Genomic DNA, 72,089 nt, shown 5'->3' on the forward strand with positions numbered 1-72,089 from the left:
GAGTTGGAAGTGTGGTGAATGTCGTGAATCTATCTATGTGTGCGTGTTAACGTCATTTACTACAGCGCAGCGGTGGCTTCCACATACAGGGTGCCCCAAAAGTTAACGTCGAAACGAAAACGGTAGATAGGGTAGGTGGTGACAGTTATCAGAAAAATAATAAAAAAATCGCAGCCATATATTTTGGGAGTTATGGGCATTTGAAAAAAAGTCGAAAAAATGGTCACCCTGTGACGGTTTTTCATGTGCCGTGACTACAAATCTTAATTTTTCTCATTTTTTTCTTTTGTTACGGAACCTTGAATAACCCTGCTACCAAATGCATTCAAAAATTTTAACTCAGCTGCATCAGTTTTAAAGCAAATATTAATTTTTTACCGAACTTAGTACTAAAAAAATTTACATGACTCTAATTCAATGAACCGTAGTGTAAAAAAAATGCGCTACGATGTTTCGGCAAGTTACCTTAAAAGTTGGTGGGTTCAATTCTCTTTTCAAAATGGTATAACATTGTTGAGAATATTCCATAAATAACCGAGATAAATTTTATTTTCTTAAGAAATCCGACTTTTTTATTAGGTAATTATATTATTTAAGTTTTTGTATTCTGAAAGGGTACAAAACTGGGATAATATGAAAAAAATTACCTAATAAAAAAGTCGGATTTCTTAAGAAAATAAATTTTATCTCGGGTACGAGCTCGGCTCCGTTTATTCTTTTATTATGCAATTGGCGTCGCGGTGATTATAATTTCCATACTAATTTGAGCCGCCGTTTTTTTGGGAAAATGACATAATTTTTAGTTAAATTTAAACTTAAAAAAGATTTAACTTCCAAAAGTTATCTAAGATGAAGGTATATAATTTGAAATCCAAGAGCCAGTACATACGACCCATTCGTACATTTTATTTACATTTTTTTAATTGCATTTAATGAAGATTTTGTTTATATTAAACTTTTTTTTTCAATTTTGTTTTTATTGAACTTGTTATTTACAATTGACTTAAAATTAACTTATGTCTAAGATTCATTGATAGATACAAAATTTTGTTGGCACAGAGGGGGCCTAACCTTATACAATGACTAAGGTATAAAATATAAATAAATATTATACATGGATAAACTTAATTTAAAGTCTGCTGACTAGGTTGTCCTCGGGGTGTTCAGACCCGGATGTCCAGTTATTTATATTAAACTGTTTTTAACTAAACGTTGGTAAAAGTTGGTTTGGGTATTCTAGAACTTTGTAGTTATAAGGATTTTAAATATTTTTGAAGATTCTCAAACTGTGATTAGGCAAGTTTGAGAATATTAAAATAAAACCACATCTCAGCCTTATTGTTATTCAACTCAGACAATGATATGCAGGATATTTTATGGCAACACTTGGGTTCGTCCATGAAATTCAACGACGAAGAGTGGCGCCCATTTCCAATTGGTCAACAAAATTGAACTTTTTTTGCCACAAGAACCAAAACATACTTTTCTATAGGTTTTTGATGTGCTGAACGCGAATCATACTATCGGAGGGCCTGCCGATCCTACGCGTTCTTATTAAAACCTTGTTGACCAGTGTTATTGGTGATTCTGGTTATCCATTGAGAAATGGGTTGTTTACTCCCAACGTTCCTAATGCAATTGGAGAAAGTCGAGCGAAGAATCGTTTTTTTAACTAAACTAAAGAAACCTCGAAAGGTTGAAGAACGCAGTCTTGGGCAGCTTAAAGAGATTTTTCCATGTTTGAATAGATTACGATTAAAAAAGCCGGTCAGTTGTGCAAAACGGTAACCGTTGCGTAACATTATATAATGTCGTTTTCTATTGACGAATCTCAGAATGAGATTTGTGAATTTGACAGCTGAAAGGGGGGGTGAAGAGGGGAAATAGTGGACAAATATCAGATTTCATGATCTATTTGCGTCTTGAGATTCAAAAAAAATGACAAAAAAATGAATCTGAGATTCAAGAATCTGATTCTGGATTTTTATCAAGATTCACGCATACAAACACACGCGCATTCACACACACTCCGCTGTTTGACATTTGTCTGAACATTTGTTGTTGTTTTATTTTTTTTTATACGCACAGATTTCCCACACAATTACAAAACTAGATTTCATATTCTATTTGCAGTGGAAAATCTGAGAATTTTACACACAAATCTCAAAAGTCAATAGAAAACGACATAATAAGTGCAAAAGAATGACGGAAGAAGGTGATTGGTTTCTTCCCATTAGTAATGAAAGTCAAGATAAAAACGAAGACAACAATCAAGGAGAAGAAAATACTAATGCGACTGTAATATTGAGAAGCTTTATTAGGGGCATTCCATGAAAAATGGTAACTTTTTATAGTTAGGAAAAAGAGTAATAGATGGGATTTATTGCAATGAAAAACTTCTTTAGAGGCAGAAAACTCTTTATCAAGAGTTAACAAGTGTTTGCGATCTTAACTCCTAAATCGATATTCACCTAGCCAAACTTTTCATCAAGTTTTAAGTAAAAATAAACTCTTAAACGTGGTGGACTTAATGTCGTATACGTTACGAAACATATGTATCTAATTTATGGTAACTATATTTGTTAAATTGCGACTTGTGGAGGCTTCATTACATAGAAGGCATAATATAAAATTATTTCTAAGTGTTCAAATCGATCTAAAAACTGTTACGGCGCTTAAAATCTATTTCAAACACCAAAAAACATGCAAAAATTTGATATACCGTACAATGGAAAGCTCCATTAATCGTTTCAGTTTCAAACAGACATTCAAAGCAGATAGACGTGCAGCGGATAGTTTTAAACACTTAACAAAAACAACCACCAAATCTACCAGCGAAGGGTTTTACCTGCGACGATTTTCAAAAGTTTTATTACCCTGTGGTAATAAAACCCGAAATTATTAGCAGAGTTAAGCTACCTAAGCCAACCCTTAATTAATGTGCGCATGAAAATATCGTACGAGTATTAAACTAAGTGGTGCCATATAATAATTAAAGTAAAAACAATTAGCAGCAATTAAAAATGGGTGAGCCTTTTAATCTTGAAAGTGCGTTTATTGCCCTGGAAGAACTAATTAAGAGGATCATCAACGACCTGGGTCCTGAACACGGATCGCGAATCAATAAAACCCTATTAAGTTTTATCACAAGGGATGATCAATTGCAGAAGAACAAAGAAGACAAAGCCGAAGATGAAATGGAAACCGAAAGTGAAGAAAGCTCATCGACACACGCCAACGATGAAGTGCAAACCAGCCAAGATGAACCAGCCAGCGAAGAAGAGGATACTTGTGATTCTGCTTCCAGTTCGGAAATTGATGGTGAATCTCCCCAGCCAGGACAGAATTACCGTGTAATTTTATTGTAATTAAACAGATGAAATTACAAAAGTAATTACATTGTAATTAAAATTGTAATTGTAAAGTAATTATATTTTAAAAACAAAATAAAACCAAAATCTAAACCTTCAACATTTCAAAGAAAAACTATGCCACATGTAAAGGGTGGGCCTACAGGGATGGGAGTTGTACCGAAATGTAGGTTAGAGTCCCCGGGGACTCTAACCTACATTCGGGCATCAAAAATTTTGTATTCATTTTTTTCAAAATTCCGAGATATAGCCGTTGGAAGTTGGGGGCGCGAAAAAGCTTCTGGGAGCTGAACGCTTTGACCTAGAGACATGGGGGTACTGCCATATGAAAGGTTATATTCTCCGCTACCCGGTATAGTGTTATAATTCGGTTTTTGATTTTTTTTCAAAATTCCGAGAAAATTGCGTTTGAAAGTTGGCGTAAAATTTTTTTTCGAAAAATCCCCGAATCTTTGAATGCTCCGCGAAGCTAAACCGCTTGAGAGCAATTTTTGGGAGCGATGCCAAATGATAGCTTGTGTCATGGGCCTACGCTTTGAACATTGTTAGATTTTTAAAATATCATCTTCCATGTTAAACCGCCAGATCATGCCTATTTTTTCAGAATCGGGCTTATTTTTTTTTTACTTTTAAGTTCTCCCGGTTTGAGAACGCGTGGACCTACAGGGATGGGAGTTGTACCCAAATGTAGGTTAGAGTCCCCGCTACCTTTGGGCATCAAAAAATTTTTTTTCATTTTTTTCAAAATTCCGAGATATAGCCGTATGTGACAAGTTGCATGTGGCAAGTTTCATGTGGCAAGTTGCATTTGGCAAATTTCATGTGTTGCATGTGGCAAGTTTTGTTGTTTTGCTTAAAGCAATAATAAATTACCCGTAATTTTATTGTAACTTTTCGTGTAATATGATAATAGCTGTGTTTTATTATTTTCGTGATCCAGATCAAATCATATTGTTTTCATTTCCCTTACAAAAAAAAGCATGATCTTTCTTTGTTATTGTAAAGCTAACAAATGAAATGATCTGATCTGGATCATTTGAATAATAAAACACAGCTAATATTAATTGATTTATTGAATGATTTTGTTTCGTTTGAATAAAATAAAATGTTTAATTTAATTTAGAAATTAATTTCAGAGTTTCAATTACAATATAATTACTTTCAAATTCCAAAATATTTAATTACAATGCAATTACTTTTGTAATTTCATAATGTAATTACAATAAAATTACACGGTAATTTAATTGTAATTGCATTTCGAATTACATTTCCATTGTAATGGGAAAGTAATTCGATTACAATGCAACTACCCTGTAATTACGTGTAATGTAATTAACGATTCGATTACCCAACTCTGCCAACAGCTAAACAACCAGCAACAGCAAGTACAACTGCCGCCCAGCCAACGCCTCCAATCACAACCACCAAGACAACAGGAATGCCACCAATCTTCTGTTTTTCCGCTAACATCGCGGAAATCAGCAGATTCTGCAAAAATAAAAACCTCAAGGTGACATTTAAAAACCGGAGCACAAAGACAACCATCATTTCAACTGGGAACCGCCAATCTTTTGAGGACATTAAAAACTTCCTAAAGGCGAGGAAGATCCAATTTAATACCTTTACACCCCGAGAAGATAGGAAGAAGCTACTGCTGCTGAAAAGACTTCACTTCACACTCGCAGCCATTGAAATAGAAGATGAACTTAGGATCGAGGGTCTCCCAGTCATCAAAGTCACTGAATTCAAGTCCAAAAAGGCACAGGGCAAAGAATTCAACAACTTCGTCGTAGAACTAAGTAAGAGCTGTGACATCGCCGAGGTCTACTCAAAGACATTGATAATGAACCACCGGGTTCATTGGGAGCGTCTTAGGACCAACGACATCGTGCAATGCCGAAACTGCCAACGTTTTGGTCACGTTGCCACAAACTGCGGCCGCCAATATGTTTGCGTTAAGTGCAAAGAAGACCGTGAACCAGGACAATGTAGAAGGAAGGAAAACACCGGATCGGATGTATGGTGCGCCAACTGTAATAAGGAAGGACATCCAGCTAGCTTCAAAGGATGCCCGACACTGAAAGCTAAGCTTACCGAAAGGAATAAGGTGCTGGCGGAGAAAAAGTCTCACCAGGAGTTTGCTGCTAAGTCAGCATGTACCATTACCCGGCCAGCAGTGAGCTATGCAGCAATGGCCCTAAAAGCACAACCACCAAAGGCAGCAACACCCAAGCCAATAGCACCAATGAAGAACCAAACACAACAACAACAAACCAGGACTCCAACAAAGAGCATCCCAGTTAAGACAGGGCCAACTAAGCCGACCAGACCAGCATCTACATCAGCACCACCACCGATGAATCTCAACAACGAAGTTGAGCGCCTCTTCGGAAGTGACCTCGTGTCAGTAATGCAGAAAGCCCGGAGTGCCGTTCCGTCTAACTATGGGCTTCTGAGTGATAAAGATAAGTCCGCGGCCTTAGCCACCTTCATTTACACACTATGTCATTAAAGAAGCTCCGCATACTGACGTACAATGTCAATTCATTGTACAGCCTGGAGAAGAGGACATCATTCAACTTGTTCTTGAAGAACAACAGCCCAGACATCGCCCTCATCAGCGAGACCAACGTGACACGGAAAAATAACATTGACATCGTTGGATTTAACACCTTCCGACGGGACAAAGCTGAGAACCGCAGAGGGACTGCAATTTTTGTAAAGAAAAATATAAGCACCAGTGAAACCATCATCAAAGGACTCTTGACCAGTGAAGCTACTGCCGTAATCTTAAACCTAGGAAGAGATGAGACACTCACCATAATAAGCGTGTACTTCAAATGCAATTCTACGGCTAAAAACATCCAGAGCGACTTACAGACCCTCAACGGCACACTCTCGAGAAGCACTTATGGACTCATCGGCGGTGATTTCAATGCTAGACATCACCTTTGGATGGATACAACTATCAACACTGAAGGGAAGGCAATATCCGACTGGTTGGATTTCAACAGTGCCCAACACTCGTTAGTTGTAATTTCTCAACCGAAACCAACCTACCCAAGAACACCTTCAACATTGGACTTCTTCTTAGTAACATCAAATTTTGTGCATATTCATCCTGATTTCTGCAACTTTATCTGTTCAACAGTACCCAGCGACTCAGACCATGAAGCAGTTCAGCTCAGTATTAAGCTTCATCAGCCCATCAACTTAGTGACACAACCAGCAAAACACTTCATCAACTATAGGAGATTGGATATAGACAGGCCGCAGAGAGAGGTTGAACAATCCATCACTTTCCCTCTGGAAACGGCAATCACAAGTGCACTGGACAATAAAAAACAGCCGAAGACATCAAAGGACCGCTACCAACATCTTCCAGTACACGTGCAAAATTTATACGCACATAGACAGCGGTTAAGAAAACGCCTCCAAAGGATCCACCAGCGGGACTTAAACACATCAAATGCCAACTACCGGACAGTGTGGAGTGAGCTGCAGTGCACCAACATCATGCTCCGTAACGCCATTCAACACTTCAACAACACACAGTTCCAGAAGAAACTGCAGTCAATAAAGCCCGGACCTGATGCCTTCAAGAATATCAACCGAATTGTTGGACAGAAGTCACCAATGCCGGAAGTTATTAACACCAACAATGGAGAAGCAACAACATCTCAGGAAAAAGCAGAAGCATTTGCAGCCCACTTCGAAGGTAACTTCACACCGAACCCTTCCGCAGACCCAGTCTTCTTACAGGAAATGGAAGCATCCATCCGAAGGACCTTAGTACCTAACATCGATGTAGCCACATTCAGCAACACCAATCCCGCAAGTGATCCAGTTGACAGCCCAAACCTGAGCACCCCAGAAGAGATTGCCGAAATAATTAGCCTATCCAAACCTAAGAAATCAGCCGGACCGGATGGCATTTCCAACTTCGTCATTAAGAGGCTCCCGCAGACAATATTAATCTTCTTAACCATTATCCTCAACAACTGCATCAACAACAGCTACTTCCCGCAGAAATGGAAAACTGCAAGAATAGTAGCAATTCCTAAGAAAGGTGCGATTAACATTATATCTAATTACAGGCCAATTTCTCTTCTCAACAACCTAAGTAAGCTCTTGGAAGAGCTGACACTGAGGAAGCTCAAAAAGTTTTGCAGCGATTTCAACATTATCCCAGACATGCAGTTCGGCTTTCGGGAGAAGCACTCCACACTGCATCCGCTCATGAAGTTCCACCAAGACATCACCTCAGCTTTGAACAACCATCAAGTTACCGTCGCATGCTTTCTGGATGTCGAGAAAGCATTTGACAGCGTATGGATAGAAGCCCTTATCCATAAACTTCATTTACTAGGCTTCCCTGTAGCACTAATTAAAATCATTTTTTCTTTTCTTTCTTCTAGGAACTTCTTCGTACAAGTGGAGGATAGAAAATCAGCAATGAAGTGCATTAGAGCTGGAGTTGCCCAAGGATCAAAACTTGGTCCCTTCCTCTATAGTATCCTGACGTCATCGTCAGACCAGCCGCTTGCAAGTGATTGCGAGAACCTGCTTTACGCTGACGATTCGCTCACATACTACAAGTCCGTCTCGCCAACGATAGCTGCCAGGAAAGTTGAAGCTCACATTCGAAAACTGTATGAGTTCTACAGTAAATGGGGTATCCGGATCAACTCATCCAAATCGGAATTACTGTGCTTTAGACGAACAGGAGGACGAAGCATTCGGTCAGCTGCAAACTGTAGGAGCATCACACTTACACTACCTGATGGTACTAAATTGGCAGCCAAACGCAACGCGAAGCATTTAGGGATCAACTTTAAAGAGCTCCTGAAGTTCAACCTTCACTCTAGGTCTGTCCTGAAAAAAGCCAACTACGCCTTCCATCGCCTTCACCCCCTGATGAAGAGAAGAAACGGATTAAGCCAACCAACGAAACTCCTGATCTACAAGCAGCTTCTTCGACCTATCATCTCCTATAGCTTTCCGGTATGGTATACCATTTCCAAGACAGCCATGAAGGGACTTCAAATTTTTGAGAGGAAAATCCTGAGGATCTGCACCGGACTTTACTTCGATCGACAGCGACAAAAATACTACAGCAACGAGCGGCTTTACGAGGAAGCAAACATCATGACGTTGGAAAAGTATCTGCTGCAATCTGCAAAGAAACTTGTCGGAAGCATCGCCACCCCAATCAGCTGATGAGAAGCATGAGAACCCAACAACGACATCCCGAACCCAGATACCTTAGTGCTTTGGATATTCTGGATGAGCACATAATCCCAACCGACAACGAGGAAGTAGTTTACTTTTACGCCGAAACGCAATCGGCCTACTACCGCGGCTAAATGCCATACCACCCAACCCACCATAATCAATACCACAACTGGACAACCGGGACGGAACACCCCGAGGATAACCTAGTCAGCAGACTTGTAAAATTAATCCTATTCATGTACTATATTTATATATATTTTATCTTTTATCCATTGTATAAGGTTAGGCCCAATATGTGCCAACAAATTTTATATCAATCAATGTATCTTATTAGAAATAAGTTAAGCTTAAGTCAATTGTATATAGTATGTTCAATAAAACAAAATTGAATTAAATTGAAAAATTAATCGTTTCAACAACTAAACTTCATAGTATTCAAACTTCGTAAACATGTAGGTATTGTTTAAATTTGTGTACAGACAAAAATTAGCTTTTCGTATTTTTAAGAAATCGTAATAAAGATTGAACTTAAATATTAATGTTCAAAGTCGTTATCATTTTTCATTAAATGGACTCTTTACAATAAAAAGTATGAAAAACAATTGTGAAGTTTGTGATAAAAGGATCAAGTTAATAGGATTGCTAGTACAATATGTAACCCCCATTTTAAGATACTTTTACTTTTGCACCTCACTCCTTCAAAATATTAATTTTTTTGAAAATTTAATAAAAAATAATAGAAAACAATTAAAGTTTTGCATGAAAATTCAATGTTCCATGGTAAATATAATTCATTTTTTGATTATTTTTGATTCTCATACTATGTATAAAATATATATGCAGTTAAAAAAATGCAAAAATTTACCATGTGGTGCAATGGTACCATTTCAAAAGTGTTCTTTCTCGCTTAAAAAAAACACCCTTTGACCTTGAAATTTTTTGATGGACATATTTTATTATTATTTTTATTATTATTTATGGTATAGTAAACGTGCATACAAAATTTCATCAGCCTACCACTTATTTTCAAGGAGTACTTGGTAATATTTTGGCTCTTGTTCTTTAAGTATATAACTATTTATAAAAAGTGCAACAAGTTTTTACATGATAGTCCAGATATTTTAGTATTGATTTTTTTCGATCGTGCGTTAAAAATTACCTCGAAATCATGTCGTGGGCACTCGTGCAAAAATTGATATTTTAGACTTCTAGGCAACAGATGGAGGATTGGGGTCGACGCAGTGAATAGACCGATAACAAGTAAAATGACACATTAAAGTGAAAATGTCCAAAAATGCAGATTCACGGTTTTGGCGTTGTGCCGACGATGTATTATAATAATAAAAATGTTTCATTAGCCATACCTACTATGATATTCAACAATGTGGGTGCAACACAGAAAAGCTCTTGTATCTACCCTCCTGGATGGAATACAAGGTGGCTCAATATCTCAAAATAACTCTTATATTGAGTACTACCAATGATATAAATTTCATGCTTTTATCACAAAGTGCACGATTTAGATGCTAAGCCGCCTCACTAAAGTAATTAATTCATTTATTTATCTACTTTTTGAATATACATACATTTACATTTGTTTTTGAATTTATAAGCTTTGGCTTTGCCGTCAGCTCGACTAGCAACTTTAATTTGAATTATAAATATATTTACTTTATTTTTATAATTTTCAATTGATATTTTTGATTTTAATTTTTGTTTTATTGTTAACGTAGATTAATCAATAATCATATTCCGTAATTTTTTTGTTTTACAAACACTTTTTTTATTCATTTTTTCATAGATCATTTTATAAATTAAAGCACTTAACCATTAAAACACAATAAATAAAAATAAAAACACAAAACATATCCACATCGCCGTTTTTTTTTTTTTTTTTTTTTTTCATTAAAAAATGTAGGTAAACACAAATTGTAAAAAATGAATTGAAAAATATTAAAAACACTTAGTATTGTTTTTGTAACTCTTTTTTGTTCATAAAATATTTAATTTGTTTTGAGTATTACACCACTAAAACGAAATAAATAAAAAAAAAAAACAAGAAAAAGCCACGCCGCCATGTTTGTAGTTTGTTTTGTTTATGTTGTACGACAAGAAAAAATAAAGAAAAACAGAGAAAGCACTACCTTTGACAGATTTCAGATTTTTGTCAGAAGAAATTTTTTGGGCAGAAATTCGCGAGTAGGGGAAATTTTTTCTCTCTCGCGGCCATCTTTTTTGTGAAAAAATGCACAATTTCAGAGAACCCAAACAGGAATTGGGTTAAAAATGTTGAAAAAAGTAGAAATATTTCTGTTTTAGGCAGTACCCAAACAGACCTAATTGGAGATTGAAAATAAATAAAAACAAATATGTACAGGTAAAATGCATTTTTTTTTTAAATTAGGTATTACAGAATTTTAGATTGATCATCCTCATCTGATGATGATTTATCTGAGAAAATAACAACACGGCCAAGAGTTGTTCTTCGAGTTCACAGGAATTCAAGGACTTGGATTTAAAAATTAAATTCAAAGTTTCGAGACAGTGGGTGATATGCATAAAAAAAAAGTAAATGCTTTTTACTAGAGAGTTTTCAAGTATATACTATTTTTGATATGCATAAAAATCAAGTAAATGCTGAAAATTAAGTATTTACTATCAGTTATAGTAACTACTTTTTTGGATGAACTTTTTCAGCAAATACTTTATTCCGTATGCATAAAAACTAGTAAGTACTTTTTTACTTCAGGAATTACTAGATTTTTTCAAGGTTACAAAATACCAACTTGTAAATCTCATAGCATATACTTTTTTTTATTTTAACACCGTATATGAAGCCGTGGAAGTAATGAATAGCAGTATTAAGTCACATTTGAGGCAATCGGTTCTTGATATTTATTAAAATAGGGTTGTTAATTTTTTTCCAAATGGCAAAATTCCCAAAAAGTCTATAAAAATCGAAGACCGGGTTTTGAATCAAATTATAAACAACTTTATCGTTTTGAAAGGGAAAATGTGAATTGGTTAAGTGAACACTTTATTGGTAAGTAATTTCAAGTAAAATAAAAATACTGATCAGCAAGGTTTTTGCCACAAGAGGTAATTCATTACAAACAAAGAAGAAGAGCTTCCTTCTTTAAAAACCTCGTTAAATATTTCCGATATCTGTTTGATCACCCGCGATATCTTAAGATTAAATAAGTCTTTATCTCAAAGACAGCACTGGTCAACCAAATTTATTTTTTTTGCCACAATAACTAAAATATACTTTTCTGAAGGTTTTTGGGGTGCTGAGGTCGAATCCGAAACCTGAAAAATTCTATTAGCAGCCGTTCTTGAAATATTACCGTTGTAAAATGTTTTTTTTTTTTATAACGGTAGTAGATATTTCAAAAACGGATGCTAATAGAATTTTCCTGATTCTACTAGCATCCTTTTCTTTTATAATAAATAAATTAACTCACATAAAAATATAGCACTAAAAACGGCCAAAATTACGTTTTTAGTAATTTTATAACGGTAATATTTCAAAAACAGAGGCAAATCAATTTATTCTGACTACAGATTCGAGTTCACTCAAAAAACCTTCAGAAAAATTACTTTGGTTCTTGTGGTTCTTCGTTTAGCGTCGCCCCAGTTTCAGATTTGTATTCATTAATAAATATTTGTATTGCCTCCGCCTTAGCTTTTTTAATAGAGGGTTGCTGTGACTTACTCATAAGTACATTATGCACTTTTAAAATTCGCACAAAAGCTAAGTGCATTTGGCTTATTGACAAACCTTTCTTATTGCTACTCATCTCTGCTGCTGATTTATTTGTAAACACCAAAAGAATACAAATAATCTAAAAAAAAAAGTATTTACTATCATTTTTGGGTGAATTCTAGTATTTACTTGGATGAATTCAGTATATACTAAAAGTATTTGCCTGCTAGCAGGTACTTTTTTGTATGCATACGAAATTAAGTATATACTATGAATATTACCTTTTATACTAGAATTTTTAGTATTTACTTTCATCTTTTACTTTAAGTAAGTACTACGTTTTTATGCATATCACCCAGTATGTGGAACAACTTTTAAGATTATTTTGTACTCATTTAGAGCCGAAAAACTTAAGAAACCACCCCGTCCGTCAGTGCGAAAACCCAACTTCTAATGGCATTGTGTTTTACTGCCACAGGCCAGACAGAGCATTTTTCTCCTCCTCGATATAACTTTTTTCTCTTGCTCCCTTTTTTTTTTGCATCTTTGGAAATAAAAGATATTTTATTTCTTATGAAATTATTCAATACGTCTTTATTGATTCGATTATAAACAAGAATTGATTATTGAAAAATATGAAAATTGAAAACTAATAATTTGATGAAACGATCGAAATATTAATTTAAAGTAAAACGTAAACAAAGTAGTAACAAGTAATAAAAAGTAAATGTAGTGGCTATCGCCACACTATTCCCCTACGGAATGAAAAAAAAAATTGTTTTATCTATAGCAGTTCGGTGATCGTACATGCCTTCCGGATCGAGTTGTTTTGAATTTTGAGTGATGTAAAGATGTTGGTGTTGATGTTTTAGTAAAATCTTCTTGTAAGACGAAGGCTGGTTTTACTCTATCGATTGAAACTTTTATAATTTGATTATTGATTTTTAAAGAAACATTCTTTTCATCTCTTGATGTAACTTCATATGGCCCTTTGTATGGTTGTTGAAGGGATCTTCGAATGGGGCCAATCCTTAGAAAAACATAACTACAGTTGTTCAACAGTTCTTTAAACACAAATGACCCAGGTTGAGAATGTCTTGAGGCTGGTATAGGTCTTAGGCGTGAAATGCATTTTCGAAGACGATCAAGAAAATGTGAAGGATCAATAACTTCATTTTGTGTCGGTTTTGAAAGAAATTCTCCTGGCAGTCGCAGTGGTTCACCATAAACCAATTCTGCTGACGTTGCCTTAATATCTTCTTTGAAAGCAGACCTTATTCCAAGCAAAACAAGTGGAAGTGCTTCAATCCAATTTTCATTAGAATGAGCCATGATTGCAGCTTTTAACTGCCGGTGAAAGCGTTCAATCATACCGTTCGCTTGAGGGTGCCAAGCCATGGTGTGGCGGAGTTCGATACCAAACTGTTTTGCGACATCTTTAAAGGTATGTGAGGTAAACTGAGATCCTCTATCTACAGTTAGTTTTTCGGGGCATCCAAAACGAGATATCCAACACGATAATAGTCCCATAGTGACAGACTCGGCTGTAATAGTTTGCAATGGACATACCTCTGACCACCGAGTGAATCGATCGGTGATTGTTAGGCAATATCGGTAGGAGTTAACTGGTGGTAACGGTCCAATTATGTCGGCATGCACATGTGAAAATCGAGTAGATGGTGTTGCGAAATTTCCTAAAGATGATTTAACATGGCGAGATACTTTGGAGCGTTGGCAAGAGATACAACATCGGGCCCAAACGCGGCAATCTTTGCGCATTGAAGGCCAAACAAAGCGGTCACCAATTAATTTTGTTGAAGTTTTGGCTCCTGGGTGGCTCATGTTGTGCAGAGTTTCAAAAACCTGACGACGATAAGACTTAGTTAAATATGGTCGTGGCTTACCTGTCGATGTGTCACAATAAAGATGCATCGATGTTCTAGGCATCAAAACTTTCTTTAAAATGAGGGATGTGGTGTTGTTCGCGAGAAGATTTTGAAGTTCTTCATCTTCTTCTTGTGAAACTGCGAGGGCTTGATAATCGACAACGGAAGATATGGCTTCAATGCGGGAGAGAGCATCGGCAACAATATTATCTTCTCCTCCAATATGTTGAATGTCGGTAGAGTACTGAGCAATAAATGTAAGATGATTTTGTTGAACAGGTGAAAGTTTTTCTCGTTTTTGTTTAAAAGCGTGAACCAAAGGTTTGTGGTCAGTATAAATTGTAAATACTTGACCTTCCAACATATGACGAAAATGTTGGACTGCTTCATATATTGCTAGAAGTTCTCGATGGTAAGTTGGCCAAGCGTTCTCTCTCTCACATAATTTCTTTGAAAAGAATGATAAGGGTTGCCAACTGCCTTTTATCTTCTGCATTATACAGGCTCCAATTGAGTGGTTTGATGCATCAGTAAATAGACCAAGTTCTGCTGCGTAGCTTGGATGGACAAGAAGAGTTGCGGAAGATAAAGCGGCTTTACAGCTCTTGAAGACTTCTTCTAACTCTAGTGTCCATGGAACTGGTTGAGATCCTTTGAGTTGAGGATTGCTGATGGCATTGTGAAGTGGAGCTTGAATCTCAGATGCTTTTGGAATGAATCTTCGGTAGAAATCTAGCATTCCAAGAAAACGACGAAGGCCTTTTGCTGTTTTCGGTAGTGGGTAGTCTTCAATAATCTTAACACGTTCTTTGGGAGGTTTGATTCCTTCAGAATTGACCGTGTATCCAAGGAACTTTACTTCTGAAGCAACAAAAACGCACTTTGATGGATTTATGACCATACCATAATTAGATAGTCGTTCAAAAATTATGCGCAAGTGGTTCATATGTTCTTCTGTGGTCTTGGAATAAACTAGAATATCGTCTACATACGTGAAGCAAAAGTCAAGTCCAAACAGAATTTCATCCATCAAACGTTGGAAGGTGTTTCCAGCATTCCTCAGTCCAAAAGTCATAAACATAAACTCGTAGGAACCAAATGGAGTTGTAATGGCTGTTTTGCATACGTCATCAGGGTTAATGGGAATTTGTTGATATGCCTTCAACAAATCAATAGTTGAAAACACATTGCTTCCATTGATGTTGTAAGTGAAATCATGGATATGACGAGAAGAGTACTTATCTGGGATCGTTCGGGCATTCAATGCACGATAATCTCCACAAGGACGCCAACCATTATCGCCTTTAGGTGCTAGATGAAGTGGTGAACACCATGAGCTATCTGAAGGTCGGATAGTTCCAGCAAGTAACATGTCAGCGAATTCCTTCTTGGCAATCTTGAGTTTTTCTGGGGCCAATCGACGAGGACGACACTGTATTGGAGGGCCTGGTGTTGTGCGGATATGATGCACAGTTTTGTGCTTAATAACTCTAGGCAAACCAGCAGGACGAGTAATTTCTTGAAATTCAGTCAATAAAGCAGTGCATGGCGATGAAATTTGAATGGTTTTGACACTGTTGTGCTGAATTGTAGTAGTTTTTCCAGTTGATTGAAGTCCAGTATATGTGTCGATTAAGCGTTTCGATTGACAGTCAGGTAGCAAATGATAGTGGGCTAGGAAGTCTGACCCTATTAGAGGAATGCTTACGTCAGCTACAACGAATCTCCAAATGAAACTTCGTCGTAATCCCAAATTCAAATCGAGGTGGAGAAATCCATACGTTTTTATAACGGTATCATTTGCAGCGCTTAGGTCGTAATTAGTGGAAGGACGTCGCTTTGGTAAAAGCCGGGTTGGAAAGCAGGAAAGGTCAGATCCGGTATCGATGAGGAATTGATGATTTCGAAAAGTTCTATTCGAAGATAGCTCGGCAACTTGTCTTGTGAGAGTGTCAATGGCTTCGAAAAGGGCTTGTGAATTTTGGTTCTGGTCATTATTTGATGTCGCATGAACAGCAAAAGGAATTGGTGGTGGAGAAACTTCAACGATTTTATCAGCAAGCTCACAAAGCTGATCAGGAGAAAGATCTGATCTCGATGTGAGGATTGCTTGAACGTTCGATGGTAAACGTCGCAACCAAAGTTGTCGCAATAAATTGTCTTGCAGAACTGATGGACCAGCAAGAGAACGAAGGTGACGAAGAAATTGTGAAGGCTTTCGATCACCAAGTTCTTCATCACTGATGAGTTGTCGGACACGTTGCTCTTCTGATGCTGATAAGCGTTCAATGAGCTTCTTTTTTAGAACAGTGAAAGGGTTTTGTTCTGGGATCGAGGTTATGATATCTTCTACTTCGGAAGCCACACGAGTATCCAGCTGTGAAACAACATAATGAAATTTAGTGGTTTCATTTGTTATGTCCGAGATAATAAATTGGGACTCAGCTTTAGAAAACCATAAGCTGGGCCGTTCGGCCCAAAACGGTGGAAGTTTCACTGCAACACGGTTGATTGTTGGTTGTGTTGGAGGTCTTGCGTTTTGTTGTTGATTCTGCAGAAGTCGAGAATTTTCTTCTCGGAGAGCAGCAAGTTCAGCTTCCTGTTCTGCATTCATTTTATATTTGAATTCTTGTTAAAGATTGGTAGGTACTTATTCTAAGTCGGGGTCACCAATTTGGAAATAAAAGATATTTTATTTCTTATGAAATTATTCAATACGTCTTTATTGATTCGATTATAAACAAGAATTGATTATTGAAAAATATGAAAATTGAAAACTAATAATTTGATGAAACGATCGAAATATTAATTTAAAGTAAAACGTAAACAAAGTAGTAACAAGTAATAAAAAGTAAATGTAGTGGCTATCGCCACACATCCATTTTTAAAGCACGAATAAAAAGTATACACAATACAAAAATAAAATAATGTTTCGAGTTTAACATCTCGCATATTGCTGTCTCACTTGCACTAGTCAAACTTTTTCGTTCAGTTAAAAAATCAGCTGTCAAAATCCAGGGATGGCTCACAATCAGCATTTAAGCTAAACAATAAGTGAAAGACATTGGCGCAAACCAATAAATCTATCAAGTCGATAAATTTTATAAGTATTTTTTTCCAAACTGGTTTTAGTGGATTTTGACGCAACTGACCATTACTTAGAATAAAATTCAACTGACTATATATTATATATAGAATTTCGAACTGAGTCTTCATTTAGTTGGATAATTCTATAAAGTTTTTCCTTAACATAAAAAATGTGATTTGGATCAAATTGAATATCTTCACCAACTGAAGCGGCAATCCGTTACCATTTACCATACCACTAAGATTTTAATTAGATAACCAGCTTGTAATTTAAAAGTGCTGGTAAAAATCTTCGGTAAGCCGGTTTCTAAGTATATTGCATAATTGGGTGTGTTGATTGGAAGATTAAAAATTTCTTTAATGAAGCTCCTTTGAAGTTTCTCATTACGATTTAACAAGTCAAACGCTGCTTTGAAATCGACAAACAACGTGAAGGGCAAAGGTTCGAACAGTGAGACACCTTTCTTTTAAATTGGTATATCTTAGAATGTTTCCAAGCTAGCTTAAACAAACTTTGAAGTCAGTTTGAGACATATTTTATCTTAATGTTGCAAAAAAAGTTATACCTAGTTAAAGAATGGATGAGAGCATCACATTAGACTAAAATGTAGAAAAAGTCAAAACGTCTCACTGTTTGCAAGGGGTGCGAAGTGCGATCAGTGAGACAGGTAATTCTATGTTTCCACTTAGCCTAAATCCGAGATTAGCTAAGTAGATCTAGAATAAATCTCGAGTTTTATTCTAAATCTAGGATTGGAAGTAGGTGAAAACCTTAGATTTAGGGTAGCTGAACCCAAATCTGAGATTTAGCGAAGTAGATTTAAAATAAATCTCGAGATTTACTCTAAATCTACTTAGCTAAATCTCGGATTTAGACTAGTTGGAAACATCGTATAAGATGAACAGTGAGACTGACGGATAAAACCGAAACAAATTAACGAAAATGTCAAATAATTAAGTAACAAGTATATAATTAACTAATTTATGTTACTTTAACCCATTTCTTCAAAAAAGTTGAAAAAAAACGAAAGAAAACATTGAATTCATGTTAAAATAATAGATTTTTTTAAAATCTATGTCTCACTGTTTGCTTTTTAAAATTGGCTCACTGTTTACTACTTTTTGTCATTTTTATAAAATAATTACAAAAAACGAGAAGGAATTCTTAGTACATGTTATTTTTTTATGAAAGAACATATAAATATAGTGAACAAACAAATGAGTGAAAAGATCGTCGGCTGATACACCTGTGGCCTATTATTTAATGAGAACCATTAATAGTCCTCACCAGTTTCCAAAATTCTTTCGTGTTCTTTGTTTCGCCGAGTGATTGGGCTTGAATATTTTCGAATTTGAGTTTTTTTTTGCAAAACAGAGACTTTTACACCGGAAATTTGATTCCATGTACCATTTTCGTAGTTCATGTAACGCAGCCTCCGCATCAATATAACATTTCAATAAAAATAAATCTATAAACTCCAACACCCGAGATACCAGAAGACATATATATCCCGAGTAGTAATTTTTTTATTGTTTTTGCAACCAACCTGTATCTATATTATTCATAGACATAAAAATACAAATCCATATTCGTCATGGGTCGAATTTGCCCGAACTCAACCGTCGAGTAGGTTCTGTGGCAGCGGCGTAGGTTGTCCTGCTGTGTGTTGTTGGTAATGGTGCTATGCGATATGCTGGGGAAAACTAAAACAAAACATATTGTACAAAAAAAAAAAGAAAGGGTATCCATATAAGTACGCGCCTCTTACCTCAAATATAAAATAAGCTAGCGATCCCACCGGTGGCCACGCAAAACAGAAAATTCTACTTCATGAGAGTACTATAGTCTGCTTCTACACGAAGACGTAAAAGTCAAGATTCAATGAAGAGTAAGGGAGAAAGAAAGTTCGAAAAAGAGGGGTGGAAGATTTTTTACCCTGTGAGTCTCGGGTCGAAAATTTTGAGACTCACTTTGACGTTTCTCTTTGATCTTGTTCTTTTTTTTTGCTGTTTTGCTTTAATTGATTTCGTCGGAAGCAGAGTTCGCTTCGTCGGATGTATATTGTTTGGGTGCATAGCAACTTCTATAAATCTTTTTAAATGTTTTCGTTGCACATAGAGTCCCCTGATGTTGTTTTTTGTATATTTTGGTGCTTTTTTTCAAATAAAAATATATACGAAAACGAGAACAAGATAAAATAAAAAAAAAAGATGTCAAATTTGCGTCTTATAAAAAATACTACGTGTAGAAGCGCGTGGCGCACCGAAGGGAAAATCAAAAGGAAATACGAAGATAATTTCTGCGCCTTGCGTCTTCATCTTAGAGGATAATGTATGGAGTGCATGTTCCTATACCTAATACATTGTAACGCCATATGCATGGATAGGGGTCACTGCCTTCGTTTTTCAGTGCGAGTCCGGTTCCGCAGCTTTAAATAAACACGCTTGTTGATGACAGCCATCAAATGAAAATAAAATGGAGTCATGCACTCATCGAAAAACTTAAAGAAACTAGAGCCCTCTATAAAAGCTCAACGAACTACTAGCACAAGCACTCCATATATTATATCCTCTAAGGTCTTCATGTAGAAACAGATATAGGAATAAATATACAATGATTTGTTTCTCGTTTCTTTTTTTATTCTATATTGCAATGTTTTGATTTGACAGATAGAGTTCGAATCGAAAAGCTCAGAATGACTCCGAATAGAATGGAAGCATTCAGAATCAGATTCGAACATGTCGAAGTAGTGGGGATATACTTTTGGGGGATACGCACACTAATGCTATATTTGTAGAGAATGCTATCCGCAACGGGGGGATACGAAAAGGGACGGCTCCTGCTAAATCGAGGTGCCTCTACACCAACGGAGTTCATATACAATACCTGAACAAAGGAATAGTGGTGGTTTTGATACGTTTAGGTAGCGGTAGGAATGGGAACCAGAAGTGTTAGGCATAGTCGAAACCAGATAGTCAGAGTGTTTAAATCGAGCCGTTGAATTCATAATGTGGGTAAATGTAAACAGGGGTAAATGAGAACATGGCTCATAACAAGCTTCAGTTAAATCTCTTTGACGCATACATAAGTACAAATCGCGGACGCATGTATCTTTTAACTTATACGTCAAACTCATTGCTGTCAAGAGAGAATTCATTCGACGAGCGTATTTTCCGTGAAAGATAATTTTTTAAAGTGTCAAACAAGTCTTTAGTCTTTCAGAAATATTAAAAAATTTTGCAGATTCAATTAAGTCAGTACAATTTGCAAATACTTTTTACTTTCGAATTTTGATGTAGATTCTATGTGAAACAAACAAATTTTAAAATACAGGACATTTATGTCGATTTACATTTACCCCAGAATATTTTTCATGATGGGAAAATGTAAACAACGTATTCTGGGGGTAAATGTGAACATATACTTTTGCTGAAATTATTGGCTTTAATAAAAATAAAGTAGTTTTAGTCAATTACTATTGCTAAAGTGCCACGGAGTCACACTTTAAAGTAGCCAACACATCGTTTTCAGTGAATGATGTTGCAAAATCGGTCATTGACGTAAAAAAAAATAAAAATTTGACGTTCAGAGCTGCTCAGGCTGCATATTGGGTGCCTATATAAAGAATCAAAGGAAGAAAACAAAAACTTTTATTGGAATTTGAAAAAGTTTTTTTTCAAATACCTTCTTGAACGTTTTTCAAGTCGTTATCCATATGATAAAGAGGAAATTCTAAATTTTAAACCACTGTTTACATTTACCCCGAATTTGTAAAAAAACACAAACATGGTGGGGTATTTGTAAACATGCCATATTTGACAGCAATTTAAACAATTTGGTTAATATTTGTTTATATTTATAAAAAAGAATTGCCATCATTTCATATTTACATTTGAAGATACCTGTCAAGTTGTTCCGTAAAATCATATTAAAATCTAAAGTCAAAAGAAAAAAAAGACATGGAATTTTTTACATTTACCCACATTGACCCTAAGACATTAGATTTTTTTTCAAGTAAAGTTTTAAGTTAAGTGTGTAATAAATTTATTTTATTTTAGTGTTCAATTTAAAGGGTATAAATTCGAAGGAAATTTTATAAAAACTAAGAGGATAGGAAGCAAAACTGTGTGGTGAGTCCTAAAAATTTATAATTTAAAAATTTTAGAAGTTAACGAATAAAAATATAGGGTTCGGGTCAACGAGGCAGGACGTCGACGACGACAGCGTCGCCCGGTTGAAACCCTATCTAAAAGGACTTTCAAAAACGCTGATTCGGGTGCACGAGCAGATTTAACTAATATCCAAGTTATGAAGTGATGAGTACCTAGAAATTGAAGTTGTAAAAGATTTTCTAAGATTCTTCAAAAATAAATCTCGAAGAAACACTAAATAATCACCCTATAAAAAAACACATAAATTCAAAATCCGAAAAAGCCGAGACCCAACTCCACAGAAAATTTTAAACTTTTCCGAAAATTCGAGAATTGAAAGTTCAATTTCGAACGAATTTATAAATTTACTTCGAGAGCTTTTGGCATAGAGGCACGAACCTAAATTTATCGAAATCGTCAACCGGATGCCCAAAAGAGCGGCCATCATTAAAAATACGCAACCAGACGTTGAATTTGAATCGATTATTTTTGGGCGTTGGCATAAATTTATTTTAATTGTTTTTAATTTAATATATAATTGATTTATATTTATTGAAGTTGCTAAGAAAGCAAAAGTGAGTTGTGGGTAGGACGTGACGTCGTCGTACAAGAGCGACAGGGCGAACCAGTTTCCTCCGACGGTAGAATAATCGTTTTTATCACCCCAATTGAGGTGCAAACCACCTACAAAGCGCTTTATAGGTAGGGTAACTAATAATTGGTGCAAAATTGCAAATTTGAAAGTTCGGGCGAGGCTGGGTTCGATAGTTGACCCTAAAATTGTTGAGTCGCCGAAGTGCGAGGGGGAGTGGGACACTTCTCTGGCAAAATAGAAACCCCAGAGACTGCCCCAATGTGAATGAAAAGGTTCACCGACTAAAGAAGCTACTAACACCACATCGTTTAAATTCTTGTAATCTTTTTAAATCGATAAATTAATTTCAATTTTAATCTTTCTACATTACATATTTTGTCAAATAATTATTTTTTTGCTATAATTTTACCATTTTGATAGTTTTTTTTTTGTTGCATTTAGTATAAACTCAAATGGAGTTATACGAGTGCAAGTCTTACCGTACCAAATTTAATATTTCTTGTTTCTTGTGTTGAATAAATAAAATGTTTATTATTGTGAGCCACGTACCGATTTTGAATGGAACTAAAAAGTTCTGATATGAGTTGCTAGTGGTAAAATTTTACAGGAGGAGTGGAGGGTAGGGCGGAGTGAAACTGCACTTTTTTTTTTTTTTTTTTTTTCTTCTTCTACATACCAGGGACGGGTGCCATTAGTCATCAAAAAAGAGCGTACCAAATCTCAACCCGATCAAAAAATATCTTGAGGGTTCACAACACCCTTGAAAATTTACATGCTTGTTGGAAGAAATGTACTGGGAGCAATTTCCAAAAGAGACGGAGCAATGTGCAAAGAAGTTAGAGCGTGTTGGTTCGGTCGAGACAAGAAATAAATTGTATGGGAGGGGGGTCTATTCCCCTTCGTTTAGCGGGGAGGGGCAATTTTAAAAAAAAATTATTTAATTTGAAACAAAAAAATATTAAAAATCAACGATTACACTTACAATAACGTGCTATGCCTTTTTGTAAAGCCAAAAACCTCGTCTTTTACAAAAAATATGGCCATTTTCTGGCACAGTTTTTGAAAAATTAATTTTCGAAATCGAACTTTTGAAAAATAAAAATTTCAAACTAACTTTTTTCAAAAGTTTATGTATATAAGTACTACTTAAGTTTTTAAAATGCTCTTATTTGTTTTTAAAGAAAAACAGAAAACCGCATCCAAAAACATCTTGTCATTCTCGAGAAATTAACAAAAAACCAAAACTATTTTTGTCTAAGAAATTTCTTTATTTTATGTTTTTACATGGCTGGATCATGGGGGTTGGGGGTGCTCGCCGACCTTGGATTCTTGCAGTAAGGGCCTAAAGTCAATAAAATCGCAATTTTCTAATGAAAATTGAACAACAAATAATAATGTACATGTTTTTCTAATCAAAAAAACTGAGTAAAACAATAAAAACTCAAAAAACTCCATAAATTAACCTTTATGGTGTTTTCATTTTTTTCAAGTGACTTGTGAACCCTCTAAAACTTCTTTGATCGATCTGAAATTTTTTTGCCGTTATTTAAATTCCAAATGGCACCCATCCTGGCTATGTAGAACAAAAAATAAGACAACTTTTTTTTTCACTCCACCCTAGTGGGGGGCCCGCTAAGAATGGACGGTAAAGTATGATGGGGTAGCAGTCGAGCGGTCCAAGGGGAATCGGATCATATTGGCCAAACCGATTCCAGGTGTGGTGATGGAACGGCCAGTCTGCCCCGACATCCGCAGACACCCTTAGATCCGCAACGAATGTTATTATGAGATAAAAAGTTAGAGTTGGCATGATTTTTGTACTGTAACGAGGTGAGGCGTACCGGAAAGACAAGATCCCCCCCTAATCCGGCGAGCTTAGTCGTGCTCCGCCAGCATGCCATGGTCTCGTCCGATACGCATTCCTATTCCTATCCTATTCCCTTTCCAAAAATCCCTATCCTTTTCCGATCCGGTCTTCCTTTTTCACAATCCCTATCCCGATGTTCTCATCCTGTTGCCCCGTTACAAATGGCGCCCAACGTAAAGTCCGAAGTTAGTCCTTGTGAATTGTCCTTTGTCCAGTCAAGTCTAGGGATAGTCACTGACACCATCGAAACAACTTGTAAGTCTTGATTTGGAAAGCTCCAAGCATACTGGATCGAATGCGACAAGGTGTTTCGAAGATGTCAATGAAAATCAATCGAATTTACGATGTTAAGTGTTTAAATGCACTTGTTACCGGATTGAAGGTTTCGTATGTCATTGCGACAAAAAATGAATCCGATAGCAAGGGTAGTTAATGTCCTGTGTATGTTTCATTTGCGGTTGCAATCTGAGTCGGAAGGACACGTAAGTCTTTATCGAGATAGCTTTTGAGAACGCTCAAGATTTTCGGTTCAGATGGCAACATCAAATGGAACGTGTGTGTATATATGTCATTTTTTATGTGTTTTTAAGTTGCAAAAACTAAGGGAAAGTTAAAAGAGAAAAGTTCACTGCTACTTCACATCATACAACATATCGTCAAAGTCAAAATGAATATCGTCCAGAGCCGCCCCAAAGCTGCTCCAAAATTCGATGAAAAACAAATTAATACTAAATTAAGAAATTTTTATAAAAATTCATAAAAAATCACTAGTTAAGTGATGTTTTCACAGATTTTTTTGATCATTTAAATTCGTCTGTAAGTATTTTTTGCTTAAAGTTAAAACAAAACAGATTTAATCAGTAAAATATGAATGACTCAAAACCAAAGAAACATGAAAATCATTAACTTGGCTGTCGGAAGTATGCGTGCTTATCATATTTAAGCCAAAATCCAACCCCAAGCCAAGTCCTATTACGATATAATCAGATATTAAGGGTAACAAAGTCTAATATTTCAAAGCTGATGAGCGCCCTCTTCCTTTTACTTTTGAGAGCTAAAACTTTCAGCATATGTTAGTATAGATACAGTAGCGAGCAAAAAAAATGCAAACAATAAAAACATTTGCATTTTTTTGCTCGTCTAAAAACGCATATAAAAGTAGACTTTTGACCAAATAATGTTTTTGGAGTAAAATATTGAACGAATTGACTCTGTTTAATGAAAATAAAACAGTTTCAATATGCCTTATTTGGTTACTTAGTTCTTGTTCAAAACTCTTTAAAACTTTTTGGTTTGCATTTTTTTTGCTCGCTACTGTATGTGTAGCAAAATAATGGGTGGTTAAGTAATGAATTATATAGTTTATTTTTTTGCCTTATAAGGTGGACCACACTAATATACATATTTACATAGTTTTTTTTTCAAAGAGTATAGTTTTTTTTCATATTTTTTTTTTATGTTTTAAAATTGTTAGTGTTGATTGGAGAGCAAAGTTAATTCGTGTTCGCAAGTTTATGTTGTAATGAGCTCTGAAAAAGAGAAAAGAGACTATTTAATATACCAGCAAAATCGGGCGACCACTCGCTCTCAATTTAAAAATTTAGCAAGCAAATTAGAGAAAATGCCTATTACCCATTCCCCACCGAAATCAGCCGACCCCAAGTCGATTGCGTAAACAGGGGAGGGGAATCAAGTTCCAATGTTTTCCGTACCACCACCACCAATTCCACCGTCAGGTAGCCAAAGGGGCAGTACGGCAGACACAGTAGTTTCACCAGCCTTCAGTGAGTTGACCATAAACGATGCCAACTCAGGGGGGGTAACAAATGAGCAAAGGGTGAACACAACTGGGTCCGAAAAGGATTCTGGGTATCAGGTTGATAGGGAAACAGTGTCCAATGAGGGAAATGAAGGGGGCGAAAATGCCCATAACACCATACCAAAGGGTCTTATCGCGGAAATAAATAATGCGGTCATGAGTGCTTGCGAGAGATACACTTCAACAATAAGAAATGAGTTGTCACAGTCTCTGATGGTAGAGATGAGAAAACATTTTGATGAGCTAAGTGGTAGGGGTAGTAAATACCGCGAGTATGAGAGAGGAAGTAAGAGCTTGTGGTCATAATCAGAATGACTTACCTGCAGCGCAGCAAAATACAGGAGTAGCAAATCCCACGCAATTGAATACATCTTCTAGACCTTTTGTTCCGGTAGGGAATCCTAGAGCGGGTAATCAACGGTCATTCCGCGACACTAGGTCCTAACCTGACTTCCAGGAAGGTTTTGGAGGTACACATCAGCCTCAAGGTGGGTACTATCCGACGCCACAATGTAGTTCACACCATTATTTCTGTAATATGAATAAAAAAAAGTATAGAACATTAGATAAATGGGGAGTGAATTTCAGTGGAGATTTAGAATAACTCACGGTAGAAGAATTCGTGTTCCAAGTAGAGATGCTCCAGAGCCTATACGCATGTCCATGGGCCGAGGTTCTAAGGGAATTCCGTCTACTACTATCCGGTGCTGCGAAAGAGTGGTATTGTCAATTCCAGCGAACATTTTATCGTCCCGATTGGCCACAGCTTCGTGACGCCTTGATGCGCCAATATAAAAATTCGCGATCTGATTACGAGTTGGTAAGGGATATGATGGATCGGAAGCATGGCTTTGCTGAGACATTTGACCAATACTTCGCGGCCGTGAATAGGATTAGGTCTCAGCTCAGGGGGCCTATTACATAATACGAAACGAACGGCAAAACAACGATAGCCACGACAAACGATAGTCGCGACAAAGAGCGACTACATAAAACGATAATGAATTAATTCTTTTTTCAAGCGCAACTAACTTCACTCCTAATTGTGACTGTCAAAATTGGCTATATAAACAAACAAAAAAAAGTAAATTAAATTTCTAATAGAAAACTGTTTTTTTTCTGATTTTACCTATTTTCTAGTATTTCCACACCATAAATAACATAAAAAAGATAATTTTTCTTATGTTTAAAAGAACATACGCGATACGCTTTTCCAGCCATCGATGTTTTTTTTTTCGGAAGTCCACTTGCATTAAGAGTGTCTGCCAAATCCAAAGTATTTTGGATTTAGCCTTGGCTTGGGTGTTGGGCAAATAATTCTTAGCAAGGCCGGGATTGTTTTCCATACATATGATAACAGCATCCATTTGTTGGCGGCCTATTTAATGTATAAAATATTTGATTATTTTCATTCTTCATTTCCAAATATAATGCATTCACATTTTTTAGCCGAACAGGAATATCACTGGCAGACACGAAATATTTTTTAAACGACGAATAAAAAATTTATTTATTTACATCTTCTCTTCCAATTACTTTTATATTTTAATTATTTCAAGATGAATATCACTAGTAGACACAAAATATTTTCCACAACAAAACCAAAGCCAAACGACAGCAAAATGTCAGTCGTATTGAAAAAACGAGTATCGTTCAGCCTTAAACGATTTTCGTTTTACGCAGTCGCGTTACATGGATGGTTCTCATCAGGGTGAGCATTTGGCAGCATTTCAACATCCGGGGACTCGACCAAAAACATCTCGTGGGTCAAGCGATTCCAAATCCTTGGATTGTTGGAATTGTAAACAGATAGGCCACAAATTTAAAAATGGTTTGTCTTCCAATTGGAAGGTTTTATGCTTCGGATGTGGAAAGGAAGGACTCATTTCTCCCAAATGTCCTACATGCCATCCGGGAAACCCGTTCAGGAATGCGAGGTCGATGGGGGAGTCGCGTTCCACCCAAACAGCCCCATGCAAGGAATAAACACTAAAAACGAAAATAAAATTACATTATTAGTCAGTAAGCATGATAAAGAGAAACCAGTTAACAAAGAAAAAGTCAAATTGAGTGTAATAAAACCTTTACATGTTACACCCAGAGAAAAAACGCATAGTAATTTTTAATACGTTCAACATTGAATCAATGGTGAAAAATATATTCATTAATTTTCTAAAAAGCATCCTATGCTTAAGTTACAGTTTGTCACTTCAATTTTTATAAGTGAGATGGCACAGTGGTAAAGCACAAGCTTGTCAACCCAGGTATAGCAGGTTCGATCCCCAGCGGATGCCAGTTTTACTTTTTTTTATTTTTTTTAATGTGTGAACAACTTAGATTTTAAGTGTGCTACTTTGATTCAATCATTTTCCAGTTAAGGCTAAAAATGTAGTGATTTTCCATTGATTCAAAATGGTTTCCATTGATTTTACGTTGTTTTTTGGCTCAGTGTAGGATAAGAGAATACGAATTAGCGAGAAATAGAATTTTTAACGGAGATGGTCCAAAAGTTTCGAAAAGAGTTCAGAAAACAAGAGATAGGTACAAATTAAGAAAAGAAACAAGTCGAAGGATTTCATCTACGGTTTTGGACATTAATACCGATCCAAGGCCTTACGCTAGAGTGACTATTGGAGGTAAGGAAATGCTAGGCTTGCTCGATAGTGGGGCCAGCGTTAGCATTCTCGGGAGAGGATGTTTAGAGTTAGTTAAAGCGGCTGGATTTTCGATTCTTCCATATAAGGCGGGAGTCAAAACAGCTGATGGCAAGAATCAGGTAGGAAAAGTCCAAACTAAAGTCTCATATAAAATAATAATTAAAACTGTAACATTCTTTTTGGTATCAAATTTGGAACAAGAATTGTATCTGGGAGTGGATTTTTGGAAGATTTTCCAGATTGCTCCAAACATCGTCAGTTCTGTTTCGGTTCCAGTAGAAGAAGCAGACAGTGTGGATACTCATCCCCTAACACCAGAGCAACGTTTACAATTGGAGACGGTCAAGCAGAAGTTTCTTGACTATGACCGTCACGGTCTTGGGAAAACGTCTCTAATGGAACATGTTATCGATACGGGAAATGCTGAGCCTGTCAAGCAGCGTCACTATCCTGTTTCGCCAGCGGTACAAACCTTATTGAACCAGGAAATAGACCGAATGCTTAAGCTCGGCGTTATAGAGGAAAGCGAAAATCCTTGGTGCTCGCCTGTTGGCCTTATTAAGAAACCAGGAGTTGACGGTACCATAAAGTATCGTTTTTGCCTGGATTCTCGTAAGGTCAAAGAGTTAAGCAAAAAGGACGCAAACCCACTTCCTCATATCGAGGTGCTTATCAGTCGGCTACCAAATACATATTACATAAGTAGTGTAGATCTTAAGGATGCTTCTTGGCAAATACCGCTGGAGAAAGAGAGTAGAGAAAAAACTGCGTTTGCGGCACCAGGGAGGACCTTGTACCAGTTCAAAGTAATGCCTTTTGGGCTGGGCAACGCAGCTCAAAGACTTTGCCGCTTGATGGATAAGGTTATTCCTGCACGACTCAGGGACAACGTTTTCGATTTAGACGACTTCTTGATTATTGCACCGGATTTTGAGACTCATGTCACCATGCTGGAAGAAGTAGCTGAATTTTAAAGGAAGGCAAATCTCACCATCAACTTAAAAAGTCAAAGTTCTGTTTCAAAGAACTAAAGTACTTGGGCTTTATAGTTGGTGGTGGGAAGTTGAAAACCGACCCAGCGGAGGTCGAAGCGGTCGTAAATTTTCCGATGCCGAAAAATCAAAGACAAGTTCGCCGGCTACTTGGACTAGCAGGGTGGTATAGGCGGTTCATAAAAGATTTTTCCATCTTGACCGCGCCCCTAACAGATACACTGAAAAATAAGAAGTCGAAATTTAAAATGACGGATGAGGTAGTTTTCGCTTTTGAAGAGCTGAAAAGGGTTTTAACCGAGGCTCCGGATCTGACTCAACCAGATTTTAAAAAAAGGTTCTACATCCAATGCTATGCTTCTGATACTGGAATTGGAGCAGTTCTGTTTCAGAAAAACGACGAAGATAGAGAATAGCATACTTTTCACAGAAACTGAACTCGTGTCAGCGAAACTATAGTGTGACCGAGAGGAACATTAAATGTCGTTCCAGATACACTCTCTCGGGCACATGTAGACAGCATTGAGATTGGAGATATTGCTCCTTTGGTTGACCTTGACTCAGAAAAATTCGAGTCAGAGGAATATAAAGAGTTGATTCAAGCGATTCGTGATAATCAGGACCAGTTGCCAGATCTAAAAGTAGAATACAATTTTGTTTATAAGCGTTCTTTTGCGGCATGGGTAGAAGAACCGACTTATGAACACAATTGGAGATTATGGGTACCATCGGGATTAACCGATGGAATAGTAAAAAGAGCCCATGATCCACCTCAAGCTTCGCATGGAGGAGTCGCGATAACCCTCCATCGCATCAGGCAATATTTTTACTGGCCAAATATGACCATTCAAATTAATTATTATGTCTCTAAATGTTCTATATGTAAACAGTGCAAACCAACTAATCAAATTTTACGTCCACCTATTACTAGTACCTTCAGTGTAGATCGTCCATTTCAAAAATTGTATGTTGATTTTTTGGGTCCTTATCCAAGATCTAAGTCAGGAAATGCGTATGTGTTTGTAGTGCTAGAACATTTCACGAAATTTGTGTTTTTAAAAGCCTTACAGTCTGCGAATACTACGAGTATCATTAAGTTTCTTCGAAATGAAATTTTCAATTCGTTCGGTGTACCACAGATCATACACTCGGATAATGGTAAGCAGTTTCTTGCTAATGACTTTCAAAATCTCTTGGAAAAGTATGGTATTCGAAATTTTAGTACCGCGAATTATGCACCGCAATCTAACGCTTCTGAAAGAGTGAACCGAACCTTGTTAGCAGCTATACGCTCGTATTTAAAAAATGGCCAACGTGATTGGGATTTACACCATAGCCACATCGCCGGAGCGTTGAGGAGTTCAGTTCATTCAGCGACCGGTGTGTCACCCTATTTTGCCCTATTTGGAATAAATATGATGACTCACGGAAGCGGATATGAACTGACTCAAAAACTCAGTGTTGTAGTCGACGATGTTGAATTGTTGGTTCTGCGTAGGCAAAATAGATTACAGTGTATACGCGACAAAATAAAAGAAGGAATCCTTAAAGCAAAAGAGAAAAGTGATAGGGTTTATAATATGCGCACTTGAAATGTTAAATATGTTCCTGGTCAAGAAGTCTACAGACGTAATTTTGTCTTAAAAGACACATCCAAGTATTTGTCCGCGAAGCTATGTCCCAAATTTGTTAAATGTCGCATAGTTAAAGCAGTAGGAAAAAAAATTACGAACTAGGAAAAAAGATTGGTATTTTCCATGCCAAGGATATCAAACAATAATAACAACTATAGATCTGTGATATAAATGTACTGTCCAGAGTCTGTTGTCCCTATTAGTAAATCTTAAGTGTTATTTATTCAAATTATTTTCAGAGTTTATTAGAGTTACTTATTTATTTATGTATTTCAGATTTTATTAAAGTTTTTATTAATTTCAATTTCAGAGTTTATAAAAGTTTTTGTTAATCTTCCAATTTTATTAGAGTTATTTATCAATCGTCAGTCTGTTAATTGCATGTTATTTGTTAATTAATTAAAACAGTGAAGTCCCTCAGACAACCTGTGATATCTTTGTTAATTTATAGTAGATTAAGAATGCAATAGTAGGTTTTAGTTAGTATTTAGTATAGTTTATAGTAAGTTTTATTTAGTTTAGGGCCAATTTTTCAATAGTCAGTTAAACAGTCAGTTAGTACTTAATTCCTAAGGATAGAGAAAAAACAAATTTTTCAACAAGCAGATATAGCTTATTTCTAAGAATGAAACTATCTGCTTCTTTCAGAGACGAATAAAAATTATTCTAAGGAATAATCTCAACAAAAATATTGTGTCAGTTGTCAAAGCTGTTTTGAAAGAATTTTGAAAAAAATACAGTGGAACACAAGAAAACAAAAACAATCATGAATAAAAATGACGTTTAATTTTAAATATTTTTGAATTTGACAATTTTTTTGTTATTCTGTAGAATAAATTATTCTTGATTGAAAAATTCAATGTTTTTATCTGATTGTTTATGAGCCTAATACTGACTGTTTATTAGAAGATTGAAAAATTGGCTCTTAGAATTAATTTTATAGTTTCTGTTAATTTATTTTTCTGTTAGTTTAATTCATTATTGATTGTTTGGTTAGCTGTATCAATTAGTGTTTTCTTTAATTTATTTCATATTTTTTGTTCAGTGTTTTGTTAAGTTAAGTAAATTTTAATAAGTTAATTTTTTTTCGTTCAGAGTAGTCGAGATCAAATTGTTTTTATCTTTATACTACCTAATTGTACTTAAATTTTGTTCAGGATAATATAGTTTTTTTTGAAAAATGTATGTTCATCATTACGTTATAATAGTTTTTGTCAAGTGGGTTTATGCTTACACATTCGTTATTTGTGGTTCTGTTAGATGTCCAATGAATCTTTCACTGTACTTTGTTTTTTTTTGAAAAATTAATTATTAAAATCGAAATCCAATACGGCGCTTATGTCATCTATGCCCTTGGTTTAATTTTGTGGCAAAGTACAAAAACTCCCACATATTTCAATATCAACCCGAAAGTAACGAATGTGCAATTACCTATAGTGCAATAAAACCTAATTAACCCTGTGATATCTATGTTGTCCACTGTGTATGTCTCTATTCGTTTTTGAACTTATGAAATTTCAAACAGGAGATCAAAACGTAAAGTCACACAGACCACAAACTGCATTTAAAAGACCCGATCAACTTTCCACACGAAATTCGGATAACGAAGTCTATTGAGTTCAGGGAACTGAAAAATATAATGAGATATGAGACTAGCATAGATAAAGTTTTTAAGTTTTAGCGTGAAGCACTAAAGGATTGTGAAAAGCATGCTTAAGGGCCAAAGTGGCAAAATACTGATAGCAAACACAACGATTTTATAGCCCGGCTTGGGATTAGGTGGGTTCATTCCCCACCTTGTTTAATGTTTTACTAAAAAGGCAGCCTGTCACCGTCTACGTAAAGCTCCCGGAGCTCTATCCATCCGGAGGTTTGTTACGGCAGCCTCCGCATCAATATAACATTTCAATAAAAATAAGTCTATAAACTCCAACACCCGAAATACCCGAGTAGTAATTTTTTTATTGTTTTTGCAACCAACCTGTATCTACATTATTCATAGACATAAAAATACAAATCTATATTCGTTAGCGACATCTTTTGGTAGATCTGCATTTCAATTTCCTCCATAAGGTTCAAATATAAAATAAACTAGCGATCCCACCGGTGGCCACGCAAAACAGAAAATTCTACTTCATGAGAGTACTATAGTCTGCTTCTACACGAAGACGTAAAAGTCAAGATTCAATGTAGAGTAAGGAAGAAAGAAAGTTCGAAAAAGAGGGGTGGAAGATTTTTTACCCTGTGAGTCTCCGGTCGAAAATTTTGAGACTCACTTTGACGTTTCTCTTTGATCTTGTTCTTTTTGTTTGCTGTTTTGCTTTAATTGATTTCGTCGGTAGTTCGCTTCGTCGGATGTATATTGTTTGGGTGTATAAGAACTTTTATAAATTTGGGAGCGGGTCATAATTCTGCTTGTCAAAATTCTGTACGACAAAATTCTGTAGGGTCAAAATACTGTGAGACCATAATTCTGTACGTCATTATACTGTAAATACAAAATTCTGTACGTCAAAATACTGTATGAACAAAATACTGACTTGCAAAATTCTGTTTTGTAAAATTCTGTACGGCAAAATACTGTATATCAAAATTCTGTAAAAATGCTGTAAAAAAATATCGTTTTGATAATGTACAAAAGTGCGCGCGCACTTTTTTACATTATCAAAACGATATTTTTTTACAGCATTTTTACAGAATTTTGATATACAGAATTTTGATGTACAGAATTTTGATATACAGTATTTTGACCAAACAGAATTTTGCTACACAGAATTTTGACTTTCAGAATTTTGCTCGTACAGCATTTTGCACATACAGAATTTTGACATACAGTATTTTGGCATACAGTATTTTGAATACAGAATTTTGCAACATACAGAATTTCGACCCCAACCCTATAAATTTATTTAAATGTTTTCGTTGCACATAGAGTCCCCTGATGTTGTTTTTTTGTATATTTTGGTGCTTTTTTTCAAATAAAAATATATACGAAAACGAGAACAAGATAAAATAAAAAAAATAGCTGTCAAATTTGCGTCTTATAAAAAATACTACTTGTAGAAGCGCGCGACGCACCGAAGGGAAAATCAAAAGGAAATTCGAAGATAATTCCTGCGCCTTGCGTCTTCATGTAGAAGCAGACATAGGAATAAATATACAATGATTTGTTTCTCGTTTCTTTTTTTATTCTATATTGCAATTTATGTTTTGATTTGACAGATATAGTTCGAATCGAAAAGCTCAGAATGACTCCGAATCGAATGGAAGCATTCAGAATCAGATTCGAACATGTCGAAGTAGTGGGGATATACTTTTGGGGGATACGCACACTAATGCGATATTTGTGGAGAATGCTATCCCCATCGGGGGGATACGAAAAGGGACGGCTCCTGCTAAATCGAGGTGCCTCTACACCAACGGAGTTCATATACAATACCTTAACAAAGGAATAGTGGTGGTTTTGATACGTTTAGGTAGCGGTAGGAATGGGAACCAGAAGTGCTAGGCATAGTCGAAACCAGATAGTCAGAGTGTTTAAATCGAGCCGTTGAATTCATAATGTAAGACATTAGATTTTTTTTTCAAGTAAAGTTTTACATAAGTGAAGTGTGTAATAAATTTATTTTATTTTAGTGTTCAATTTAAAGGGTATAAATTCGAAGGAAGTTTTATAAAAAGTAAGAGGATAGGAAGCAAAACTGTGTGGTGAGTCCTAAAAATTTATAATTTAAAAATTTTAGAAGTTAACGAATAAAAATATAGGGTTCGGGTCAACGAGGCAGGACGACGACGACGACAGCGTCGCCCGGTTGAAGACCCTATCTAAAAGGACTTTCAAAATCGCTGATTCGGGTGCACGAGCAGATTTAACTAATATCCAAGTGATGAAGTGATGAGTACCTAGAAATTGAAGTTGTAAAAGATTTTCTAAGATTCTTCAAAAATAAATCTCGAAGAAAAACTAAATAATCACCCTATAAAAAAAACACATAAATTCAAAATCCGAAAAAGCCGAGACCCAACTCCACAGAAAATTTTAAACTTTTCCGAAAATTCGAGAATTGAAAGTTCAATTTCGAACGAATTTATAAATTTACTTCGAAAGCTTTTGGCATCGAGGGCACAAACCTAAATTTATCGAAATCGCCAACCAGACGTTGAATTTGAATCGATTAAAATTATAAAATTATTTTAATTGTTTTTAATTTAATATTTAATTGATTTATATTTATTGAAGTTGCTAAGAAAGCAACAGTGTGTTGTGGGTAGGACGTGACGTCGTCGTACAAGAGCGACAGGGCGAACCAGTTTCCTCCGACGGTAGAATAATCGTTTTTATCACCCCAATTGAGGTGCAAACCACCTACAAAGCGCTTTATAGGTAGGGTAACTAATAATTGGTGCAAAATTGCAAATTTGAAAGTTCGGGCGAGGCTGGGTTCGATAGTTGACCCTAAAATTGTTGAGTCGCCGAAGTGCGAGGGGGAGTGGGACACTTCTCTGGCATAATAGAAACCCCAGAGACTGCCCCAATGTGAATGAAAAGGTTCACCGACTAAAGAAGCTACTAACACCACATCGTTTAAATTCTTGTAATCTTTTTAAATCGATAAATTAATTTCAATTTTAATCTTTCTACATTACATATTTTGTCAAATAATTATTTTTTTGCTATAATTTTACCATTTTGATAGTTTTTTTTTTGTTGCATTTAGTATAAACTCAAATGGAGTTATACGAGTGCAAGTCTTACCGTACCAAATTTAATATTTCTTGTTTCTTGTGTTGAATAAATAAAATGTTTATTATTGTGAGCCACGTACCGATTTTGAATGGAACTAAAAAGTTCTGATATGAGTTGCTAGTGGTAAAATTTTACAGGAGGAGTGGAGGGTAGGGCGGAGTGAAACTGCACTTTTTTTTTTTTTTTTTTTTTTCTTCTTCTACATACCAGGGACGGGTGCCATTAGTCATCAAAAAAGAGCGTACCAAATCTCAACCCGATCAAAAAATATCTTGAGGGTTCACAACACCCTTGAAAATTTACATGCTTGTTGGAAGAAATGTACTGGGAGCAATTTCCAAAAGAGACGGAGCAATGTGCAAAGAAGTTAGAGCGTGTTGGTTCGGTCGAGACAAGAAATAAATTGTATGGGAGGGGGGTCTATTCCCCTTCGTTTAGCGGGGAGGGGCAATTTTAAAAAAAAATTATTTAATTTGAAACAAAAAAATATTAAAAATCAACGATTACACTTACAATAACGTGCTATGCCTTTTTGTAAAGCCAAAAACCTCGTCTTTTACAAAAAAATTTAATATGGCCATTTTTTGGCACAGTTTTTGAAAAATTAATTTTCGAAATCGAACTTTTGAAAAATAAAAATTTCAAACTAACTTTTTTCAAAAGTTTATGTATATAAGTACTACTTAAGTTTTTAAAATTCGATGCTCTTATTTGTTTTTAAAGAAAAACAGAAAACCGCATCCAAAAACATCTTGTCATTCTCGAGAAATTAACAAAAAACCAAAACTATTTTTGTCTAAGAAATTTCTTTATTTTATGTTTTTACATGGCTGGATCATGGGGGTTGGGGGTGCTCGCCGACCTTGGATTCTTGCAGTAAGGGCCTAAAGTCAATAAAATCGCAATTTTCTAATGAAAATTGAACCACAAATAATAATGTACATGTTTTTCTAATCAAAAAAACTGAGTAAAACAATAAAAACTCAAAAAACTCCATAAATTAACCTTTATGGTGTTTTCATTTTTTTCAAGTGACTTGTGAACCCTCTAAAACTTCTTTGATCGATCTGAAATTTTTTTGCCGTTATTTAAATTCCAAATGGCACCCATCCTGGCTATGTAGAACAAAAAATAAGAAAACTTTTTTTTTCACTCCACATTAGTGGAGGGGCCCGCTAAGAATGGACTGTAAAGTATGATGGGGTAGCAGTCGAGCGGTCCAAGGGGAATCGGATCATATTGGCCAAACCGATTCCAGGTGTGGTGGGGGAACGGCCAGTCTGCCCCGACATCCGCAGACACCCTTAGATCCGCAACGAATGTTATTATGAGATAAAAAGTTAGAGTTGGCATGATTTTTGTACTGTAACGAGGTGAGGCGTACCGGAAAGACAAGATCCCCCCCTAATCCGGCGAGCTTAGTCGTGCTCCGCCAGCATGCCATGGTCTCGTCCGATACGCATTCCTATTCCTATCCTATTCCCTTTCCAAAAATCCCTATCCTTTTCCGATCCGGTCTTCCTTTTTCACAATCCCTATCCCGATGTTCTCATCCTGTTGCCCCGTTACAAATGGCGCCCAACGTAAAGTCCGAAGTTAGTCCTTGTGAATTGTCCTTTGTCCAGTCAAGTCTAAGGATAGTCACTGACACCATCGAAACAACTTGTAAGTCTTGATTTGGAAAGCTCCAAGCATACTGGATCGAATGCGACAAGGTGTTTCGAAGATGTCAATGAAAATCAATCGAATTTACGATGTTAAGTGTTTAAATGCACTTGTTACCGGATTGAAGGTTTCGTATGTCATTGCGACAAAAAATGAATCCGATAGCAAGGGTAGTTAATGTCCTGTGTATGTTTCATTTGCGGTTGCAATCTGAGTCGGAAGGACACGTAAGTCTTTATCGAGATAGCTTTTGAGAACGCTCAAGATTTTCGGTTCAGATGGCAACATCAAATGGAACGTGTGTGTATATATGTCATTTTTTATGTGTTTTTAAGTTGCAAAAACTAAGGGAAAGTTAAAAGAGAAAAGTTCACTGCTACTTCACATCATACAACATATCGTCAAAGTCAAAATGAATATCGTCCAGAGCCGCCCCAAAGCTGCTCCAAAATTCGATGAAAAACAAATTAATTAATTAACAATTGAGGTGCAAACCACCTACAAAGCGCTTTATAGGTAGGGTAACTAATAATTGGTGCAAAATTGCAAATCTGAAAGTTCGGGCGAGGCTGGGTTCGATAGTTGACCCTAAAATTGTTGAGTCGCCGAAGTGCGAGGGGGAGTGGGACACTTCTCTGGCATAAGAGAAACCCCAGAGACGTCGACAGCCCCAATGTGAATGACGTAAGAGGCTACTTACACCACATCGTTTAAATTCTTGTAATCTTTTTAAATCGATAAATTAATTTCAATTTTAATCTTTCTACATTACATATTTTGTCAAATAATTATTTTATTGCTATAATTTTACCATTTTGATTGTTTTTTTTTTTGTTGCAAGTGCAAGTCTTACCGTACCAAATTTAATATTTCTTGTTTCTTGTGTTGAATAAATAAAATGTTTATTATTGTGAGCCACGCCACGTACCGATTTTAAATGGATCTAAAAAGCTCTGATATGAGTTGCTAGTGGTACAGGAGGAGTGGAGGGGCCCGCTAAGAATGGACGGTAAAGTATGATGGGGTAGCAGTCGAGCGGTCCAAGGGGAATCGGATCATGTTGGCCAAACCGATTCCAGGAGTGGTGGGGGAACGGCCAGTCTGCCCCGACGCACAGTGTGGGATTTCGCGAATTTAGCGGAATTTAATTCGTAAAATGACTTGTCTTGTTTGATACCAAAACCGGTTTTTCTTAAAGCTAATAGATTGTAGAAAGTGATAACAAAAGCATTGATAGGTGGGGATCATGTAAACAAAAAAAATAGCTTCGAAGTTGCAGTTGGCGATTTTTTTTCTGTTTATTTGGTGAAAGAGATTACTTTGCTCTTAATTTTTTCTCGTGCGTTTGGTGTGCGTTTTAATAAAAGTTTTATTTTTTTATATTTTCTAAATACCAAGGTATAATTATGTAAGTAATTTTTTATTTCACAGGGTGTTTTACATTTTTGTTTTGGTGATTGAAGTTAAAAAAATGTGTTTTTTTTCGATTTTTGTACCTTTGTTAGAGCAAAACTTTAGTTATTCCGCGTTATTCCACTTAGAGACAATATTCAATGCAAAGCTTGATTTATTATCTATCGAGAATCACTAAAATTTGACACCCCAATTTTGTTATGATATATTTTTTTTTCTAAATGACCATCAAAAAAAAAAAAAAATGATGGCATACCGTAAAAATCGAATAACTTTTTGGTATTTTGTTAGAAGAAGAATGTTATAGAATTAGAAACTTTTTTTATTTCACAGGGTGTTCAAAAAATTTGTGAATTTGATTTTAAAATGGTAGGTAGGCAGGTAGAGATGGCGGTCAAGCAAACCGTGTTTGATTGACCCAATTAGCGCAGAATGCGCCGTTTTGATATCAAAACTTATGAAACCTGGATTGATAATTGGATTTATTTGAAATACATTTTTTAATTGGTTTTAAAAGAGGGAAAAACAAGTGTTAGGCAGTCCTAAATCCACTTTGTTGCATTTAGAAACGAGATCAAGTCTTTGATCTTTGATTCTGAGATGTTATCTATGACGTTAAAGAATTCACTCCCCAGAGAGAGTGCTCTATTCCTAGCAAGGGCGGGACATTGACATAGGAAATGGAGGACCGTTTCTTTTTCTTGCTGGTTTGAAAAACAGCGGCGTCAAGGTTATAGCCTACGCAGATGATCTAGCTCTTCTAGCGACAGGTAAATACCTAACCACTGTAAGCGAACAATTAGAAAGCGCATTATCCCAGGTCAGTAACTGGACCAAGAGATGCGGTCTTAAAGTAAACCCCCTTAAAACAGAACTGGTACTTTTCACAAACAGAAGGAAAATTCCTCCTTTTGCAGTGCCAAAAATTGATGGCACCCCACTTAAGATTTCGGATAAAGCGAAATATCTCGGAGTGATCTTGGATAAGAAACTTAACTGGGGTCCAAACATTCAAGAAAGATATAAGAAAGCCACGTTTGCACTCTACTCATGTAATAGAATTCTTGGCAGAAACTGGGGACCAAATCCCAAAATAATCATGTGGATGTATACCGCCATTGTCAGACCCATTCTGACTTATGGCAGTTTAGTTTGGTGGCAAGCTCTGGAGAAATCCACGAACTTGAAGACCCTAACCAAAGTACAAAGAGCAGCTTGCATTAGTACTACGGGGGTGATGAGGTCCACTCCAACCGCGGGTCTGGAAGCAATCCTTAATCTCACTCCCTTAGATCTATTTGTACAAGAATTGGCAGCGAACAGCGCCCTACGACTCAGTCAAACCAACATTTGGAATACTAGTCAAAACGGCCATACTACGATCCTTTCTAACTACGTTGGCTACAACGTTAGTACAGATTACATGACCCCCTACTTAGACTTTAACAAGTCCTTTAATGTCAGTTTCCCTAACAGACAAGATTGGGAAAACAGTATACCTTTCTCAAATGAGTCGACTATCGCTATCTTTACCGATGGTTCGAAAATGAACACTGGGGTTGGTGCAGGTTTTTACTCAGAAAACCTCAACCTTTCCAGTTCTTTCAGGCTCCCCGATCACAGCAGTGTCTTCCAAGCCGAGATATTGGCAGTGAAAAATGCTGCTAAACAAATATCCATGATGGCGATATCACCTGCTGACATCACCTTTTTCATTGATAGCCAAGCGGCAATAAAAGCGATTTCTGCCACCGTAATCAAGTCTAAGCTTGTTTCTTGCTGTCGCGAAGAGCTTAGGGTTCTTGGTATGCAGCATAATGTAAGACTCTGCTGGGTTCCCGGCCACAGTGATGTGTTCGGAAACGAAAAAGCGGATGAGCTTGCAAGGGAGGGCTCAATGCTTGATCCCTCTCTCATAGACCTTAACATTAGAATCCCACAATGTGAAATAAGGCGAAATATCGTCAACAAGATTTCACAAAAAACCAACGATAGATGGAACCTCCTAGAAACCTGCGGTCACACCAGGAAACTATGGCCGAACATCGACGAGAAAAAATCAAATAAGATCTTACTACTTAGTAAGCCTTCTTTAAGATCCCTAATAGGCGTCTTAACGGGTCATAACCTACTGGGATACCACAAAAAGAAAATGGGGCTTTGTACGGATGATCTATGCAGAGGCTGCGGTAATGAGGACGAACAGGAAAACACTGTTCACTTCCTCTGTCACTGCCCAGCACTCTGTCGCACTAGGAAAAAATTCTTAGGAAACTACTTCTTTAATGAATTAGAAGAACTAGCGGAACTCTCAGGCAATAGCCTACTGAACTTTGTCAAGTCCTCCAAATGGCTCGAACAACCATAACATTCATAGGTTAACACTTTTTTCATGAAGTTACAATACTTCAGGGTATCACAAGGGATCTACATTGATCTAAGTGTGACGGTAACAATATCAACTGTCAGCCCACATAACCTAACCTAACCTTTTCTTGCTGGTCCAAGCAGCTGCGACAGTAGGTATTGTGCGGTATACCCAACTTTGCTGCATGTTCCCCTATCGGCCAATGTCCTGTGCACACCGCAACGATTCTGCTAATATCTTTTCTGGGTCTAGAGATTAGGTCATATGTTTTGGATTTATTATAGGTTGGCCAGATTTTTCTGGATATGACGCAGCTAGTCAAGTTGTGCCACCTATTGTTAGCTTTTGTTAGGTATTTTAAGAAGATATCGCCCTTCATGACTCCTATGGGAATGTTAACTATTTCTGCTAGTGACTCATGAAGGGCTGCTCCTTGCCTGGCCAGTTCATCCGCCTTTTCATTGCCTTCAAAACCACTGTGACCTGGGATCCAGATGAGAGTGACTGTGAGGCTTCCACTCAGCAATGAGAGTTCCTCTCTGCACTGCTGAACCAATTTGGAGGATGTCGTGACCGAAGCAATTGCTTTTATAGCTGCCTGACTATCTGTTAGTATAGCTATATTTTGGTTTTGATTTGGATATACTCTAAGTAATTTGCAAGCTTCTTTGATTGCCAGCAATTCCGCTTGGAATACACTGGCAAAGTTTGGCAGTCGAAAGGATTTTGAGATATTGAGGGATTCATAGTAGACACCCGAACCGACCCCAAAATCCATTTTTGAGCCATCAGTGAAAATGCAGGTGTCGAAGTCTTTCGTCACAATGCCCTCTTCCCAGTCTGATCTCGACGGGAAGCTGACCTTGCAATTCATTACAGTATTCAAAATAGGGGTGCAGTAGTCCGTGGGTGTCAGAAGCATATCCGATGGTATTAAATTTGTTGTGTCACTGTGACCAAAAGATTTTGCCTTCCAACTGCCTGTTTCTTTTAGCCTTAAAACGCTACAAGAGACCTGGTATTTAATATGAAGGTCTATGGGTAAGAGGTGCAAGAGAACGTTTAGAGCCTCCGTGGGGCACGACCGGAGGGCTCCAGTCGTCCAGTGTTGATGTTATAAGCTTTACTAAGTGCAGGCCACCAAACAATGGCGCCGTAGGTAAGAATGGGTCGTACAACCGCTGTGTAAGTCCATAGAATTATTTTTGATTTAAGACCCCATTTTTTCCCAAAGGTTTTACTGCAGGCATAGAAAGCAATGCTCGCCTCTCTAACCCGCTCTTCTATATTAAGCTTCCAGCTCAGTTTAGTGTCAAAAATTACACCTAAATATTTGGCGCTAGAAGAAAGTGAAAAGATTTGGCCGTTGAGCTGAGGTAGAGGGAAGACAGGGATTTTGGTTTTAGTTGTAAAAAGCATCAGTTCCGTTTTACTTTGATTAACTCCTAGGCCACAGCTTGTAGCCCAGTTGCTAACTTTTCTCAAAGCCGTGTCGGTCATTTCACTGATCACAGGTAAAAACTTTCCTGATAAATGTACAACCAGATCATCCGCATATGCCACTGCCTTCATGATTTTAAAATTTTTTTTTTATTTTAAAATAGTTTCAATAAAAATACAGGGTGTTCAAATTCAAAGTTAACAGTAAGAAAAAAAAAGAATTAAGTTATTTTAAAAATTAAAAACGAAAACTATCAATTAATAAAAAAAAAAGTATTACATCTGATAAAGGGTGTTCCAATTATAATAATAAAAATAAATTAATAAAAAAAAAACAATTGTTTATTTTTCGAGCAATAGTGCCTTTAAGGCGTATTTTTCACAAAATTTGATATTTGATACTTTGAAAATTGGTATTAAAATTAATTTTACTTGTTATAAGTGCTGTGTTTTGTTATTGTGTGTATATGTAGGGTAAGGTGATATAAGAGTGCGCATTTTAGACAAAACACCAAATAAAACAATAACAAAAAGAATTTAACTACTTTTTTTATATATAGTTTTTAGATTATAATCAAAGCAACGAAAAAAACTTAAAACTGGTAACAAAAATGTATTAATTTAATAGTTATAAACAAAATACCACATTAGGTCATTTGCGCACTCTTATACACACTATTGTGTAAGAGTGCGCGGCTTAGTTTGTAAGAGTGCGCAGCTGCGTACAGGTGTAAATTCGCACTAAAGTCTCAAATAAAACTGCCTATCTTTAAAAAAACAGAGTATTTTTCAACCCATCACTCCTTGCATGAGGAACAATCAATTTAGTCTTTGATTAATGGTTCCGAGAAAATTTCAATATTTCCTAGGTACTTTCATTCGCTTGTTTTTTGTAAAACTTGTATTTGGTTTCTTTTTGGTTGGAATTGCTTTTTCTAGCTGCTGTTTGCTGGTATATGGACAAATGCCAGTTATTTTGAAGCCTTGGATAGCATTTACTGCTCTTATAACCCGCGCACTCTTATACATCATCATGGTGCGCACTCTTACACGTTTAGACATGTAATCGAAGAATATATATGTATTTCACAATGCACTTTATGACCAATCTTACGTGTTCCTCAAATGTTTCTTTTTGTCGACTTTTTAATGTCCCATACTTTGTTTATTGTTATTTTTTGTTGTTAAGCGGAAAATTTAATTTGTTTCGCAAGAAAAATTGGAAAAAAAAGTGCTAAAAAACTTAAACTTAACTAGCACCTCTGTTTACCAGCACATTTGCATGAAATTTTGACAGCAGATCAAACTCATTTAGATCTTTCCAAAATAAGTGCATTCAGTCTTATATTCCCTTTCAAACCATAGACTCTTATACCATCCTACCCTACTGTGGAGTATTAATTTTCGTCTTTTTATAATGTGGTATGTTATTTGAATAATTAGCAAACTATCCTTTTAAATTACAAAATATTTCGGTATTATATAATTTAAAGAATGTCTTTCCAAATAACAAAGAAGGAAATATTTGATGTTTGGGTCTCAAAAATAAAAATTAAGCGCTTTGAGGCAGTTATGTCATTTGTTTTAAATGTTTTTGGTAACATAACGTTTTCTGAAGAAGCAGTTAAATCATTAAAGGCGTCTGTGAGGACAACTTGTTTTAAGTTAGATCAGTTATGGTCAAAAAACAGGAACCGTGAAAGCTTTGAATGCAAAAATGCTTCCTGGCTCAGTGGCTATTTAGTAATACCACAGCAAATATTTTACGAAATTCCTTCCCCTTCGAATTCTGCAAGTGTGGGTAGACCTAGAAAATCATTTAATGAGTGCTGTGAAAAAATGAAGGAGAAGAAATTACAAGGCCTCTTGGACTCACTTAGCTTTGAAGAAATTTCAACTGCATATGAAATTAGTTTGCGAAAAAGTGGAAAAAGGAATTAGTATGGGTGAAATTGTTTACATTAAAAACAAAACATATAGTAAAAATAATTAAATAAATTCAAATTGGCTTTTTATTTTACAAGAATAACACGATTGGTAAAAACAAATTGTCTATTCCAGTTAAACTGATTTTTTTTCGACAGGAAGTTTACGGTTCTTTTAATTTTTGGTATCCTTGATTTTGTATGGCAGAAAAATTTCGTGACAGAACACTTACCAATTTAAAAAAAAAACATTGATTATGCATAAATAAAGCTACATAATTTAAAACATCCCTTGAAATAGTATCTTTTACGTTTTAGTAGCCTTTTAGAGAATAGTTTCTTTAGTTCATAAACAACGTCATTGATATATCGGTTTGCAAAAAACCTAGTCAATTCTGACAATAATTAACTTTTTTCTTTATTTTATTCATATTTGTCATAAAATTAAACAATAAATCATTCCTCAAAAGTTTTTTTTGTAAATTATGATTTTCAAAAAAAAATTACTTTTTGGTGAAAATAACCTGTCACTTCAAAGCTCATTTTACAAAAACTTAAATAAAATATCACCAAAATGTGAATTACATTTGATTTGAAAAACATACTCAATGAACTAATCACAAAAAAAAACTACAAAAAAATTTAAAATGCAAGCGTTATTAATTTTATTCCGCTAAATTCGCGAATTCCCACACTGTGCGACGTCCACAGACACCCTTAGAGCCGCAACGAATGTTCTTATGAGATAAAAAGTTAGAGTTGGCATGATTTTTGTTTTGTAACGAGGTGAGGCGTACCGGAAAGATAAGATCCCCCCCCTATTCCGGCGAGCTTAGCCGTGCTCCGCCAGCATGCCATGGTCTCGTCCGATACGCATTCCTATTCCTATCCTATTCCCTTTCCAAAAATCCCTATCCTTTTCCGATCCGGTCTTCCTTTTTCACAATCCCTATCCCAATGTTCTCATGCTGTTGCCCCGTTACATTCATTATTGTTGGAGTTCCATAATGCATTCAGAAGAGATTTTTTTCTTGCTCTCATACACTCTTTATCAAACCAAGGGCTATACAGGTTTACTTCTTGGGGGGGTCACGCTGAAATTTTTTTTTTACAAAAGTATAGACTTGAAAATGTGCTACTTAAATTACAAATATTTAAATTTGTTCGTTTCGCATTTTGAACCGAACAGTATCGGAGAATTACTAAACAAAGAAAGGTATGTGATTCGTTTTGCTTTAGTTTAGCCTTAGCCTTGAGCACAATTGCTTAGACCATGCTGTTCTAAAAATTAAACTGTATAGGTACTTCGATTTTCCGCTAGCCCAAAATCATTTTTAAATATACATACTATGAAAATCTTCTTTATATTAAATAAATGTGGTAACTTTTTAGTTGAAAGTCTTCCTAAGGCAAACGAATCACAAAGTTAAAAAAATAGCATTTCGAAAAAAAAGTTTTTTAAATCTTATGCAAATTTTATTAGACTAGGGCGATAACATTTTTTATAATATATTAAAATTCAATGTAGTTTGCATAACAGATAACACCCAACTACGACCGACCCATGTTTAGGATAATTTCCAACTTAAAAAAACTAGGTTAGGTTAGGTTAGGTAGAAATGGCTGTCAGGAAAACAACTGACACACTTAGACCATTTATTGGTCCGTTGTGATACCATGATTTTGTGAGGAAATTCCTCACTAATTAAACCAGTTGGAGCTTTTAATGAAGCGGTGAAGGTTGAAGATGTCAGTATTGATTAGTTCACTAGTATCTTCTAAGAAATATTTTTCCAGGTATTTTTTACGTCTACTGGAAAGGGCAGGACATGAGCAGAGAAGATGTTGGATTGTTTCTTCTTCTTCCTCATCAAGGCAACTTCTACAGAAGTCGTTAGAGATTACGCCAAGTCTTATGGCGTGTCTACCTATGAGACAGTGTCCTGTTAAGACACCTATTACAGAGCTGATATGCAATCTGCTTAGAGACAATAAATTTTTTGAACGTTTTGGATCTAGCCTAGGCCAGATCTGCTTGGTCGTTTGGCAAGTTATAATGTTTGACCATCGTATGTTTGTTGCCTCTATAGCTTCTTGCTTCAGCATGAGTTTGCACGTTGCGATTGGTATACCAATATTTGCCTTATTGGGTAAAATTGGTATTAGAGTTCCATTTCTGGCGAGTTCGTCTGCTTCACAGTTTCCCAGAATATCTCTGTGAGTAAAAAAAACTATCTTTGGCGTAAAACATAATGCTAGTTTAAAGGTACCTATAGAAATGTTGGTAATTTTAAACGGTAATATTATTTTGAACAAAATTCTTTATATTACCTACTTATTAAGAATTTTACAAAATATGGGTCTAATTTCGTCAGCCTTCGGGTTACAAAATAACACACATTCAGTTATATTTATTAGATTTTCTTAAATTGGTTCTTAAAGGTTAATTTTAATATTCTAAGCTTGCTGGAAATATGTATTTAATTTGGCTGTAGACAAGGTTACTTAAATTCTTACCTATAATTGGTTTAGCATTGATGATTGACAAATCGATAGTTGTTTCAAAAGATAAAGTAAAAAATACTATTATATTTTATAAGCAAACAAAATTCACAAATTCTTGGCTTTTTAGATAATTAAATAAGGCAGCGATTTCTTCTTGTGACTGTATTTGTGTCTAAGTGACCGATGAAAAACAAAAAACTATACAAAACTTCATAGTAGGAACAAAACAACGTAACATTTGTTTGTTTTGTTCACTAAAAATGATTTATATTCACAAAAAAAAACAAAAATTGGCTCTGGTTCTTCATTTCTTTACAAAATTTTATTTTGGTTTGACGTTTTGTATTTGACAAAATTGTAGTGTTTGTGTCTCGATTTAAAAGGATCGATTCTTCGGGAAAAAGTAGCGAATTTTTTTTTTCATTGGAATTCATTTAAGGAAAAAGTAGCGACTGCAAGTCGACTGCAGATCGAATTTTTGGTTATTGAGAATTCGACATATAATATTTTTCCTTTTGCACTATCAAGAACGTATTTTTTTCTAGGTGCCAAAGAAGAAAAACATTAATCGCCACATGAAAAAACATCCATTTAAAAATGAACTGACTGTGACCTCCTGGGAAAGTTTTGCGTGACCCACCGGCACCGGTGGGTCACATGGTGGTCAACGTGTTAAGGATACGTTTAAAATTGAACAACTTTTAAGATTGCTTTATAGAAACGACCGTTATTTTGTTTGTTGGTTAAGAGCTGCTCACTAAAAATATGACCGCATCTTCAAAATAATATGGTAAAATAGTTCGTTGACACCAAAAAATATTTTCACTTTTCATTTTCGTTCAAGTTCTAAAACTTAAACATTTTAAAAATCATCTTAATTAAGTATAACTTACCAAATTATTGTTTAAGATTTGACTTCTTGGGGGGGGGGTCATGACCCCGTGATCCCCCCCTTGTATACGCCGTTGTATCAAACCAATTTTGCTTGAACACTTTCGATACATTAGAGTTCGATTTGTTTTTTGAATTTCTAATGCGTTTTACTATATCATTTGAAAGAGTATCTGTAGACTTAGTACTTGGTGGAATTCTTGAGAGCAAAATGTCTAGATTTTGACGAAAAGTTTCGGCTTCTTCGTCTCTCCATTTGAGTCGAGGTAACAACTGCAGATTTGTTTGTGAAGAGTCGGGTTCGATTTTCCATTCTACTGCGATTGGCATATGATCGGAAAAATGTTTGCTTAAGACCTCAAACTTATTTATAAGTTCAAGCCAGTCATTATTCACCATGCAGTAATCAATCATTGACTTGTCTTGCCCTCCAATAAACGTATACTGACCCTCCATATCTCCTTCGGTACAGCCATTCAAAACAATAAAATCATACAATTGGAGCGTTTCGAGTAGAGCTGCACCATTACTATTGCGCACTGTGTCCTTGGATGTTCTAGATTTAGCGTTTACACAAAAATTGTTGATGTCGCCAATTATTAGTACGCTCTTGTTTGCGAGTACAGAAATGTTATTATTGAGCTTTTCAAAATTGTCGGTCCACTTGTTACAGTTCAAATAAAGAGTCAATATATATACATATCATTTCTTTTTAACAGTTTAATTACAGTCGTTTCTTGTATAGTTTCAAAATCTTATAATTAAAAATGTGGTTTCTTGATTCCATAAAGACAACCTCCGCTTGCACGTGTTTTGGTAGCAGGAATCCAATGAAGTTTGTACCCGTTAAAATAATTTATGAATTTATTTGAATTTTCTGTGTTAACTGTTAACATATGTTTCAGTAAGAAAAGAAAGATCAAAAGTTTTAATAAAACTGAAAAAATCTACATACACTAAGGTGCAAAACTGTCCCAAGCAATAGGTATTTTGCTATGACATTTGATATTATTTTGGTTTAAGCGTTTTGGGAACTAAGACTTTTATTATCATAGGTTTAAGTTTTTAATTTATTTATTTATTTGATTTAATTCAAGCGAAAAAAAAACAATACATATGTATGTATAAATATGAATATCAATACAAAATAATAATAATAACTAATTAAAAATATAAATGTTTTTTTTTAATAAAATATATGCATGTAGATATAAGTACAAATGTACAGATACAAAATAAAATAAAGATAATAGTAACAATTAAATGAATAATCAAATAAAATTTTAAAATTGCAAAGAAATAAAAAATTCTTCAACCTATGTGACAGGATTAGAGGGATTAATGTAAGGTGACATATAGTTCCTTTCGAAGGGATGATAAGCTTTTATTAAAGTCAAGGGTATTATTTGCACTGTTGGCTAGGCGAAACATTCTAGTTATTGGGTTAAAGTAACCATAGTTGGTGCGATGAGTAGTGAGACGAAAGAAGGGGACTGATCTTAGGTTGCGTGGGTTGGTGTTAATGGAAATCACCAACCAGTGATAAGTTGATGTATGAAAAGTATATCTGCTATCTCTCGGCACTTGACAAGGGTAGGTAAGTTAATTAAAAGAAGACGACTTTCGTAAGGAGGCAAGATGAGAGGGTCTGACCATTGGAAGCTACGTAAAGCAGAACGGAGGAACCTACGCTGCACTGCTTCAATTCTGAGGGATTGTGTAATTTGATAGGGGGACCAGACCTGACTGCCGTATTCAAGAATAGGTTGCACGAAAGTGGTGTATAAGGTTTTAGTTACGTAGGGATTGGAAAATTCTTTTGACCAGCGCTTGATAAAACCAAGGGATGAGTTTGCTTTAGCAATGATTTGATCAATGTGAGTCCGAAAGTTAAGTTATTTGTCACATACAATCCTGAGATCGCGAATTGATGTAACAACGGGAATGAAAACATTTTCAAAATGATACATTCTAATTCTAGGAGGGGATGGCAGACTTTAGCGAGAAAAAATCATTGATTGACATTTATTCAATCGTATTCGCTTGACACTCGACGTGAGCAGCACACGCGCTTGTGAGACAGTGATTTTCCTTTTAAAGTTCATTATTCAATTTTCACAAAATGTCCAAAACCCGTGTTAAATGTAATGACAAAGTTAAACGATCCGACATGATAGTGTGTAGGTCATTTTGTGGCCAAAATTTTCATAAAGATTGTGTTGGAATTTCTTTAGAAGAATCGAATATTTTATCAAAAACTAATTTTTGTTGGCATTGTGACAATTGCTCTCTTACAAATTTCTCTAACTTTTTAAACCGCTTTACGGATCTTTCAAAGTGTGTTAGTGATTTGAAAAGAGAAATAAGTTCTATGAGCGTTGTTCTTTCCAAAATCGTGAGTGCACCGGCTAATTCTCCGTATGTTCTCAATCAATCAACCACTTAAGAATCACTAATAAACTCTGAGTTTGCATCAGCAAATAAAGATAAACCATCTTGTTCTCATGCTAATACTCTAAAAATACATGAAAATCAACTTCAAACATTGAACCAAAATCAAAATATTGCAATTATACCCCATATAAATTCAACAACAATAGAGCACAATAATAATCTCCCGACTAACATCAGTGAAGAGACAATTATCAATCATGATCCCTCTTTAATTAAAAATAACAAAAACAATAGTTCTCTTACCAAATTAAATGACGATCACAAATCTATTCGTTCTCACCACCCTATCCCTAGTGTGTATGGTACGAATACAAATTCGAGTCTAAATGTTGTACCTAATAATAAATGGGTGCATATATCTAAATTCAAAAGTGACACTGACCCAACTTCCATAATCGAGTATATATCTAATAACACCAATATTCCACCTAATCTCTTTAAATGTTTTAAATTAACAAAGAAAGATGCTATCCTCAGTGATTTATCTTTTGTAAACTTTAAACTATGTGTTCCTGCAGACAAATTAGATGTTGTTATGAACCCTGCTGCCTGGCCCAAATTTGTGCGCGTTAAGATGTTCGTTCCGTCACCAAAAAACGAAGAAAATCGACAAAAACTGATCACAACAACATAATAAATGTCAAATCTTTCCCATCTAGTCAAGTTTGTTTTCCTATCTCTTCACCAACAAGTGATAACTCTTCTGAAATTTTGCTATTCTACCATAATGTTGGTGGATTAAGAACAAAAATGAACAATATTCTTCTCTTTTCCTCCTCACAACAATTCGATATTATCGCACTTACCGAAACCTGGCTCTCTGAGAGCCATTACAATGCAGAAATGTTTGACAGTCAGCTGTTTAATGTTTATCGTAAAGATCGATGTTCGCATACAACAGGTTTGACTCGTGGAGGTGGTGTTTTGCTAGCTGTCACTTCTGTGTGTGCAATTGGATTTGCCTTCTTCGTCTTTACAAAATAACTCTGAATTAGACATAGATCAGCTGATCGTACGTGTAAGCGCTGATAATATTCATGATGTTTATGTAATTATAAGTTATATTCCACCAAGAAGTTGCTTTGAATTGTATAAAACTCATATAGACAATTGCTCATTTATACTTAATAATCTTAAAGAAAATCAGCACATTATTGTTTTAGGAGATTTTAATTTACCAAATATAAACTGGATGTTGGATCCTGATGATAATAATTTTTTGATTCCTTTCAATATAAATAGTGAGTGTAGTTGTCGATACTCTAGCTGAATATGGTATCTGAAGATAATAGCAAATATAATTTTTCAAAATGTAATTTTACTGAAATTTCTAACTTTATCAATAGAATTGACTGGGTGCCTATTTTAAACAATTTAACCGTAGATAAAGCTTTTGATACTTTCAATAGATTTATAAACGAGGCAATTGATTTATATACTCCCAAATGTTTAATCAAAACATCTTCTAAACCGTATTGGTTTAATAAAAAGATGATCAATATCAATAATAAAAAAAATAAGGCTTTCAAGTTGTATCGAGAATCAAATAACAATAGCACATTATATGATAAATACTTAGAGTTTCAAAGACAATTCGATTTTCTAAACAAGTTTCTTTACAAGCAATATGCACTTAGCATGGAATCAAAGCTTAAGAAAAATAGTAAATGTTTCTGGAAGTTCATTAATAATAAAAAAAATTCTACTGGCATTCCCAATTCGGTTCATTATCAGAATGAAACATCCAGTGACCCCTTACAAATTTGCAATATGTTTGCAAATTTTTTTCGATCCGTGTTCAAGCCGCCTAGCGCAAAAAGAACATCTTTTGAAGACATCTCCAAAGAAATCATCAATATAGGTGAGCTGCAGATAGGCAGAAATGAACTTGAGGATGAACTGAAAAAATTGAATGATGATAAACAACCCGGGTTTGATGGTATAGCCCCTATAATTTAAAAAAAATGTGCTTCTGCATTTGCAGTCCCACTTGAGTTTATTTTCAATCTTTCTTTACGGGAAGGTTACTTCTTAAATGAATGGAAGATTTCTTATATAACACCAGTTTTCAAGTCCGGATCCAAAAATGAGGTAACTAATTATCGCCCAATTTGCAAGATATCAGTTATTCCCAAAGTTTTTGAAAAACTGGTTTATAATAAACTTGTATTCCTTTTAAAAGAAATAATTTCTCCTGCCCAGCACGGTTTTATAAGTGGAAGATCCACAACAACAAACTTAGCAATTTTCAGTAACTATGTTTTAGGTTCCCTGGAACATGGATTTCAATGTGACGTTTTATATACTGATTTTTCGAAAGCTTTCGACACAGTAAATCATTCTATACTAGTTTCTAAGCTTGAGAAATTGGGTTTTCATTCTACTTTATTAAAATGGTTTGGATCATATCTTGTAGATCGGATTCAATACATTAAAATAAATAATATTCTTTCTGATCCAGTAAAAGTAACTTCCGGTGTACCACAAGGAAGTCATTTAGGACCACTCATGTTCTTAATTTTTATAAATGACATTCCAACAATTTTAAGAAACTGTATCTGCTTGATGTATGCCGACGATCTAAAATTATTTTTGAGTATTAGAACGCTTACTGATTGCATTAATCTTCAGAATGATTTGTCAAAGCTATCAGCTTGGTGTAGTCATAATGATTTACATCTTAACATTTCTAAATGCCAATGTATGACATTTAGCCGAAGTTCATTGCCGATCATTTACTCCTATAACATTGACGGAATTTCTTTATCTAGAGTTACCGGGAAAAAAGATCTGGGCGTTATCTTCGACCTAAAATTTACATTCACTGGTCATGTTGACTATATTGTTGCTAAAGCTAGCTCAATGCTTGGCTTTATTTCAAGAAATTCAAAAGACTTCTCTGATCCATTTACTCTTAGATCTCTTTATTTTGGATATGTAAGATCTATACTTGAATATTGTTGTATCATATGGAACCCAATATATGCAGTTCATTCTGCAAGAATTGAAAAAATCCAGAAACGTTTTACAAAGCTTGGAGCATCTTGCGTTGGAATATCGAGATGCCTTCTTATAACTCTAGATGTTTATTACTTGGCATCCAAACTTTAGAATCGCGTCGAAAGTGTTTTGATGTGATGTTTGTGAGGGATATTATTAACTACAAGATCAATTGCCTTGATTTACTTTCATTTATAAATTTCCGTGTACCATTTCGTGAACTAAGGCACTCTCATCTGTTTTATGTCCCTTTTCATAGAGTAAATTATGGTAACAATGAACCCATAACACGTTGTTTAAAACAGGCAAACTCAGTATGTAGTGTTTTAGACTTTAACATGTACTTAAGCAGAGAATGTTTTAAGAAAAAACTATTTTCAATAATAAATTCTAATGGATTAAGCTAAGAATCTTTTTGTTAAATATAATTAAGTAGTCTATAAGAGAAATTATTGCTCTGTTTGATGAAGAATAAATAAATAAATAAATTATTCACATTTGACTCTAAGAAATTATGTTTACACCAAACAAGGAAAGAATTTAAGTCTTCTTGAAGAAGAGAAGACTCAAGTGAAGAAGAGATAACCTTAATGATCTTTATATCATCAGCATAAATAGTAAGTTTGGAGTTGGTTATAATACTAGTTACATCAATACATCATTTATGGCTAAAATAAATAAAAGGGGTCCAAGGTGACTGCCCTGAGGCACTCCTGACGTGGCGAAGATGGGATTGCACATGGCACATCTGAAAATAACGTTGTAGATTCGATTTTCTAAGTATGACTTTATCCAGGTAATGAAAGATGGTGGAAAACCTAAGGCTTTTAATTTGATATAAATCATTTGATGGCTAATCTTATCAATTCTTTGCTAGAGTCGGTTGTTACAACATCAATTTCATAACCTTTTTCTTAAGCGCATAATGTCGTTGAGACAAACTGAGAGAGATTCGTCGTTGTAGCTCTTTCTTTGAGGAAACCGTGCTGAAGTGGTGAAACGATAGACTTGCAATGGAAGTAAAGGGCGTCATAAACGAGACTTTCGAAAAGTTTGGGTATAGAGGAGAGTTTAGCTATAGGTCGATAGTTAGAAATTTGATTTTTACTGCCTTTTTTATGAATAGAAATATATAGGAGCATTTCCAAAGGGTGGGAAAGACTGTTTGTGAAAGCGGGAAAGGGTAGTAAGGGGTAGGCAGAGTAAACCAACACATTTTTTTAAAAAAGATTGCTGGGATACCGTCCGGGCCAGGAGAAAAGTCATCTTTTTATGTCAATGGACTGGAAAGAAGTGTTTGAGCTAAGAGACAGACATCTATGGTAATCCAAATCAGGATCTTTTTGATCGATGCTGTAGGATTTACTAAAGAAAGTAGCGCACAAATTAGCGATCACTAGAGGGTCAGAAGATGTTGTGTTGTTACAATTGAATGTGGAGGGAAGTCCATCAGATTTTCGCTTAACATTTATAAATTGGTAAAAAAGGGCTACATCAATGGGGGTTTGTGAGTTGAGAAAGAGGGTGAAATTAATATTGTTAAGGAGCATGTTGGTTAAAATCGGCTTTACGGAAGTTGAAGCGAGTGGGATTTTTGAGTCAATGGTTGGGATTATTTGGTCCAAAGAGATGATAAGAGATAGAGGGGGGTGATAGAGATTAAGGGTGGACAGAGGGAGAGAGCTTTCGATGACGATATAGAGTTACAATTGTCAGAGGAAAAGATAAGATCAAGTTGTCTACCTAAATTATTGGTGATCTTACTTAGTTGGAAAAGGCCAGACTCAAGAAGACGGTCTGAAAATAGAGATTCTTCTCAGAAGTTGGATTGGAAGGAGCAAAACAAGATTCATCCTCAGAAGGGATCCATTGCAAATCAGGCAGATTGAAATCACCGATAATAATAAAGTCGTCACTGGGTGTTGCTCTTTCAATCATGGAATCAACGGAGTTAACAAATTCTTGATAGACATGAGTGGGTTGTGAGGGGCGAATATAGCAACAAAAAAAGTACAAACATCGATTAAAAATAGATACTTTTATGCAGACAAATTCAAAGAAGGGCGATTTTGAGATATCTACTAAGGAAGCATTAAGGCGGATATGCACTGGGAATAAGACACCACGACCTGAGGGAGCGAAATCTGTAGATTGACCATCTGCACGAAAGACAACAAAGTCAGATTTAAATAACTCATTATCAAGGAAACCGGAAGAAAGATTTGTTTCCGTAAGTACGAATTAAGAAATATGCTTGAGGTTTTTGTGCGTAAACCTCTTACATTCTGGTAGTGAAGGTAGATTGCGGTTAAAGACGGGGCTTAAGCTTATGGGTAACGAAAGGCAAACGTTTGGAACTCAAGTGTGAAGTATATGTTGCAGGGTCCTGAGAGACAGTTGAAGATGAGATATTGAACGTTTCATGAAAGCTAGTATAAATTCTATTGAGAGTAACGGGATCAGTTGGGAGACCCTCTTTTTGTATAGATACAATTACATTGGTTTTAGTTTTACCATTTATGTTATGTAAGTATGAAAGATAGAGACGTACATTTTCATACAGTCTGGTATCACTCAATCTTGACATTAAATACCGACCATCGATCGCGTCGATTGTTTTTTTGGGGTTAGCAAATTTGGAAGCCCATTTGACTTCAGGTGGGAACATTGGATCAAAAACAGCAGGAGATACATACGGTGCCGTGAAATAACGCCAAGCGAAATAACGCCGAATTCCGAATAAAAATAAAAATCCGCGCGAATTTTTATTTTCACACCTCAAAACTGATTCTTCCGTGGCCAAAATTTTTTTCCGCTTCGCGTTTGGGTTCCGAAAATTAAATAGATTCTCATGTAAGAAAATTCTTTTCCGCTTTGCTTTCCACCAATTAAAACAGGTGGGATTTATTTGTTTCTTGTCTTTGTATGTATTGCGATTAATTTGACCGCTCTATTTGCGATTTACTTAGTTCTACCCGCGCTCGTGTTGCGAGGTTGGGTGTATTCAAAGTTTCTTTTGCATTTAAAGAAGCCGGAAAAAATCACGAATAAAATATAACAAAAGCTACTGTACAGTATTGTTTTATATTTCGAAAAGTGTGGGGCTTAGGTATGGCCCAGTTAAGCTTATGTCCCACTCAAGTGGGATAAAATCCTTTAATTAAATGTCGACCCATTCAAGTGGAACATAACTTCCATTAATAAAAAGTGGACGTTATGTCTCTGCGCCACGTTTTTATCACTTCTTAAAACTTATCTAGATTAATGAATAATTAAGAGGCAAACTTTTTTGGAACCTATACCTCGATGGGATGGACATGGACATAAGTCCCAAATTGGTATTGTGGCCATTGTGCCTTAATAAATTTGGGCCTTATATGCCTTTGAAAATAAAACAAAAGGTTAACATACCGGTTAACTTGCGTTCTGATTTTGCTTACTTTTCTAACATTCGGCCTTATTTCTCAGTTGGTGCTCGGCGTTATTTCACTTTGACAAAGTGCAATAAGGCCGAATGTTGAAATTCGGCGTTATTTCGCTTTTGTAAAGTGAAATAACACCGAATTTCGGAACTCGGCGTTATTTCACGGCACCGATATATAGGAGTTGGTAGGTGTTGAAACAGGTATGTTAGATGATGGATTAGATGACTGAGAGGCCGGATTAAAAGTGTGGGAGTGTATAAAGTTCTTATCATGCCCGCTAGATAAAGTGCTTTTTTGTAGGTTTGAACGAACTGGTATAGTAGTGCTTTGTAGGACTGATTGATATTTATGGAGCTGAGCGGTTGATTTTTGGAGAGAGTTATTAGGGTTGGAATGAGGAATGTCGGCCCTAGATTTAGATACATTCTTTTTTTCTGATTCGTTTTTTTGGAGTTAATGATTTTGTTTATTAATTCGTTTTGAGATTTTAAATTTGCCTAAGTAAATATGTTGAAAAGATGAGCAAAATAACCATTGATATCGGCGGTGCCGGTTTAAGCGCCCCTGGGCAATATTGCAAGTGGCGCCTCTCAAAAAAAAAAATTCATTTTAAAACAATTTTTTTAAATCACGAAAAAAAGCAATAGCAGATTATGTCTTACTTCTCATATACTTGTTAATGGATTTATGTAACAAAGAGCATTTTATTAAAGTACATAAGATTAACTTAAAAAAAATTAAATATTCATGTTATTTAGGCTCAATTGAGGAGGTGATTTCCGAAACCAAAAAAATGCCAAAAACCTTTACTTCGTAATACAGAAGATATAGAGCAAAATAATCTTCTACAAATTTATTCTTTACGAAATTTTAATAAAATTAAAGTTTTCAAAATAAATATATCTCAAGTCTTTATATTGAAAATCCTTATTTAAAAGTCGGTATATCTGCTTTTGAAAGTACGAGTATAATTGAGTTTTGTCTTCTTTTGGAATTAAACTATTAAAAAAATCTTCTTTTGCAGGTAAAATCACGATAAAAAAAAAAAAATTGTAAATAAAATATCAATATCAGTATTTTAGTTTATAACACGAAACAAAAATACATTTTTATAAATGAAATTGAATTAAAATGCGTTTCCGGCCGCACGTACTTGCTCTTGTAATTTGGAGTGTCTATTTTGGTTATTTGAATAGCTCTATATTTCATTTTTTAAATGATAACAAATTACAGTCTGTAAATTTTGAAAAAAATTGGTACGAAATAGGCTAAAAAATAAGTCAGTTTTCGCAAAAAACTACAACCATTATCCAAATTTTTGAGAAAAACTAAAAACACAGATTCTTAATATTATTTACTAAAACCCTTAGGGCCAGGTGCAAGGTCCACATACATATGTAAAAATAGCCACATTCAAGCTTGAATCGAAGTTGACCCGCAGCTAATCCGCCGAATCGGTGGGTTAGATTCCTGATCCGAGGCTGAGCCACGTTTGTACAACTGGCCCTTAAGTACACAAAATTTAATTAAAATCGTTAGACCGTTTAGGTCCTAGCACGCTGTAAAGATGGACGAACGGAACTAAGTAATGACGAAAACTACTTTTGTAACTCCTCCATCATCGTAATGTGGCATTTTATCATACGTCAAATTGGTATTTTTTATACTGAAGAGGCCTTATTGGAAAGAACATTAAGCGTAGGCCATTTTGGAAAAAATATTCGGTGTTCAATAGGCTGTTTTGGAAATAAAGTCGTTTTTTGACATTGAATAACTATCTTAGATAACTATCTTATATAACTATACTTTTTGACATTGAATAACTATCTCTGTGTGCTGTTTAGAAAATTATTTTTGATTACATCAGACGCGCGTTGAAAAGACCTAAAAAATGACATGCATATCTCATTTTCCAATTTTTTTCCGATAGCTGGTTCTGGAAATCAGCTGCTCATTTAATGTTAACCATGGTACAATTGGTCGCATAAATGTTTATAGAAGTATTTGTCAGTTTTCTGAATTGTCAGTTTTCTGAATTGTGACACACAAACACATTGGTAAAAAACTCCATCACATGAATATTTTTTTGTTTTATTGAATCAAACACACATTTTTTGCAAATTTCACTATATTTAACTAATTTTTGCAATACAAAACCACAAAATAACAAAATTCTTGAAAAAATTTCAGCTTAATTGCTCAAAAAAACTAAAATTAACTGAGGTTTGATTCGAATTTGAAGTTCTCAGCGATTTCTCGCATGAAAGTAAAACATTGCTAGGTTAAACATAAATATTTTTTAACAACTTAGAATAAACTAAGTAAAACATAAAGACTATCTTCGACTATGTTTATGATTCGTATGAGCAAATGGGCCCTAAGTTTTAAAGTTGGTGGTGGGAAGTTGAAAACCAACCCAGCGAAGGTCGAAGCAGTCGTAAATTTTCAGATGCCGATAAATTCCATTCTAGTTCGCCGGCTACTTGGGCTAGGAGGGTAGTATACGTGGTTCATAAAAGATTTTTCTAGCTTGACCGCGCCCCTAACAGATACACTGAAAAAGAAAGGGTCGAAATTTAAAATGACGGATGAGACAGTTTTGGCATTTGAAAAGCTGAAAAGGGATTTAACCGAGACTCCGCACAATGGGCCCAAAATGCCTTTTGCGTCTCATAAATGGTTTTTCCGAAAGTACTTTTCCAGCCTGGATTTCTAAGAAATATTTTTAAGAAAATGTAAAATTTTGTTAAACAACAAAAATTTTATTAAAAACACTAGCCTAATTTGTTATATGGCCACCTAAAGTGCACTGTTGATCTGGCTTGGATTATATTATTCTATTTCCTATTTTTTATAAATTTCATTTTTGTTTACCTTTGCTTGCTTTAAAAAAAAAAATCCGCCAATGCTTTCGGGAAAAAAAAACAGAACTTTATGTAATAACAAAAAAAAAACTGTTTTGTTAAGTCAAGTTCTGTGAAAAGTGCAAAAAAAATTAAAATATGAGCGAATTTAAAATTTCAAAATTAATGTTGAGTGATTTTTTTATAAGCAATGGGAACGATAGTTTAGAACTAACCAGCTATTTAGAAAACAACTTCCAGTTAACAGGTATGATATTTAATTGTTACTTGGGAATTAAGATTTGCAGTGATTATGAAATTATGAAATATAACAAAAAAAAAATATGTTTTTCAACAGGATGCAAACTTGAAATGGTTGTGAGAAAAATAAATCAAAATTTTTTTTCGAAATTTAACGATCGCTGGATTAAGGCAAACCGAATGCAGTTCCGATTTGAGAGAATGAATAGGCAGTGGCTTAATAGTGAGTTCAAGGTCGTATTTGCTGAAGAAGAAGATGTGGGGAACTAGGGGATTAAAAAAAATGAAAATAGAAAAAATGATATTTTCAGTCCCAGCGGAAGGTTCGGCATGCTGGCAGTGCGCAGCTATGACTCGGTCGGATTGGGGGAGGTTCTTCTCCGCTTCTGATTATTCCACAAAATTATTTTTTTCATGCCGATTCTTAAAAAGGGGAAATATATTCTTTTAGAGCTGTAATTTTAGTATAGGAGAACACGAAACAAGGGAAAAAAATGGAGTCAGATGTTGGTGACTCGCTTGGTACCCACCCAGCCACTGACTTTAGAGTCAGGGCACCGTAGTCGTCTATGACCATAAATTTAATAAGACGACCCCAAACTTAGACGATTCAAAATTTAACTCATTCTACAAGAAATTGAAAGCTCCCGTGGACAATCTAGGCCATTATCTGCATTTCAATGCAAAGAAAACGTAATTTTTGAAATTCAGAATCAACATTTAATTTTATTAAATAAAAAAAAACAAAATTTATATTAAAAAGCATTCAATGCTAAATTTTTCTTATTAACAAAAAAAAATTGTTCGGTAGTTTCATAATTCATATTAGTTTTTTGTTTTGGAAAATGAGAAAAAAAATAGGTTAAATAAATTTAATTTTGAGGTGTTAATAATATGATATGGAATAATTTCTTACAGTCATTTATTTCGGAATCCGTGCGCACGTTGTCCATTTGGAGGCTGTATGATGGGGAATAATTTTTACCAAAAAATATTTCTCCTATTTTTCTCACACTTAAATTTTGTATCTTTTTTTTTGTTATATTTTTTTTTTTTTTGTGTGCCGGCACAATCTTAATTTATTCGTTTTACTTTTTTTTTCTCATTAACTCTGTTTCTATCAAAATTGTTTTTTTTTTTTTTTTTTTTTCTTTTTTTTTTATAATTTATGTTTGTAACTTTTTTTTTATCTTTTTTTTTTTTAAATTCTAGAAGCAATCTTAATTTTATATTAATTTTTATTTTGTTTTATTAAAAATTTGAACGCTTTTTCTGGGTTTGGGGGGAGTCCAAAGAGGTCTGGGTCTCGATGTCAAATCGGTGGTTGGTGGTGGTGTTGGAACCAGCGAGCGGTTATACCCTTTTATTTTCTTCTTATCGAAAATAAGGAATAGGGTCTCGTGGTTGGTGGTGGTGTTGGAACCAGCGAGGTTTATACCCTTTTATTTTCTTCTTATCGAAAATAAGGAATAGGGTCTCGTGGTTGGTGGTGGTGTTGGACGTGGCGAGCGGGAGTCAGTGAGGTTTAGGGCCAGCGCACGAGGAATTTCGAAAAAAATCCGGCGCTGCCCTACTGAAACTCCGTAGAAAATGGTATGATATTCCTATCAAAAAGACAAAATTAATAAGGCGAAATGATTGCCTTCTACACGTTTCTTACCTTAAAATTTTTATTTTTAATTTATTGATGAATGTATAAGTGCCAAAAAAAGCACGATTCAACATAAACGTTGATTTATTGGGGTTTTAAATATTTTTTTTTTCTTTTATTAAACTTTATTCTCCCTTTTTTTTTTAATTTTATTTGCGGACGACTTAACTTGTCTTGCTGGGGGTTTGGATTAAAAAGGAGGTGATCAGCCAAAGCTTATAATGGCATCATTTCCGTCGTTAAGACTTTCGTTCAGTGAACGAAGGATTGTCTCGCGTTGCCATAGCTCCTTTTTTTTTTTTTATATGTGGAATTCCATAGTGGAATTTTTTTAGGTTGCGGCGACATGCTACAAAATCATGGATTGAGGCAGTACAAGTAGTATTGCCACGAGACATGAAAACTTGTTCGCCGGAAAACACCAAATGTCGCTATCGTAAATAAGAACAAAAAAAATTTATCTGAGATTCCCAATTTTACTATGACCAAGACTCAAGAGATATTTCCTGAAAAGATTGTTTACCCACTCTTTCTTAACTTTGTTCTTGTGTAGTCACCCTAAGTCCGTACAATCTACTACGTTTTATTTTCACCAAGTTTCACATCCCTGAGTTTTTGTACATCTCTGACCTATTCATCCTTCTTATCGAACTGTCATTTTCAGAATAAATAAACATATTTGTTTTTTTTTTTTTTTTTTATTTTGATTGCGAATGTTCGTCGTTGCTCATTGTTTAATTCTTCATTTTTGTTATTAAATATGATTCTTTTATCTATCGCGGACTTCAATAACTAACTATCGACGTAAATCCTTAGCATGGTATATTCCGATTCGCTTTCCTTGCAAGTTTTCAATTTCATATAAATTATTATTTCGACTAACTACTCTACACTTCACAAACTTTTTTGATAATTTTGCACTAAAATTCTTTCCAGCATTACTAAGGACAAAATTCCTGCGGAAAATTTCTTCTCCCGGTTTAAATGCTTTCATAACTGACCTAACGTTGTAAGATTTTTCATTGCGTTTGTGAGCCTCAGCCAATTTATCTTTTATTTTCTCTCGAACAACTTGCAAGGAATTCGAAAAGGGTAAAACTTCTATCTCACCATCGCCTAAAGCTTTAATTTCTTTCAGAATGGGATATGCATTAGCGTGGGTAATCATGTGGCAGCCGAAAAGGGCGAAATACGGAGACATTCCTATTGACTGATGTACGGATGTACACAAAGCTTGTTGGATTTCAGGCACGTGCTTGTCCCATTCCTTTTGGTCGTCCTTTAAATAGGACCGTATGGCGGACAAAATTGAACGATTTACCCGCTCGGATGCGTTTGCCTGTGGGGCATACAGTGCATTTCTAATGTGTTTAGAGCCATATTTGGTTAGAAAATTTGCAAATTCATGCGAAACAAATTGTTTGCCATTGTCGCTGTGCACGAACTCTGGTACACCGAATTTGAGAAATACCTCCTTTTCAAGAAACTCGACAACGAGTTTAGTGTTCGCTTTTGGCATGGGTTTAAGAAATACGAATTTCGACATGTGATCTAAGACAATGAAAAGAAAGAGATTTCCTCTTTTGCTACGCACATATGGGCCCATGAAATCGATGTAGATTTTTTGAAACGGAAGTTCAATATTTTGTTGGAAGCCCATTGGAGGTCTCATTATGAAGTTAGGGGATTTATTTTCTTTGCATGGAGTGCACTGATTAACGAAATTTTTCACTTGTTGAGCCATTTTCGGCCAAAAGTAGGTTTCTTTTATGCGCTCTAGAGTTTTTTGTATGCCACCATGGGCACAGTTTGGAGGTTCGTGGTTTTGGGAAATAACTTGTTGGGTTAGGTTGGATGGCAACCAAAGTTTCCAATAACTAGTGGTAGTTGAGTCGCTATCCTTGCATAATGGGATTTTTTTGTATATTACACCGTTTGAAATTTTTAAGTCATTAAGATTTTTGTGGTTTTTGTTGATCGAATTTATAAGGTCAAGGTATTCTTTTGATTTAAATTCAGGGGAGTCAGTGATCGGAGAATAGGTTAACTGTTCCATATGTGCTCTCGATAGCGCATCAGGCACAACGTTTTGAGCACCTTTGAGGTGTTTTATATGGAGTTTATAAGCTTGTAGTTTAAGTGACCAGCGTGCTAGACGGCCACTGAGATCGGTTAAGTTCATGAGCCATTTTAGGCTAGCGTGATCTGTGATCACCGTGAAGGTACTTCCTTCGACGTATGGACGAAACTTGTGTACAGCTCGCACTGCCGCAAGACATTCTTGCTCGCTAACACTGTACTTTTGCTGGCAAGCGTTTAGTTTTTCAGAGAAAAAAGCGATGGGTTTTTCGTAATTATCAGCATCGAGTTGAAACAAAACCGCTCCAATACCTTTTGAAGAGGCATCGCATTGGATGGTAAATGGCTTCGAAAAATTAGGGGTATTTAAAAGTGGTGCTGAAGTTAAAGCTTCTTTCAAGGCTTCAAAAGCATTTATGGCGTCTGGGGAAACTGGAAATTTGTATCCCTTTTTAAGATAATCGGATAATGGAGCAGCCAAAGCAGAGAAATTCCGAATGAAGCGACGATACCATCCACATATCCCAAGAAATCTTCTCACCTGTTTTTGAGTCTTTGGAAGTGGAAACTCTTTTATGGCCAAAATCTTATCAGGGTCAGCTTTGACATGGCCTTGTCCGATAATGTACCCTAAATATTTTAATTCTTTAAAGCAGAAGAAAGACTTTTCGATGTTTATCGTCAAATTTGCTGTTTTCAAATGTTCCGCCACCAAAGACAAAATTTCGAGATGAGAGTCAAAATCAGGGGAGATAATCAGAAGATCGTCAAGGTAAACAAACACGAATTTCCTAAGAGCCGAGGGGATCACCTTATCCATTAACCGACATAACCTTTGGGGTGCGTTACACAACCCAAAAGGCATGACGGTAAATTGATGCAGTGGTCGTCCTGGTACAGTAAAAGCGGTTTTCTCTCTCGACCACTTCTCCAGAGGGATCTGCCAGAACGCATCTTTGAGATCCACACTACTCATGTAATGTGTATCTCCAAGTTGGCTAAGCAGACTCTCCAGAAGAGGTTGCGAGTACACAATTCGATAGTCCAAACATACACGATCCTTACCAGGTTTTCTGATAAGAACTATGGGTGAACTCCAGGCACTGTGGCTCTCCTCGATTACTCCCAAAGAAAGCATGCGATCCAGCTCCCTATTGATTACCTCCAGATTTACAGGGGACATAGGATAATGTCGCTGCTTCACCGGTTTAGCGTCTCCGGTATCGATCTCATGCTCTTCTAGGGAGGTTTTACCCAACCCTAGCTTTGCAAACGAAGGAAATAGGGAGATCACTTTATCTAACTGATTTTGTTGCTCCAAGGTGAGCTCGTGCATGGGAGGTTTTGGTTTAGCAATTTTTTCTTCAACCGATTCGTTGCTGCCGGGTGGACAGAATAGCTCAGATATTGCAAAAGGTATTGTTTGGTTTTCACTTATTTTTGTATTCTCGTTTTTAGATTCAAATTTTTCGTTGACCTCTGACAAATCGAACACTTCACTTATAAGATGAGGGGCGATTTGGAACTTTGACCAAAAATCAATTCCGAGGTAAAGCGGTTGGGACAAGTCAGGGACTAAGTAAAGATCAAGAGGTTTAATTATTTTATCATACTCTACGGGTACTAAAACGCGGCCGACAATTTGTTGCCCCTTACCGTCAGCTGTTTTCACTTGGGCTTTTATGGTAGTTATAGGGATGTTCAGAGATTTAACTATTTCCATGCAACCTTTGCCTAGGCAAGATATCGAGGCGCCGCTGTCCAGTAATCCAGCCATTCCTCGCCCATTAATAAAGATTTTGGCATATGGCCGGTAATCTTGTAAAGTATCACCGAGTGTGGTTTCTTCCAACAGTGAACGAAAAGCTGTTCTCTTGGTACTTCTTTGTCGAGCTTTTAATAATTTCTTAGGAATGTCAGGTTGGGTTATTTGGTCGAGGTTAAAAATTCGGTTTCGAGTGGTATTGTAGTTTTTAAGTCTTTTTTCAAACGACATTTTATATAAAGGTTTTTCATTAATCTTAATAAATTCATTTTTGTTATTATCAGGGTCACAATTGGATGGAATTTTGGGTTTTATCAAAAACACTTTTGTGTCAGTGGTTTCTGATGAAACGGAGGTGGGTAATTTATGTAAATCAGGGTTATTTGGTTTCAGGTCGGTTTTCGGAGATGAGGTAAGTTGGTTTTCGGGTTGACAAACTTTGAATGTTAGTGTGTTTGTCGTCGCATCTTTTTTCTTTATTCTGGATTTGTTTGCGTCGAACGCGATTCCCCAGTTGAAATCGCGCTCGGTTTTGCGTTTCCCTTAAAAGGGTTGCATTTGGGACAGTCACGCAGTGTAAAATTCTCAAAGCCGCATCGATAACAGTAAGTATGTTTGTTACTCTTAGAAGGACAATTAGGTGAAAGATGACCTGGTTCTTTGCAGGTATAACACTTTAAGTTGGCAAAGGGGTTTTTGTCTTGGCTAGCGGATCCATGTGGACGGTTATAAGAAAAAGCCGCAACGTCTTCGCTTTCTGGTTCATAAAAATGTTCGTCCAGGGTAGATCCAGCTGGCCAATGCATTTCGTGAACATTTCTAATAAAGTTGGTTTTGGGTTGGGTATTATAGCGAGCTAGGAGCATTTTTTCGGTTCGGCGACACTCATCTCTGAACTGTTCTAGGGTGTATATACTCATTGGATAAATAAATGCCATAAGGCGAGCATTAAGGTTATTACGCAAAATCGGTAGAAGATCAGCGTCGGCCAGTGCCACGCGAAGTTGTCTTTTAAGATGGATAACAGTCGTGTAGAACTCATCGAATGGTTCTTGGGGTAACTGTTTACGATCCATTATCGCTTTCAAAATGTCCAAATCACTTTCGTATCGTTGAAAATGTTTCAACATGGCGTTTTTCAGAGTCAACCAATCTACTCTGCGATTACTACCTACGTATTCGTAATACCAGTCGGAAGCATTACCTGTCATAAGTTGATGAAAATTTCGTAGTACTTCATCCCACGGACAGTTATACTTTTCTTGTAGGATTTCGATACGTGAAATAAATTCTCGAATGGGCATACCTTTAGGTGTGTCATCGAAGCGGACATTCCAAAGCGTTTCGAAGCGCCGGCTATAGCCTCTATCGTATGAAGTATGGAATTCTTGGCTATTAGCAATCGGGTAGTTTCGCATATCGTAAACGGGTGGGTTGTAATTAATTGGGTCATGGTTAGGTCGAGAAAAATCTCGCGGTCTATTTAATCTGGTTGGATCCGCAGGATTATAATTCATAGGATCGTGAACTGGAGGATTCGGAATAGGTGGTGGTTTGTATTGAGTAAAGTGGACGCGAGGATTTTCACGGTAGTGTGCCTCTTTTTGATCGTGTTCGCTTTGATGTCGATTTTGGTTATTAGAGGGTGGTGTGAAAGTTTCTCGACGGGTTTTTCCAGAGTTTTCCTGAATGTATTTTGTATTCTGGGTAAGCAGAGGTCTGTTTAAATCATTTGGGAGTTCGCGAAAACGAGAACTTGTTGACAAGTTACTAGAATTATATGAACTATTGGGGTTGTAAGCTTGGTTGACTTGAGAAGTTGCTCTTTCTCTATCAACGTCCCAAGGAGGGTCTCTTGATGGTAATACAAATTTCATGGTATGTTCAACGTTTTGTTGAATTAACCCAGGTAAGCTTTTCATTAGAGACTCTTGGATATCTCTTAAGCCCGCATCTACAATGCTCTTTAAGTGGTTGTGTACCGGACTCGAGGAGGGGTACTGGGTTTGGGGTGGAGAGTTCTCTAAAGCGGGTCGGTTATTTCCCTTATACGCATTTCCTATATTGTTTGGTGGTGTTCGAATTACTCTATTAGCCATTGGAGGTGGATGGTTATCTAGACTACCTATATTCAAGGATGGTATTCCAGTCGTGGAACTGTTTGCGTAAATTGACATAATCGGACTAAAAGATGTCGTCGTGGTGGTGGTATTGGTTGTAGCTATGACTGTCGAGATGGTCGTAACTACGGGAAATTTAACATGGGTGGATATGGCTGGTGGTGTAATTAAGACATTATCTGCATTATTTTGCCCACGTATTGGGTAAACGTTCCCATTGTGGAATAAGTCAAAGTTAGGTGAGTGGATGACGTTACTTCCTGTGGGATTTACATGGGTGTTATGCCTAACAGGGTTGAAATCAGCTTGAGTCGTGGATAGTGAAAGGTTATCGCTTTTTCCACGGTTACGAGTAATCATGGTACTGCGATTAGCATCGAATGCTGACTGTCTACTTGCTTTGGGATAAGCCCCCGTATTAGACTTTTTGTTCTGATTCATATTGGTATATCTTCCCATCAAATAGTAGGTCTTTTAAGTAGGATAGATCGATAAGTTGTTTTAAAAAAAAAGGTATAATTTGATTGTTTTAACTTCGTAATAGGGTATTATCTTTGTCAATTATGGTTACTTCAGAAAAAGAATATTTTGTTTGTATTTTTTTTTGTAAGGTTAACGCACTCGTTGTGTCATTAAATATTTCAAAGTATTTTCTAACAAAAAGAATTAAGATTTCTATTGAATCAAAAAAGAAAGGAAACTAACTAAAAATTTGTTCTGATTTTTTTTTTTTTTTTTCGGGTGTATTTTCATTAATGTTTGGGAGATTTCAATAAGTCACAGAATGAGTTGTGGCAATGAATTGTTTTTACACATAACATGAAGGGATGAAATTTTTCGGACGATCGACTAAGTCGCTCTGAATAAGTAAAGATGTTTTCTTCCAAAATTTATCGACTAACTTTAATCTACACTTGCCAGTGCAACAGCTTCCACGGATCTGCGGAACGGACACCTAGCAGATACGATAATTGGTACTGATAAATTTGAAAGAGAAGCATAATTTTTGTTTGAAGGTAATACAAATTTTTTTTTTTTTTTTTAAGAAAATGATTCCGATTATGTAGCCTTGCAAACGACAGCCAGAACGTTTGCAATTGCAACATGCTTAAAAGACGAGGTGTTAAAAGTGGGATACTATTTTTATCAAACTCAAGTTTATTTCGGAAAACGATCATTCTAGTGTTACAGTTTCTTGGCTCTACAGCTTGAAGTCGAACTTCTAAAAATGAATACGATTATGATAAAAATTTGTGGGGAACTAGGGGATTAAAAAAAATGAAAATAGAAAAAATGATATTTTCAGTCCCAGCGGAAGGTTCGGCATGCTGGCAGTGCGCAGCTATGACTCGGTCGGATTGGGGGAACACGAAACAAGGGAAAAAAATGGAGTCAGATGTTGGTGACTCGCTTGGTACCCACCCAGCCACTGACTTTAGAGTCAGGGCACCGTAGTCGTCTATGACCATAAATTTAATAAGACGACCCCAAACTTAGACGATTCAAAATTTAACTCATTCTACAAGAAATTGAAAGCTCCCGTGGACAATCTAGGCCATTATCTGCATTTCAATGCAAAGAAAACGTAATTTTTGAAATTCAGAATCAACATTTAATTTTATTAAATAAAAAAATCAAAATTTATATTAAAAAGCATTCAATGCTAAATTTTTCTTATTAACAAAAAAAAATTGTTCGGTAGTTTCATAATTCATATTAGTTTTTTGTTTTGGAAAATGAGAAAAAAAATAGGTTAAATAAATTTAATTTTGAGGTGTTAATAATATGATATGGAATAATTTTTTTGTGAAATAACGATAGGGCAAATATTTTTTTATTATAATATACGTATGAAAAATGGTAATGAAATGAATTACTTACAGTCATTTATTTTGGAATCCGTGCGCACGTTGTCCATTTGGAGGCTGTATGATGGGGAATAATTTTTACCAAAAAATATTTCTCCTATTTTTCTCACACTTAAATTTTGTATCTTTTTTTTTGTTATATTTTTTTTTTTTTTGTGTGCCGGCACAATCTTAATTTATTCGTTTTACTTTTTTTTTCTCATTTACTCTGTTTCTATCAAAATTGTTTTTTTTTTTTTTTTTTTTTTTCTTTTTTTTTTATAATTTATGTTTGTAACTTTTTTTTTATCTTTTTTTTTTTTAAATTCTAGAAGCAATCTTAATTTTATATTAATTTTTATTTTGTTTTATTAAAAATTTGAACGCTTTTTCTGGGTTTGGGGGGAGTCCAAAGAGGTCTGGGTCTCGATGTCAAATCGGTGGTTGGTGGTGGTGTTGGAACCAGCGAGCGGTTATACCCTTTTATTTTCTTCTTATCGAAAATAAGGAATAGGGTCTCGTGGTTGGTGGTGGTGTTGGAACCAGCGAGGTTTATACCCTTTTATTTTCTTCTTATCGAAAATAAGGAATAGGGTCTCGTGGTTGGTGGTGGTGTTGGACGTGGCGAGCGGGAGTCAGTGAGGTTTAGGGCCAGCGCACGAGGAATTTCGAAAAAAATCCGGCGCTGCCCTACTGAAACTCCGTAGAAAATGGTATGATATTCCTATCAAAAAGACAAAATTAATAAGGCGAAATGATTGCCTTCTACACGTTTCTTACCTTAAAATTTTTATTTTAAATTTATCGATGAATGTATAAGTGCCAAAAAAAGCACGATTCAACATAAACGTTGATTTATTGGGGTTTTAAATATTTTTTTTTTCTTTTATTAAACTTTATTCTCCCTTTTTTTTTTTTAAATTTTATTTGCGGACGACTTAACTTGTCTTGCTGGGGGTTTGGATTAAAAAGGAGGTGATCAGCCAAAGCTTATAATGGCATCATTTCCGTCGTTAAGACTTTCGTTCAGTGAACGAAGGATTGTCTCGCGTTGCCATAGCTCCTTTTTTTTTTTTTTATATGTGGAATTCCATAGTGGAATTTTTTTAGGTTGCGGCGACATGCTACAAAGATCAGTCATCAACATCTGGACAGCGAGGGCGACCGTTAAAAAATTATGAGGGATCAGCGGAAAAAACTAAAAAAAAAAAAATATGGAATTGCTACAGGAATACGGTTTTGAACAGATTCAAGGTGCATATATCCAAGCCCTAAGGGCTATGGGTGAGGCAGAAGAAGCATCAATTGTTGCCATGGTGAGGAATTCAAGTAGAGAAGAAAAGCGAATATTTTTAAAGGAATTATCAGCAGAGCCTAGAACTTCGTTTACAAGAACTACTCGATCACACTGTTAGAAGAATAATGCAAATTGAATCAATTAATATAACGGAGTCCCAGCCTTTGAAACTTAATACGAAATGGCGCTGTGACGGATCTTCAGTACAGAGTGAGTATAAAAAAAGATTATCGGGAGAAAATGAAAACGTTTCAGATTCCAATTTGTTCATTGCTTCATTAGTACCCAATTAAACTTGTAAGCGAACATACCAATACAGTTTTGTGGCAAAATCCAACCTGCTCTTCTGTCCGTTATTGCCGTCCGATTTTGATTGAGTTTTCAAAAGAAACACCTCAAAAAACTAAAGAAGTTGTAAATGACATAGAAAATCAAATTAATGAATTACATGTTACTATATTTGATGAAAATGAAAAAGTTTTTCATATACAACATGAATTGTTTTTAACTTTAGAACTAATTTTTTTACCAAAAATCAATATCATTAAATTTTTTTTGTTTTAAATGTTTGATTGATTGTGAGAGATAATATATTCCAAAATTGACTTTATTATTCAGAGAAACAAAAAAGTTACAGAAGTTTTAAATGTGCAAATAATGCAAAAACGTGTATTTCTCAACTTTGGAATTAATTTTAGAACTAAAAACAAACCTCGTTTTAAAAAAAAAGTTATTCAAATGATAGCGTAGATATCAAAGATAATGTATTCCAAATTTGACTTAATTATTCCAAGAAACAAAAAAGTTACAGATTTTTCAGACGCGTAAGCTCATTTGGGCCCATTGTGCTCCGGTTCGGACTCACCCCGATTTAAAAAAAAAAAGGTTCTACATTCAATGCGATGCTTCTGACGTGAAAAGTTTTTGAGATATTGAATTTTGAACGTCCAAAACACTATTTTTGTGATGTTTTGCATGGTAATATCTCAAAAACGAGATGTGATAGAATTTTTCTGACTTCGGATTCGAGCTCAGCGCTCGAAAAATATACTTTGATTTCTATAAAAAAAAACTTTTTGACTAGTGAATTTGAACAAGACATGCGATTTTTTCTTCCCTGTTCGAATTCACTAGTCAAAAAGTTTTTTTTATAAAAATCAAAGTATATTTTTCTAATGGTTTTTTGTGCGCTGAGCTCGATTCCGAAGTCAGAAAAATTCTATCACATCACGTTTTTGAGATATTACCATGCAAAACATCACAAAAATAGTGTTTTGGACGTTCAAAATTCAATATCTCAAAAACTTTTCACGTTAGAGCTATTCTAATGCTAGATTCAAATTAAGAAGGTCAAATGCCATTAGAAAAGTATAATTTAGTTTCTATGGAAAA

General features: G+C 35.5%; 2 long non-coding RNA genes across 2 annotated transcripts; both read right to left on the minus strand.

The window, feature by feature from the left end:
* Positions 1–18,447: 18,447 nt before the first annotated feature.
* On the minus strand, positions 18,448–20,063 carry LOC129914844 (uncharacterized). The gene is made up of 2 exons (XR_008772252.1): positions 19,055–20,063; positions 18,448–18,989 (listed from the first exon to the last, which is right to left on the minus strand). It is a non-coding gene; the product is annotated as an uncharacterized LOC129914844 (long non-coding RNA).
* Positions 20,064–25,025: 4,962 nt separating this feature from the next.
* Positions 25,026–47,303, minus strand: LOC129914851 (uncharacterized). Its single transcript, XR_008772257.1, has 3 exons — positions 47,077–47,303; positions 26,328–27,707; positions 25,026–26,249 (listed from the first exon to the last, which is right to left on the minus strand). It is a non-coding gene; the product is annotated as an uncharacterized LOC129914851 (long non-coding RNA).
* Positions 47,304–72,089: the final 24,786 nt, after the last annotated feature.

This window comes from Episyrphus balteatus, chromosome 1 (assembly GCF_945859705.1).
Source record: "Episyrphus balteatus chromosome 1, idEpiBalt1.1, whole genome shotgun sequence".
NCBI classification, from domain to species: Eukaryota; Metazoa; Arthropoda; class Insecta; order Diptera; family Syrphidae; genus Episyrphus; species Episyrphus balteatus.